The following is a 60,948-nucleotide window of genomic DNA, read 5'->3' on the forward strand; positions in this document are numbered from 1 at the left end:
AACCAGAGCTCAGTTTAGACAGGAACTGGTTAAATTCCAGTTTAACTCCTTACAAACATTACATGAGTTCTATGCAATACATGTATCAAGATACTAGACAGAGCTCAGATCTCTTTATGTTTTCATGATAATTGCACAAATCAACCCAGTAAAGAGTTGCCTTTTCTAAATTGCAGTTTACTGCTTCCTTTTTCTCGTAAAACCTAGAGTTAAACTTTCTCAGCTAAATGTTACTTATCAGTTAAGCATTTAATACAATGTAGTACACGTACAGCTTAAACCAAATGATGCAGTTAAAATCAATAACCAAACTGTGATTTTATGAATTTTAATATGAAAAATAAGTCTTATTTAAACCAAACCCTAATATAAGAGGACTACAATTAATGTCATGTTTTTGTTTGTGAACTAAGTATGGATTTACAAGGAAATAGCCCATGGACGTATTTTAGTGATGATGTAAATCACGACAGCTCAACTTAATTGTAAAAATATGCATACTGTAAAACCTAGCATCACTTTAATTGCATTCTCTCTTTCTCCCTGCTACGGTGTTTGTAGAATAAATTGCCATGTTATCTCAGTAGTTCTTTCGGAGAGCAGAGTTGACAACCGTGTTAAACTTTTATATTTTCTTGTGAATTTATAGTCAAGTGTTGTTTTTCCTTTTGAGAACAAATATAGCTAAAGGCAGTATAAGTTATAAATTCTGGCAACTAGATGATTGACCATTCCATGTATGAATTTAAGATGTAATCGGAGAGTATGACTGGTGTGACTGGTGTGGAAGCAAGAGACCAGAGGCCGAGCAAAAGTTTGGTCAAGCAATAGCTTGGCCTGAAAGGAATAATGAGTACTACCTTGAAGGTATGCAGAGACGAGAGATGAGACCCCGATGCTTCTAGAATACTGATAATGTCAAGCAGCTTTGAGATAAGCCAGACCCAGGCAGTGCCAGCTCCCATTAATTAGGAGAGTAAGCTTTGAAGTCTATTACTAAGTCATGTGACTATTGTTTTCTTTACTTGTAAAAGTATATATATGTGCCCAAATTAGTGTTCGGGGAGACACCTATCACTGGCTAGGGGAAACTCTGTCAGTTGGTGCTCTACCCTGCAGCTGCTTGTGTATTCTAATAAAGAGTATCTGACAGTTTCTAACCAAATGCAGAGTGAAGCTTTGTTTCTTCCACACTGGTGTCTTTCCACCCTGGTGAGGGTATCAGCTCTTCCTGCTGATAGATTTTAGTAAAGGGATGGTGTCCATCCTGAGGCCCCACTTGTGAACCTTGAGGTTCTAAACCAGTAGTTCCTTAATTTTTCATGGTCATACCTCCCACCCCATCTGCACAGATTGCGGCTGGGATCAGAAGTGAGGCTGCAGCTCCTGCCAGGGGAGGTTGCAGACAGGGATAATGTGGCTGAGCCTGAAACTGTAGATAGGGCCAGGTCTGATGCCAGGACTGGGATCAGGAAGAGAGCTGCAGCCAGGAGCTGAGGTTTGGTGTGGGGCTGGAACCTAGAACGGAGCCATGTTATCATTACATATTATTGTTTCTTCCTCCCTTCCCCCATCACTGATTAAAGGGTGCTCCCACACCAATCACACCAGTCATACCCTCCGACTACATCTTAAATTCACACATGGAATGGTCAATCATCTTTCTTCCAGAATTTATAACTTATACTGCCTTTAACTATATTTGTTCTCAAAAGGAAAAACAACCTGTAGCAGATCTGCATCTAGGTGTGGGGCTAGAGCCAGAGTGGAGCTCTGGCTGGGGCTGTGTCTGGGTTGTGGTCAGAGGCGAATGCTGGGGGGATTTGGGATGGGGGCACAACAGATCTAGGTGGCACTCCCTTTCTGATCCCTGTGGGGCTAGCCCAGGTCCCAATGGTCTCGAAGGACAACAATATTAGAAAGAAAACTTGCATTTGATTAGGCTTAGGAAGTATTTCCTGAGCTGCACCATGAGATTTTTAACCATGAGCTGCACCATGAGATATTTATGAATTGGGTCCATCAATAAGTGGAGGAGGTGGCGTTATTATATTCCATATTATTTGTATTGTTGGATTGCCACCACTTTTCTTGCAATCTCAGGAGCCACACTAAGGCCCTTTCTACATCCAGGCACTTTCTACTGGACATTCAGTGCTGCAGAGATTGATTCCCTGAGAGTGGAGTTAGTGGGCCTAGTAAAGATGCATTAATCAACCACTGATGGTGCTTTTTTCAACTTTGGTACTCAATGGAATGAGAAGCGCATGAGAAGTCAATGGGAGAGTTATGACATTACCCCCTAGCATACATCTGGCCTAAGACTTGACTGGCATTGATGAGAGTAAGGGAAAAGAGGAAGCAGTTTGTGACTCCTTAACCTGTTTGAAAATAGTATTATCAGCCTTCATCTGGAAATGTTTGGGCACCACCAAGTTACAGTACACTTTGTTCATCTCCTAAAGTCAGCTGACATGTTTGAAATTTGTTGGCTAGGCAACACAAATCACTTCTAATTCTATGTTTTGTTTAATGGCAAACTGTTCCACTTTCTGTTTTAAAAATGTCACCTAATCTGTTCAGATTAAATATTGTACTGCAAACACTATGGGCTTGTCTACACTAGCTCCCGACTTCGAAGGGAGGACGGTAAGTAGGGTGTCGGTAGATTATTAATGAAGTGCGGCACTGCATGTGCGGTACTTCATTAAGCTAATTCTCCCCCACGGCAACATTGAAGTGCTGGCTTACGTGTAGCCACGGCTACACACTAGCCGACACTCTGAAGTTTAACACTTCAAAGTTGCCGCGGGGGAGAATTAGCTTAATGAAAAGCTGCATATGCAGTGCAGAACTTCATTAATAATCTACCGACATGCTACTTACCATCCTCCCTTTAAAGTAGGGAGCTAGTGTAGACACAGCCTATCAGTATTTTACTAGCCTTACTAATACTCAGTTCCTACATCTACACTAAGGAGTTTTGATGACAAAACCGGCAACCACACACAAAATGCATTTTGTCAACAGTATGTTGACAAAACGGCACTTTCATCGACAGCCTTCTGCCTCCCTGCCACTAGGTAGAATGCTTTTGTCAACAGATTCTGTTGACGAATACAAATGTGGGCACTGTGGGGGTGGGGAGACTTTTGTTGACAGAATGATCCTCTAAGGTGCCGGCCATCTTGGGTAGTACTGTGGAAGGTGCTGGCCATCTTGGGTAGTAATGCCGGCCAGCATTCACCAGTCTATGCTCTCTGCCTCCAGCCACTCTTGAAGCCGTATGGAGCCCCGGAAGCCCCATGGCAGGAAGCTGAGAGCATGTGACCAGCAGACCCCCGTCACTGCCTGCCAGCACACCCTCCCAGCCACTCCCAGACAATGAGATGATGGACGAGGCCACCAGAGACCCTCACAGGACCTGCCCAAGGGGTCCCAGGACCCATCCCGAGGGTCGAAGAAGCAGGCACACCACCCGGCCCAGCCCCGAGCTACAAGACTTCTTCAGCCTCTGGGCCAAGGAGGCTATGCTGCTGGACCCCTCAGCCAAGTGCAGGAATGCATGCCTGGTGGCAGCCCTGGCAGAACATGGAGACCCTGCCTGCACCCTGGAGCAGGTATGGGCCAAAGTAAAAGAGATCTGCCAGGGCTATGTGCAGGCCTGGGATGTGGGGCCAAGGTTGGGGGCAGGGACAGCTACCTGCTCTTACTGTGATGAGCTGCACTGGCTTCTGGGGCATAAGGACGGCACCTGCAACCCCCAACACCCACAGCAGCCAGAGCTGGAGCAGCCGGGACCTCTACCGGAGCCCCAGGTGGAGGCACAGTTGGACCTTGAGTCCAGCCAGGGAACCCTGATAAGAGCCATGGACTTGGGCCCCTTGAGTACGGTGACATACAGGGCATCTCCAGCCCAATCCAAAGCATCGTGGATTCCCTCTGTGGCAGGGTCCATCGTGCAGGGCACACATGCCAGTGCTCCCAGGACATCCCTGTTCCTCAGCTGGTAGAGAGGGCTGCTGACCACAGGGGGTTGGGGGCAGGGCCTTAGGGGTTATGTGGCAGGAATGACTCACTGTTTCTCCTTCCTCTCTTCCTACAGCTGAATCATTGGAGGGCCAGGCCAGCCTGACCTCAACACCAGGGTCAGCCAGCCCCACACCCCACCTGGAGCCAGGCAACCTGGGATCAGCACCCATGCAGGCCAGCACACCACCACCATGGGAGTGTGTCTGCGGATGGAGGCCTGCTCCAGGCTGCTGCCCTCTGGAGGCACACAGACATCCTAGAAAGGCAGCAGTGGGCTGACCTAGAGTGGTGACCTTAGGGCCACGAGTGGCAGATGCGAGTCTGGGACGAGCTCATGGCAGGATTCGGTGCCACCACCACCATCTGGCAGGCATTGCTGGCCCAGGACTCCATACCTGCCACCCCTGCTCCTCCCGCCATCCCCACTTCCCCCATTGCCATTACTCTCCCATCCTCCCAGCCACCCCTGCTCCCAGTGCCCTGCACCCATGAAAGCTGCAGTGGGCAATGACCATGGCCACCCACCTTGCCCCCCAGGCCACCCTGCCCACTCTCCCTTCCCCCCCACTCTCCCCACTGAACCCCTGGAACCAGAACCCTACTGCACCCATACCTCCCTGTGCTTCCAGCCCAATGGGGAAACTGAACCCCCTATAGGAGGGGATTCTGCAGACAACACCATTTGGGTCTTCCTCCCCTATGGGGTCGTGACCCCCCATCTCCTCCCTAGACTAAGGTCCCCACCCCCATCCCAGTACCACCCTCCAAGTTCAGATGGTCCCAGCCCCTGTCCCAGGTCTTGTCCATGCATATGTATTAAAAGTTGCACTTTGTAAATAGTTTACATTAAGCACAGTTGTTTTGTGCAAGTTTTTCACATTTCAATAATAAAGTTTTTGTTTTTTTCACCACCTCATTTCCCTCATTATTGGAGAGAGGTTGAGGAGGGGGCATGGGGTGGAGGGAGAGATCATGGTGGAGGCAGGTAGAGCTGCGGGCCCAAGGCTCATGCTAGGGCTGCCCTAGGGAGGGTCATTGGGAGCTGCAGGAGGAGCTCTCCCTCAGGGCCTCCTGGATCTGCACTCTGTCCATGGGGGCCTGGAGAATGGGAGCTGTGCCTGGTTCTTTGTAGCCATGTCTGGCATCAGCTCCCCACCCTGGAAGGCCTCCTCCTTTGTCTCCACAAGGTTTTGGAAGGCACAACAGGCAGCCACGACATGGGGGACATTGTGCTTCCCCACCTCCAACGGGGTCAGGAGGCACCAAAAACCTGCTCTGAGGCACCCAGAAGCACACTCCACCTGGTTGCATGCCCAGTTGAGATGGGTGTTGAATTAGTCCTAGGTTGTGGCCAGTGTGGGGCCTCATGACCCAGGGTCAGAGGGGGTAGGCCACATCCCCCACCATGCACAATGGCATGTCCATGTCCCTGATGGGCAACTCCCAGTGGAGGACACAGGTGTCTGCCTCTATCCTCCAGAACAGGCTGGAGCTGTGGAACATCCTCGTGACATTTGCCTGGTCTAAATACCCAATGTAAACCTCCAGGAACCATCACCCTCTAATGCAGGATGGTGTTGATAGTCTTCACTACCTGCAAGGGGGTGGAGACCAAACACACACGACTGAAGGAGGGGGAGTCCCTGGGCCCTTTGTGAGTACTGCCAGGCCAGCCAACATATATGTCCTGGAAGCAGCCCCAGCTGTCCACCATGGCCTGGAGAACCACCTAGTGGTAGCTCCTCCTGTTCAGGAAGTGTCCTTCGCTGTGCTCCAGCGTATGGATGGGGATGTGGATCCCGTCCAGTGCTCCAAAGCAGTTGGGGAACCCCATGCCGGCACACCCCTTGATGGCTGCATCCAGGTCCCTGAGCCGTATGAGCCTGTGGAGCAGCAGAGCATTCAGCACGCAGACCACCTGTGGGGGGAGGACATGAGCACCCGTGAGGGGTGTGCAGGGTGTGCCTGCTCCCCCCTCAGCTGCCCCCGGGCCTTCCCCTTCCCTGGGCTCTCCCCCGCCCCCAGAGTCCCCCCTCCCCCAGGCCCCCCTTCCGCGGCCCCCACCCACTGGGGTCCCCTCCCAGCCTCCTTACCTCCATGACGACAGCCCCAACGGTGGCCTTGGCCACACCAAACTGCTGTCCTACAGATTGGTGTGCTGGTGACGCAGGGCAGGGGTGAGCCACTGGCAGAGCTCGAGAAATGTCTGCCAGATCATCCGGAAGTTCCGGAGCCAGTGATCGTTGTCCCACTCCTTGAGGACCAGGCGCTCCCACCGCTCTGTGCTGGTGGGATACCTCCATAGCTGGTGGCGCACCCAACCAGGGCAGGGGTGGGACAGGAGGGCCTCATGATGGTCTTCATCCCCCGAGGAGGAGACCTAATCTTCCAGGAGGTGTTGGGTGAGCTCATGGGAATAAGGAGACTTCGAAGTAGGCGGGGTCCTTTCGAAAAGGAACCCCGTCTGGACGAGCCGCGCAGCAGGAAGGTGCATCAATTTCGAAGTGCTGCGGCCACCCGCATGCTAATGAAGCACTGAACATGCATTTCAGCGCTTCATTAGTAAACTTCGAAATGGCCATTTGCGTGGCCATTTCGAAGTTTGGGGCTAGTGTAGACACGGCCCTTGACTGAGACTCTCTCTTTAAATTCTTCTCCTCTGAAACCCCCCAAATCTTGCATCTGACGAAGCAGGTCTTTGCCCATGAAAGCTTATGCTCCAAAATATCTGTTAGTCTATAAGGTGCCACAGGACTTCTTGTTATATTCCAGATTGTAAACTTTTAAGCCTGAAACTCCCTTTCTAGTATTAGTAAAATACCTAAAACAATGGGGCCTTTGGGAATTACCATGTATAAACAATAATGATTTTATTGACATAACAAACAAACAGAAAATACCAAAATGTAAATAAAGTTTGATTAGGTATCTGCCCATAACAGAGTTTTAGTGTAACCAATTACAAGTTGTATATTATGAGACTATTTTATTTGTTTACTATTTCCCAAATTATGCTTACTTTCACTACCTCATTTCTAGATGGAAGACTAACTTATGGCATCATAAATTATAATAATGTATTTCTCTCCTCCTCTGTTTAACAAGTGCAGATGAAGATAGTCTAGTACTTAGTTCTGCATTGAGCACAGGCACCTTCTAATCCTACACTTCTATGATTGGAATGTAATATTTATATTGTCTACTGATGAATAATGTCTCCTGTGTAAAAGGCAACTTATGTAAAAAATACCATTTCTGATAAAAATAATCCTAGCTTCTTACACCAGTTAGGGCCATACTGGCTAAATGTCTTTGAGATGGTGAGCTTTGATCGTGATTCTTAAAGCAAAGCAAAACACGTATTTGTTATGCAGATACACCTAAATATTGTTTTTAATTTTCAAAGCTTTGGTTTTGAGTTATCTAAACACAAGGGACGGAAAAATTACTGAAGTGAATATGCTTTTACTCTTTTAAAATGTTGTGTTATGTTAATTAATAAATGATTTGTGAACTTCTATGCAACCTGTGAAGAAAATCATTTGGAATAGGTGAAGTGTAACCCAGTTTACAAGGTAAGTTTTGAGATAAACTTCTGGTTGCTAAAAATAGGGGTTCAGAATTGAGATATTGGGTTACTTATAATGTTAGTATCATGAAGTTATGACAAAGCCATACAATTATACATTATAAATCAGTGAGGCTGACAGTCACTGCGCGCCCCAGGGCACGTTGTCTGCAGGGGCCTTCTCTGAACCTCCAGAAAGAGTGGGATTGAGTGTGAGAAGGCTGGGGCTGAGGACAGTCAGTCTTTAGCACTGCCCAGACCACAGTGTCCCACCTCCAGCCCTCAGAGCTGTGTGGAGCAGCAACCAAGTGGCAATTCAAAAGGGCTCAGATTTCCAGCTGCTGCTACAATAGCAGCCATGGCCTTTGGCCAGGAGCTCTGGGCCCATTTCCACCTTTTCATCTGTGTATCATGTCTTGCCATCTACATTCCACTGACTGTCCAGGTAGTTCAAACAGCTGGTCCCCTGTATCCATGGCATATTGAAGTGAGGAGAGTTCTGCAAAGCGGGGTCTGTGCCACGGAGCTAAATGCAGAATTGTGGCCGTGTTTATCATCTTCCAATGCCTGGAGAACTTGCGCATGATTGTCACTCCCAGTATCTCAGAATCAGTTGAATGAAAAAAATTATTTGGTGAAGAGGGATGGATGCTACTATAGACCAGCTCTGGAGCTCTAGAATCATTAGTGGTGCATCTGACGAAGCAGGTCTTTGCCCGTGAAAGCTTATTCTCCAAAATATCTGTTAGTCTATAAGGTGCCACAAGACTTCTTGTTGTTTTTGAAGATACAGACTAACTTGACTACCTGTCTGATATTAGTGGTGCTGTAGACACTCGTTTCAGTAGCAAAGAAAAATTTGAATACTACAAAAAATATATTTCTCTTTTAATAGATGAACATGGCCCCCAATCTAAAGTTTGAGAGGTTTTCTCCTGCCCCTGCCCCCCAGGTAGCTCTTGTGTTTGCATCCTCCAAAATATAGCAGAAGTGATTTCATATCCCCAATGAAGTACAAACAATGGACAACTACAGCAGGATCTCTTTTCACAGACCAGGAGCCCATTATGCTAGGCAGAACAAAAGGACTCCAAACTGCTTTCAATGTATTAGAGAAGAGACAACAGTCTAGATAGGGGAAATAGGTACAGCTCAAGTTTAAGCACCTCATCTCTTGAAGAATAGGTGTACTCTGGTATTCGATGGCCATCATAATATCTGGGTCAGCACCAAATATAACCAGGGACATTTTAGGTGCCAATTAGATACCTACACTTCAGTGAGATAAAAGAGGTGAATAGAAATCTGGTAGCTGTTCCCCTTCAGAAACATGCCTGAGCATCTGGCCCACCCAAAGGTGTGCAGTTAGACGCTGATATTTTAAGTAAGGCTGGTGGGAAGTGCAGGAGAGTCTGGAAAATAGAGAGACCCAGGCCCTGACCATCTGCTAACCTGAGCGGTTTGGTTGGCTCCTCCCCGGGCTGACTCATGGCAACTGGTGCCTGTGAGGGGCGGAGGTGTAGGGAGCACCTGACTGAGCAGTTACAGCTGTGGCTGGGGGCGGTGCATGGCGAGCCACCACAGGTCACCTCTGGCCAGGGGAGTAGCAGGGCAGGTGGGGGAGTGGGGGCTGAGGTTTTCGGGGGATACTGGGCACCGCTGTTGAGTCCCCAGAGAGTAAGGGCGACTCCCCCTGTGAAGGGCAGCGCTGCAGCGGACACGGAACCGCCCTCGCTCTCTTCTCTGCGCCTCCCGCGCTCCAGCAGCCCGCCTGCCCTGCCGCCAGGGGGCGGGGTGCCCAGCGCGAGGCCGAGGGGCGCGAGAGCGGCGCACTGCCCCGGGGCCTTCCATGGAGGCGGCCGGGCCGGTCTCCTCCGCAGGTGGGTGCGGCCGGGGCCCGGCGGGGGAGCGGCTCGCGATTGCCGGCCTGAGGGGCGGGGAGCCGGGGCTGACGCCGGGCGCTGATCCCGCAGGCCCCGTGCGCTCCCTCGGGCGAGCCCGCCGGCGCCGCCCACCCGGCTGTATCAGGGTGGGAAGCGGCGCGCATGGCCGGGGCGGGCTTTCCACGGGGCCGAGGCCCGGCTGAGAGACGCGGGCGGCGCCGTCTGTGCGCTGCAGCGGATCCCTCGTCCCTGCGGGCTGCCGGGGGCTCCGGGAGGCCGCCCCTCCGGCAGAGGCGCCGGCGAGAGGGTCGGTAGCAGGAGGCACGTGATCTGCACAGGGCACTGGTCCGAATGGTAGGAAAAACAGGCCCCGGGCTGTTCGCTGATACGCCTCTGGCTACCCGCGGCCCTCTCAGCTGCAAACCCGCAGGTTTCTTTTTAGTGCCTCCATGTGGCGGGTGGGACGCGGACACCTCTCTTGTATCCGCCGGGAGTTCTTGGGTCCGCTGCGTGCAGCTTGGGTCGCTCCCTGGGTAGGAGCCATCAGCTGGCTCTCGAGATCGCCGTGCTTGCCCAGGAGTGGATGAAGACGTTCCCTGAATGCTACCTAAGGCTGCTGGGGGGCCTAAATCCTAGTGCGGTGAAGTTCTTGAATGAAAGGCTTGAGGTGGTGCAGAGCTTTGCAGAGAGCCAAAGATTTGTAGGTCGTGTCTCTAAAACAGGCCTAGAATACATAACTGTCTGCACAGTGGAGGTAAAGCTGCAGCCAGGGTAGTCAACCATCTGGCGTTCTCCGGGAGATGCCAGAATTGGGCTCTATCTCCCCGAGGCCACTGGAGCCAATGTGGGAGTTAGTAAACCACTTCAATTCCTGAGCTCAGAGGGGCTAAGGCAGGTGAATTCCCTGTCTGCTCTGTCCAAGTGGTGCAGTGGAAGGATGCTGGCACATCGCTGGGGGTGGTGCATCTCTGTACTCTGCCTGGCCATGAGCACTGATTTCTTTGGCTGGGAAACATGGCAGCTTTGGGGGTGGTGCCTGCAGAACCACTTGACCTCACATGCCTAGGGGCCATGGAGATGTGCTAGCATCTTTCATGAGCTGCACAGGGCTGGGACAGGCAAGGAGTCTGCTGTAACCTCACTGCACTGCTGACTGGGAGCTGCCTGAAATAGATACCACCTTGCTGGAGCATGCATTCCTTACCACCTCCTGCATCTCAACCTTCAGCTCCAGCCACTGAGCCCCTTTCTGGAACCTGCACTTCATGCCATCTCTCCCATCCTAATCCCCTGCCACATCACAGAGCCCTTTCCTACATCCAGATGCCATCCCTGAGCCTGCACCCACGACCTCTCCTGCACCTTAAAGTTGTTTCCTAGAGTTATCCCAAAGCTCTCTCTGTTGCTCTGAAACATTTTGCCCCAGCCCAGAGCCAGCATCCTTGCTCCTTCCTGGTGAAAGTGAGTCATGGTGGGGGAAATCAAATGAAAAAGGTAGGGTGGGGGTAGGAGAGGAAGAGAGAAGGCAGGGGAAGGGGCAGGCCCTGGGAAAGAGTTGGGTGCAGGTCAGGGAACAGTTTTTGGGGTTTGTGTGATTAGACCATTTCGGTAAAAATTGCCATTTTGCTTAGAGAGAAATTCTGGAGGTATGAAGACAGGGTAGGTCATAAGCCTGCACCATTGGTTCATTCTTTCTTTTTGAATAGTTAACTTTATGGTACAGCGTCCTCATGTGTGTGCATGTGAGGCAGGGGGAATCTGCAGTTTTGGTGACTGCCAGATTCTGTAGATGATATTCTGAATTACACAGCAAAAAGAGCTTGTCAGGGGAGAAAAAAGGATATCATAGAATGCTAGGACTGGAAGGGACCTTGAGAGGTCATCGAGTCCAGCCCCCTGCCCTCATGACAGGACCAGCTACTATCTAGATCATCCCTTGCTTGTCCTCATTGCATAGAAGAATTGCTGCCACTATTACTCCCAGTGGGCTATGGAAATAAGGTGTAGGGATGTAAACAAAGGGCACATACAGTTATCCTCTGGGCGCAGTTTGACAAGGCTGGCTGGATGTTGTTTAGAGGCCTAGGTGGTGTGTTGGCCAGGGAGGCTTGAGGGATAGGGGTCTCGGGGAGGTCCGGAGCACCAGGGGTGAGGGATGTGCAGAGAGCACTCTCCTGCAGGACTCCCTTGGAAGTAAATGAGAGAATCACAGAATACAAGGACTGGAAGGGACCTTGAGAGGTCATTGATCCAGCCCCCTGCCCTCATGGCAGGACCAAGTACTGTCTAGACCATCCCTGATAGACATTTATGTAACCTGTTCTTAAACATCTCCAGAGATGGAGATTCCACAACCTCCCTAGGCAATTTATTCCAGTGCTTGACCACCCTGACAGTTAGGAACTTTTTCCTAATGTCCAACCTAAACCTCCCTTGCTGCAGTTTAAGCCCATTGCTTCTTGTTCTATCCTCAGAGGCCAAGAAGAACAAGGTTTCTCCCTCCTCCTTGTGACACCCTTTTAGATACTTGAAAACTGCTATCATGTCCCCCTCGATCGTCTTTTTTTCCAAACTAAACAAGCCCAGTTCTTTCAGCCTTTCTTCATAGGTCATGTTCTCTAGACCTTTGATCATTCTTGTTGCTCTTTTCTGGACCCTTTCCAATTTCTCCACCTCTTCTTTGAAATGTGTCGCCCAGAACTGGACACAGTACTCCAACTGAGGCCTAACCAGCACAGAGTAGAGCGGAAGAATGACTTCTTGCATATTGTTCACAACACATCTGTTAATACTTCCCAGAATCATATTTGCTTTTTTTGCAACAGCATCATGCTGTTGAATCATATTAACATGTGGTCCACTATAACCCCTAGATCCCTTTCTGCCATACTCCTTCCTAGACAGTCGCTTCCCTTTCTGTACATGTGAAACTGATGTTCCTTCCTAAGTGGAGCACTTTGCATTTGTCTTTATTAAACTTCATCCTGTTTACCTCAGACCATTTCTCCAATTTGTCCAGATCATTTTGAATTTTGACCCTGTCCTCCAAAGCAGTTGCAACCCCTCCTAGCCTGGTATCATCTGCAGACTTAATCAGTGTACTTTCCATGCCAATATCTAAATTGTTGATGAAGATATTGAACAGAACTGGTCTGGATACAGACCCCAGCGGAACCCCACTTGCTATACCTTTCCAGCAGGATTGAGAACCATTAATAACTACTCTCAGAGTATGGTTATCCACCCAGTTTTGCACCCACCTTATAGTAGCCTCATTTCAGTTGTATTTGCCTAGTTTATTGATAAGAATATCATGCGAGACCGTATCAAATGCCTTACTAAAGTCTAGGTGTACCACATCTACTGCTTCTCCCTTATCCACAAGGCTCGTTATCCTGTCAAAGAAAGCTATCAGATTGGTGGAATGGTTTGGTAGAGAGAATATATGCATTAAAATTGATCAGAATATCAAGCATAAACTTGAATTTTGATATTTGGCTTATTCTAATGGTGGGAGGGATCCTTTATCTCTGTAAGGCTACAATGTTGTACACTTCCTTGCCTCAACATTTTAGTCTGTTCGGCAACTGAACTTGAGTGACTGCATATTCTTATATGTAAAATTTGGTATGGCATTTCTGTAGTGGGCATAGCTTTAAAAATAATATGCCAGAGGTATGATAGCTGGAAAACCTGTCACTTGAATCTGACCTAAAAGCAGTTGGCTAAACCTGTCTAAACTTCTGGAATTAATTCAAGGTATGTCACAGAATTCCAACAGCTGCATTGTTTTTTATGGATGAGAAAGTAGTTCTTTAAGCATCTTAAAATAGGGATTTATAAGGTTTCTAAATAGGAAAATTATCCCCTGGAACTAAAATTTTCCCATACATTTTTCAGTCCAATGCATGCCCCCTGTGACATGGTGCAGACTAAGATAACCTATGGGTGCTTGATGCTTTTTTTTTTGTCGGGGGGAGAAGAGATGGGTAACTTTTTAAATGCTTGCTTTTCTAAACTCAACTTTGTTTTTAGTAGAGGGGTTCTTTATTAAAGTGTGTGTGTGTGTGTGTATCATGTTGATTATAATTTTGTGTTTATTCACTATGTAGGTTGAAATGTTAGAGTGTGATTTTTGGATCCCATGTCTCATTTGCAAAAGGAGTATACACTTGAGTCTCTGAACATTAAGTAAGGGAAATTTCAAAGTTGTGCGGATACTTCAAAGTGCCAGTGGCTATACTGCTTGCCCCTGCTTCGAAGTTCTCGTGGTGAGAATTGTGCTGCATCTGCAGCACCTCATTGCTATTCACTGATCAGGCTCTTTTACATGCCTCCTTCAAAGGAGGGGGCTAGAGTAGATGAGCCCTCAGATATATCTGTGTACAAGTAAAGTTCTAGTGTAGATGAAGCCTGAGTTGAACTCCTGCTATGGGGCTAAAATAGCTTTGACATGTTTTGTCTCAGGTTGGAACCTGATCTCTCAGATCTCGTGAGGAAGGAGGGCGTTAGGTACTTCTGAAAACTTTAGCTTTGGTCAAAGTAGGGGAAATGTTGTTTTTCCTGTTTAAGTGAAATGATTTATTTTAAAAACCTGAAATTATTTTAGAGTTAATGTGTTGGATAGTGTAAGTCAAGTTCACCTTTTAATCTTTGTAATTTGCAAAATAACTGAAAATGCTCACTGTATAAAAGGATGAGTGTATTGTAAATTTCATTCTGGGCTCAAGTAAGTAAAATTTTTTTATTTATTTTAGCAAACACATCTGCCATGCATATCTTAATGATCTCTTAAAATAACACTTCAAGTGTAAATATACATTTGTACACTAGCGGCTGCTTAATTGGACCATCAGGTAGATTTGAATCCATACTTATTGTGCCACGGTCCCATTTATATTTATTTTGTACATAAATTGAAAAAAATAGCATCATGCTAGGTGTGCCAATTAAACCAACTTTATTTGAATGTTACTTGGGCTATGTCTACATTAGCCCCCCCCCCATGTTTCGAAAGTAGGAGGCTAATGAGACACTTCGGGATAGGCAGGAAGAAGGGGCTTCCAGAAGGAGGATTTCCTTCGGGGCGATCCCCAGGGGCCATGCCTCTACAAGCTGTTTTGAGGTCCGGAAGAGCATGTGACCGTATGCTAATGAGGTGCCAGAAATTTACATCTGTGCCTCATTAGCATTTTTCAGGCCGTTTATTAGCATGCCACTTTTGGGGGAAAAAGTGATGTATAGAAACAGCCAGTAGGTAGTGCTAGCCAACAAAAAAAAAAAAAAGCTGATGTTAGGAACCTTTAGGAAAAGGATTGATAAGCCAGAAAATAGCATAATGCCGTGGAAATCTGTGATACATCCACAGGTTGAATACTATGTTCTGTTCTGGTTTAACTGTCTCAAAAAAGATAGATTAGAATTGGAAGACAGTACAGAGAAATGCAACAATACTGGGTAGGTGCATGAGTCAAAAATGAATTTGATAAATTCACGGAGACTAGATCCATTGATAGTTATTGGCTAGGATGGCTAGAAATGGCATTTCTAGCCTTTGTCAGAGAGTGGAAATGGATGACAGGAGCGTGATCACTTGATTACATGGTCTATTCACTCCCTCTGGGACATCTGGTATTGGCTGCAGTTGGAAGACAGGATACTGGGCAAGATGGACCTTTGTTCTTACTCAGTATGGATGTTTTTTTATTGGTACTAAGAACTTCCATATGAGGAGTGATTAAGAAACTGCACTTCAGTTTAGAAAAGAGATGATGGTGGATGGGAGCTTATAAAATCATGTGAAGTGTAGTGAAAATAAAGAGGGAAATATTAATTATGTCCTTGCATAACACAAGAATCGGAAGCTCATATGTAAAATGTTTAAAATGTAAGGAAGTACTTCTTTACGCAACATACATTCAATCTGTGAATTTGTTTTCAGGGGCTGTTATGGTCACCAAAACTACTACAGGGTTTAGTAAGGAATAATTTCATGGGGAATGGGAACATTAAATGCTGTTACCAAAGATGGACAGGTGTGCAACCCCCTGCTCTGAGTGTCCCTAAATCTCTGTCAGATGCTTAGACTGGATGAAAAGCCTTTATATTTTGCCAAGTTTGGTAATCTTAACTTTTAAGTTTTAAATGATTTGTGTGAAGAGGAAGTGTGATAATTTTTCATTATGGTATATTGCATAAAGAGGGAGTTATTCTCTAGACAAATTTTGGCAAACAAAAAGAAAAAATCATAGGGCAATGCACACTTCCTTGAGCCTCGTCATGAAATTAATCTCCCAGCCTCATTGTCTTGTGATTGTCCCTAATTTAGGGGATTAGAGCAATGTGTATGGTTCAGAGATTTCAGAAAACATTACGCATGCTACCTGTATTGTTGCAGATATATGGGAAGAAAAGCAAGGAATGTAGTTTAATTAGGTTGCAACTTCATTAACTGAACTCCTTAGAGAACTATTCCTCTGTAACTCGTGCAGTGTAGGTCATGTTTCCTTCCTTAATGGTTTCTGTCGGGTGGAAGGCTGCCATTTCTCTGCTGCTTAATTTCAGTCCCTTGCTGTGATTCCTCTGCCTGTGCTTTGAGTGAGGGTTAGGAAGCTGGAAAAGGGTGGGGGCAGGGAGGGAGTTTGTCTCATGTCTGAAAACAGCAAGAAGACCAACTGCATTCCTCAACTTTAGGAGATGCCTCCCCTGAAGTGCAGTTCCAGATTATCAGGGAAGTGGACCCTCTGTGGAAGGAATACCATTGCTAGAGATGCCATCAGTGAGAATACCTGTGCTGCCTTCCCCAGAGGAGTTCCTAGATCGCTAACTCAAGTATATCCACTCCTCTGCTGGAAGAGTGTACCCTGTTTCCTAAATAACACAGACCACAAGTATATTTTTGGTTGGTAGTTAGCAGTCTTCCCTGTTCATGTTCCTTCTGGCTTAGTCAACTAGTGGAGGCTTCACTGCTCTATCATACCTTGTGTTACAGCATTTCAGCATGGGGAAAAATGGTCCCTGATCTGCCTTAAATTTCCATTTGCCCTGTGACTGGGGCAACTTCTATACTAGAAACCTTTTCAGTAGCATTCATGTTGGTAAACAGTGGCTGACAGATTTATTTGATGCATTGCTTTCTGTGAGCGACTGGTTGTATCAGCATAAGCTGAGTGGAGCTGTGGGTAAGCATTCTGATGCCACTCACCACCACCTGATTTGATAATTTCAGGAAATTTTTGTAGTGTAGTGTTGTCATCTTAGGAATCATGTGAATTTTGGTTCAGGTTCCTACAGGTCCCTTTGTCCCATTTGACAGTGGTTTTTCTTTTTAATGCTTAAAAAGAAATTTCCCATATTTTCTTAATTACAGCTCATAATCTTCCCTATACTCGTTTACAGTCTGGCTACCATCTCACTGTTTAAAAACTGAATGCTAAACTGGGCAGTAGAGTTTTGTCTGTTTTTACAGACGTGGTGCCTGATTCTTATTTGTGGAACTTCAGCTACCAACACAGCTGCTGATCATACAGCAGTGAATGAGAACTAAGGAAGAATGGAGCATGAAGACAGTGAATGAAAGTCACCAGGTACTGCAAGTATTTAATCAGCAGCTGCACACAGTGGAATGGTGCTTCTGGTCCTGTGAAACAAGTAGCAAGATCATACACTTCAAATCTGTGTCAACCAGAAGTGGCTACAGAACTTGTTTGGCTGCAGAAGGCTACAATCTCAGAATGCTGTACTTAACTTGCCACAGCCTGCCAGTATACAGATATCAAAATGAGTGGTTTTTAACTGGAGGTGCAGGTGGCAATCATGCTGTGCAAGATTACAACACCAGATTGATAGTTGTGGTAGCCAATCCAATCAGTGCTGGAAACTCTGGACCAGTTGTCATCTTAGACCTGAAAGGTTATTAAAACTGTTGTGCTGCACAGGATTATGTCTTTGGTGCAGGAAATATGAGATGGATTTGATGCAATGAGTTTCTGTAGCTGCTGTGGTGGGGCAATTGCTTTGGAGTACATAAACAGAAAGGAGGTATGATTCCATGGTTAGACAAGTGATGGTACAACGCTGAGGCTGTCTCAGTGCCTTTAACATAGAGTATTCAGGGAATATGTATGGTAGGTGCATCTTTTGGAGTACAGTCCTTTTTGAAAAGCTGCAAGCAGGGACAATGGCACAGCAACCCCACCAATGTGAATGGCAGTTGGCATTCTGGAGAACCAGCCTGTCCTTTTTCTTGTTTGTGTGATGAAGACATACATCTGGACTGGAGAAAGAAAAGATTTAACCTTAGCAGATGCAATAGTACCATGGAGTGTGTGTTTGTCACTGGGGATATTTTAGCACAAGACTGGATCTCCATGAGGCAAATGTTCCTATTATTGCTTCATGTTGTATTTTATATAGTATTTGCAAGGCCAAAACAGACATGTTAACAGAAGGGTAGAGTTGGAACTGGAAAGTCCAATTTTGAGAAGTCTGGCCCAAAGGCAGCCACAACAGCTTGTTGAAGCACATTACATCAGAGGGAGGTACCTTGAGAGCTCACTTTGAATGTACCATAGCCAGCCAGTGTGCTGCTTTTTATGTTTTGTGTTATTTAGCCAGTTGATGAATTATTATAAATGTTCATGAATCTGATGAGGGACTATGGGTTTAGAGAGTTACAGCTCTATTGTAAGAGGTGTGGCTGCTCAATAGCACCCTATCATATTAGAGTGCTGTCTGCCTCAGGTTCCCTTTACCAGGTTTTTAAGTCCCAGTGATTCATATGGCTCTGCCCTCTGGCTGTGTTCCTCTCACAGTTCAGTCCCTTTCCAAAATAGTAGAAATCCAAACTATCAAAGTTCTCCTCACTCTTTCTCCTGTTCAGCCTGTCCTCTGTGCTCAGTTCTCAACTTCTGGTTTACCTTTCTGTCTTTCCTGCTCTGGAGTAGAACTGTGAATCCCCTGATTCTTCTTGCCCCTATGTTAGGGCCTGTTCACAGTAACCTGCAGTTCTTCTACTAAACTGAGTCCTTTGGCTTTTTGAGGCCTGGGTATTTATCAGGCTTTTACCTCACCCCAATTTGCTACTTAATCTGGGAGGGAACAAATCATGGCACATGTGAGGCTACTTGAACAGAGCTGATTAGAGGCAGGCCACCCTATTGCAAAGACAACATAAATTCAGGTTTTCATGACAGAATTATTGCAAAATAATCGGCAGATGATTAAATATTTAAAAAGAAATGCAAAAAGGAGCATGGTGCTTTGAGGTGCGTATCAGGATAAGTGTAAGTCAAAGCAGTTCTTTATTCTTCACTGGAGTGGAGTGGAGGAGATAAGGATTCAGAGAATGCTTATGCTTTGAGAGGAGGGATGAATGTCCCATGCCCCATGAAGGGGAAGTTATCCAGGCAGTATAGTGGCTACTTAGGTGTAGGTATTCAGAGGCTTTTCTCATTATTTTGAAACATTATAGTTTGCTGTTTGAGGAGGTAGATGATGTCTTGGTACATTTCCCCATACATGCCTTGGTCCTTCTGTCTGCCCTTCAGCAGGTGCTCCCTCCTTTCCTAAGCCTTTTGGGCTGAGAATTGTTGAGCAGGTCTCAGCATGTCTTCCCTCATCCATTTCTGTTCCTTCTTATTGAGGTCAGCCTTTCAGCTGGTTGGGATGCGAGGTACCTCTAATCATCCTTGTTAGGGGCTAGGAGACATCAAATGATGGTGTCACAGCAGCCTACATTTTTCCCCAAAGAGTCACCTTTGCTACTACTTGCTTTCAGTTTTATTCAGTTTAGAAGACAAGGGTTTTATATGTCTACCAGCTTTGGATCTGAAGGACAAGAGTTGCTCTTTCTTTGCGTATCACCTTAAGGAGACTGTAGAATTTTCATTGTTAGAAGTATTTAAGATCAGGTTAGATAAAAATCTGTCAGGGATGATGTAGATGGTGCTTGTCCTGCCATGATCTCTGAGTTTTAGTATTCTATGATTCTTTTTTAAATTGCTTGACAGCTCTTATTTATATAAAAAAATTTGAGCTAATATGACTTGGCTTTATGTGTGGAAGGTTAGTGAAACGCAAAATTGGATGGAAATCTGCAATATTACTATCTAGGTCAAGCATTTGAATTGTCTGGAGCAATGTTATTGCTGGGAAAGGAAATAGTAAGTAGCAGGAAAATAAAGGAAACAGTAAGTAAATTTGCCTGGCCTTTGCTTCCAACTCTAAGCTAAGCCCCTGCTATTTTACGTGAGTGACCCAGCGTAGCCACTATAAAAAGCGGGCAGCCGGCAAAGACCCATGTGGAGCTGGCTGCCTTCTGCAAATGAGTGTGTGTGGGTTGGGGGGGCAGGAGGTGGATGGGGTTAGATGGGGGGACTAGGGGTGCCTGGCTTTTTAGGAGGGCAGGTGAGGGGCTTGGGTAGGCAGATTGCAGGGCTCAATTGGCCAGCCAGCTTGTGGGACTTGAGGGGCTCAGGTAGCTGGCCCCCACAACATGGGGCTTGGGCAGCTTGGGCTGGTAGGCAAGTGGCTGGCCCTGGCAGTGCAGGGCTCAGGTGGCTCGGGATGACAGATGGGCAGCTGGCCCTGGCAACATGGGGCTTGGGTGGATGGTAGGCAGGTGGATGTCTGGCCCTGGCAGCTGGGGGTGAGTGGGTGTCTGGTCCCATCAGCGTGGAGCTCAGGTGGGTAGCTCTGGCAGCGCAGGTGTCAAACAGACAGCTGGCGCGGGCAGTTCTGGAGGCTGGCATAGGGCTCGGGTAGCTGGTCAGCTGGGGCAGCTGCAGGCAACCACAAGGGGCTCAAGAAAAATTGTTTGTTTTTTCATTTAAATAATATTTTTATGTCAAGCTTTTGTGTTTATTTAACATTATGAATTGAAATTTTTGTTGAGGTGGGGGGTGAGGGTTTCTCAAAAATCAATGGGGGGTGTGATGCTGAAAAGTTTGGGAACCACTGCTCTAATACAAGTGGGTTTAACATGTTACTTAAACAAAGCAGACATTTAATGACCTCCATGAATAGTAACAGAGAGAAAGTTGTGCTAGTCTATATACTATCAAAATAAAAAAGCAGTCAAGTAGCACTTTAAAGACTAACAAAAACATTTATTAGGTGTGCTTTTTGCGGGACAGACCCACTTCTTCAGACCATAGCCATACCAGAACAGATGCAATATTTAAGGCACAGAGAAACAAAAATAGTAATAATCAAGGTGGACAAATCAGAAAAAAAAGTTATCAAGGTGAGCAAATCAGAGAGTAGAGGGGTGGGGTGGGGGAGTCAAGACTTAGATTAGGCCAAGTATGCAAATGAGCGCCTATAGTGACCCAGAAAATTCCCATCCAGGTTCAAACCTGAATTTGAATATAAAAGAGAGTTCAGCAGCCAAGTGAGACACAGTCTCAACTATGCTGAACGCTATGCTGTCCAGGATCTCAAAAATAACCCAGACATTATAATCAAACCAGCTGACAAAGGGGGTGCTGTTGTCATCATGAATAATTCAGACTATGAACAGGAGGCAGCCAGACAATTCTCCAACACCACATTTAACGGACCTCTCTCCTCTGATCCCACTTTGGAATTCCAAAAGAAATTACAACTACTACTTAAGGAACTCCCTGCTGCTACTTGGGACCTTATTCACTCACACACACCATCTGAGCCCCAGCCTGGATTATTCTACTTTCTTCCCAAAATCCACAAACCTGGGAACCCTGGATGCCCTGTCAGTTCAGGTATTGGCACCCTTACCACCAGACTACCCAGTTGTGTGGACTTCCCCCTCAAACCATGCCACCAGCACTCCCAGCTATCTCCGAGGTACCACTGACTTCCCGAGGAAATTACAAAACATCAGAAAAGTTCCTGACAACACCATCCTTACCACAATGGATGTAGAGGCTCTGTACACTACTATTCTACACGAAGACTGATTACAAGCAATCAGGAATACCATCCCTGATGTCACCACAGCCAATCTGGTGTCTGACCTTTGTAACTTTGTTCTCACCCACAATTATTTCTGATTTGGGGACAATTTACATCTCCAGATTAGTGGAACTGCTATGGGCACCCTCATGGCCCCACAGTATGCTTACATATATATTTAAGGCTGACCTGGAACAACGATTCCTCAGCTCTCATCCCCTATTACCTCTCCTCTACTTAAGATACATTGATGACATCTTTATTATTTGGACACATGGTATAGAGACTCTAGAAGAATTCCACAGAGACTTTAACCCACCATCAACTTATGCCTCGACTACTCCAAGCGAGAGATGCATTTCCCGGATACTACAGTGCAAGTCAAGAATGGCCTGATCACTACCACACTCTACCGGAAACCCACTGATCGCTATATTTACATACTTCTAGCTTCCATCCTGCGCACATAACTAGATCCATTGTTTATAGTCAAGCCCTTAGATACAATCGCATTTGCTCTGATCCCACTGACAGAGACCAAAAACTATAAGATCTTTACCAAATATTCAGAAACCTGAATTACCCACCAGGAGAAATAAAAAAAAAAACAAATTGACAGGGCAAGATGAGTACCCAGAGACCAGCTACTCCACGATAGCCCCCAAAAAGCCAAGAACAGAAACCACTGGTCATTACCTACAGCCACCAACTCAAACCACTGCAGGGCATTATTAAGTACCTACAACCTATCCTTAATCAGGATGCCACACTCCAGAAGGCCCCAGATGACAGGCCTGTTCTCTCCTACAGATAACCTCCCAGCCTTATGAGGATTCTTACCCACAACCACAGTCTATACTGGAGGAATACCAGTCCTGGAACTTCTCCATGCAACAAAGCCCACTGCCAGCTTTGTCCACATATCTATTCTGGAGATACCATCACTGGACCTAACCAGGTTATTCACAGAATCACGGGCACATTCTCATGCTCCTCAACTAACATCATATATGCCATCATGTGCCAGCAATGCTCAGATGCTTTGTATATTGAACAGACTTCAAACTCTCTTAGACAAAGAGTTAATGGGCACAAAACAGGCATAAAAACACTCCTGATCCACAAACCTGTCAGCCAGCATTTTAATGGAGTGGGCCATTCTGTTAATGACTTAAAAGTTTGCATCTTACTGAAGAGGAATTTTCCCAACACTCTTGAAAGAGAGGCTGCTGAACTCTTTTTTTTTTTTATATTCAAATTCGACACATTAACGTGGTTTGAACTGGGATGGGAATTTTCTGGGTCATTATAGGGGCTCATTTGCATACTTGGCTTAATCTGATTCTTGACTCTCCCCGCTTCCTCTCTGTCCCTCTACTCTCTGATTTGCTCACCTTGATAACGTTTTTTCTGATTTGTCCACCTTGATTACTATTTTTGGTTCTCTGTGCCTTAAATATTGAGTCTGTTCTGGTATGGCTATGGTCTGAAGAAGTGGGTCCTGTACCATGAAAGCTCATCACCTAATAAATTATTTTGTTAGTCTTTAAAGTGTTACTTGACTGCTTTTTTATTTTAATGACATCTATGTGTCTAATTGGATTAATGATGTGGCTGCAGGAGTAATGATGATGCCTTCACAAAGGCATATCTAGGGGTGCATTATCTAGAAGATTAAAGCAAAAGACAGTAACAGCATAGAGCAATAGCACATTTGTTCTGAGTACCAGCCTGGGAGGGCAAGTGGGATGGTGCTATATCCTGGTTGTCACATGCATGGCCTCTTCTTGGAAAGTGGTTGTTGGGGCAACTATCCCAAACTCCAAGGTCCTGTCCAAGTTGGGACAACCTTTCCTGGGTCTTGTGAGAGAGATGGTGGGAGGAGTTGTCAAGCAGGGATAACCTTCCACTCATGCTAACTGGTTCTCTGAACTATAGGATTATAGGCCCACTCTAGACTTTAGGATTCAAATAGGGGGTCTTTAGCAGAATACCATACCTATACCTTTTTAGAATGTTCCTGTATTTTTTTTTTGCACTTCACAAAATTATATACTGTGCAAAGTATTTGTGACCCCAGTACCCGTTCTGCAACTATGAGATTAGAACTTCCTGTTGGGATAAAATGTGTATTAAAACATTCACTAGAGAATATTTTTCCTCCTAAAATAAGCCATACTATTCACACTTACTTTCAAACTACCAAATTTGAATTAGAACTGACTTTGCCTGCATGGCACTTCTATATGTTTCATTTTTATACTGAGTGTGATAGGTTGCTGTTCATTGAGCTACATTCACATGAGAAGTAAGATAATTAGCCTTACTTTGGAATATAGCCCATCAGTAAATAAGAGAAACTTACTAAACAAACAAACAAACAAAAAAAAACACCCCTTATGTTGCTTTTCATTCTCTGATAGGAATAAAAGACAGAAAAGAGCATCAAACATGGTACTTGAAAATATCAAAGTTGGCACTGGCTTTAGCGATTATCCACTCTAAGCCTCCAGGAAAAAGCAGCAAAGAATACACAGAGCATCTTGCCAAAATTATTTCTGTACAGGATGTTAAATGGCAATCGAAAGTTGAAGCATTAGAAGCTGAAGTCCTTAGGCTACGTCAGGAACTTCTTTTGAACAAGATCTGTCCCAGATTGTGCTTGGAAAATAGTAAGTTTCTAAAGTAATTTTTGATTAACATTCATGTGTACTGTAGTAACATTTGAAAAAAAAACAAACTTGTTTTTGATAAGCAATAGCATTTTTATGCATGTGTAAAGGTGTCTTAAATGCAGGAATCTTTTAGGGCCTTCCCCCCCACCCCCCGAAAAAAAAGATTACAGTAAGACACTGGTTTCAGTTATAGCAGGAAATAATGTAGAAGTTTTGAGATGTACTCAAAGTTGTTTTAAAAAAAATTGTTCACAGTAGAAAATAAATAAATAATAAAGGATATAGCTGTCAATCTTTGGAGTTTGTGTTATTGCTGTTTAAAGTACATTGGATAAATCCAGAGGTATCATGACATGATTTTTAAAATTTTCACGGTGTAGCCAACTAGTTTTAGTTTAATGATAACATTAATGTACCATATTTAAATTTGGAATTCTATCTTTTGAACTGGGTTTTGTCTCTCTAACCACATTAAACTGTCTTAAAAATAAGAATCTTGGACCTAATATGTAATATATTTATTCATATAAAAACTAATAATAGTGTAATAATTTTCTAATTTGCGTCTTAAGTCTAAGAAGTTCTTGGAACAGAAGTGTAGACTAATTAGTGAGGTGGTAGACTGAGCTTCACGACTGTAGTCTTCAGTGAAATGTGTGTATCTTCTGTGTACCTATCTGATTTGGCTTACAGGGTAGTCTGCTTTTAGGGCAGAGGGGTGGGGAGGTGGTCAGGTTTTATTTAGTGGCATGATTTTTTTTTTTTTTTTGCATGAGTCTTTTCGTTTAATTTTTGTCTATAAGAGGGGTTTCCTGCTCCCCGCCTTTTTACTTCCAAATGTGCAGGAGGGGATGAATTTATTTTATTTACTTTATCCACTAACCTTAACAGTGAATAGTTATATTGAACAGCTTCCACCATAAAAGTACTACTTTCATTGGAAAACATGGGCATTGATCCCACTGTCTCTTGCACGCTAAGTATGTACTCTACCACTTGAGCTGCAGGGGCGGTAGCTCAAGTGGTAGAATATGTGTTTAGCATGCAAGAGGTGGTGGGATCAATGTCCATGTTTTCCACCATAAAAGTAGGCGACTGTGCATTTCAGCTGTCTTTCACATTCATTGTTCCACTTCTGGTTTCCATTTTGGCACTTCCTGTGCTGTTTTGTTCTTTTTTGTTTTTGTTATATCTCTGATTTCCTTCCTGGTATATTCCCATTCCCTTTTCTCCATCCTATATGTGTTATTGTAAGAAATATTTTTGTAAAAGAAGTCTCAAGCTCTTGTCACTGATGATCAGCAAGTGACTTTAGTATTCTCAAGAGCTGAAAGATGTGAATGCAGGAGGCTCATGATCAGGACAGATGGCTCCTCTATTCTATGCTCCTGTGTTGCCTACAAAGGATATTGTAATTGAGGATGTAGGTTCTGCAGACTCTATTAACCAACTGGAAATGAAACCAGTTACCTGAAACTTCTGTGTTTCAAGATTTGTATTTTACAGTCTTGGTCTAGCCAGTATTGTGGAGACATCTTCCCTCCTCAATCCAACAGTGGCTAGGAGTGGAGCATTGCTTAGAGAGGCACTGTTAATCCTAATGTGGGCAGAGAAGGGCAGGGATGTCCTAGTGAACAGTCTCTATCGGAAGATACTTTTTAGCCCTAGTTTAGTCACAGTGAAGATGGCTCATTTACGTGATCCTGATGACCGTGGCTGTTGTTTTGTCCTTACATGAACAAACTTGTATCTGAGGGACTACTCTTCTTCAGCAGTGTCTGTAGACCAGCCGCCATCTAGCTCAGACATCTGTACTCAAATAGAAATATCAAATCTCACTAACTAGCATAGAAGAGTCTGGGGTACCACTTCATTGTGCTGTGTAAATGGTGGGGGTGGGTTTCTCTTTTTGTGTATAGTAGCTATGAATTGTCTGATTTTTTTTTTCCCTTCAGTTTAGCCAGAGAAGACAATTTGTCAGAGTATCTAAAGAGTCAAATTCTATCCCTTACTGTTACCAGAGGGTCTCTGGATGGTGTGCTCTGTGTGATTACACGTCTTATTAAAATGTTTCTAAAAGCCATCAAGCCATGTATACATTCCATGAGATAATTGTTTCACCTTGGAAATTCAGTCTAATATTCAAAAGACTGTACCATTGTTCAATGGCCACTGTTTCTTTTAGAATTGCTTTAATTCAAAGTGGCACTTTTAGTTGTGATTACCTCACGCGGGCAAGAAATGAGCCTGATTTCTTTTGTAATTTTTCCCTCATTACCTGTTAGCTTAGCAGAGTTGTCTTGAGAAGAGAACTGTGCCAAGCTTCATTTTGTTGAAAAATTCAGCTTTCATATTAATATGACAGACAAATTCTGTTTATCTTCCAGGAAAAAAAGGACCCCCAGCATTTGGGTCAGCAAAGGGTCTCTCTTTGGTTTGGTGGAGCACAAAAGACAAAAATTAGCTATCCTCTGAGGTAGATTTTATTACCCATCCTTAATAAAAGCTCATCAAATCAAGGATCATATTGTTTCTTGGAAAGAAAGTGAGTCAGCTTCTATATAACTGTGGTTTTCAATCAGTGTGCCATGGCACCCTGGTATGCTGTGAGAACTGTCCAGGGCTACGTCTACACGTGAAGCTTACATCGAAGTAGCCTATTTCGATGTGGCGACATCGAAATAGGCTATTTCGATGAATAACGTCTACACGTCCTCCAGGGCTGGCAACGTCGATGTTCAACATCGACGTTGTGCAGCACCACATCGAAATAGGCGCAGCGAGGGAACGTCTACACGCCACAGTAGCACACATCGAAATAAGGGTGCCAGGCACAGCTGCAGACAGGATCACAGGGCGGACTCAACAGCCAGCCGCTCCCTTAAAGGGCCCCTCCCAGACACACTTGCACTAAACAGCACAAGATCCACAGAGCCGACAACAAGTTGCAGACCCTGTGCACGCAGCATGAATCCCCCGCTGCAGCAGCAGCAGCCAGAAGCCCTGGGCTAAAGGCTGCTGCCCACGGTGACCATAGAGCCCCGCAGGGGCTGGAGAGACAGCGTCTCTCAACCCCCCAGCTGATGGCTGCCATGGAGGACCCCACAATTTCGACGTTGCGGGACGCGGATCGTCTACACGGTCCCTACTTCGACGTTGAACGTCGAAGTAGGGCGCTATTCCGATCCCCTCATGAGGTTAGCGACTTCGACGTCTCGCCACCTAATGTCAAAGTTAACTTCGAAATAGCACCCGACGCGTGTAGCCGCGACGGGTGCTATTTTGAAGTTAGTGCCGCTACTTCGAAGTAGCATGCACGTGTAGACACAGCCCAGGTGTGCTGTGAAATTTCATCATTTCCCCTCCCTGTGGCTCTTTGCAGAGCCACTCCAGGGGAGAAATTGACAAACCCACATGACCCAGTTTGTACTGGGAGACAGCTGAAATGCTGCTTTCTGGCCTGAATGAGCAGCAGGGGAGCACCACCCACCCGCCCCGCTGTGGCAGGAGGGAGGGAGGGAAGAGCCAGGAGCCTGTTGGAGCTGGGACATAGTTTAAATGCTGTGTTCTGGCTTCAGCTGGCTGGCAGGGAGGGGACCTTGCTGTCAGTGGTTACTTGTTTACTCAACATCCCTAGCATGGCATTTGTTGAGCAGAGTCTGAAAATGTGTCTGTGCTCACTGTCTAAGAGGGTGCATTCTGTGGTCGATTTGAAACATTAATGCATTTGATCCTTGTTTAGCTTGTTGTATGTACTAATATGTTGCATACCTCTCCATTAAAACCATAGTAACTAGTAACCATAATACATGTCAGTAAATGTGACATTTATGAGCGATTGATTCAGCTGAAAAAAGTGGGGTGTGCCATGGAATTCTTTGTCTCACTATAAGTGTGCCATGTTACTGAAAAGGTTGGGAAGCCTATAGAAGAGATTTGAAAAGTTCGCACCTGGTGTTCCAGCTCAGGAAGTCATTACTAATCTTGAAATGGACAGAAAATTGCAGATTGGCTCTAATGGTTCCAGGATACATCTGGCTAGAGGATAGATGTTGTGTTTGTTGATGCAGTTTTAGGTCGATACATCTGAAAGCCTGTAATTCGGTTAGCCAACGTGTATTTTAGCTAGAGCCATCATGGGAGCCATTTCTCCCTATACCCAACTTCTGAATTGGCTCATTTAACTGTTCAGAGTCAAATGATGTAAATTTCTGGCAATGCTTTCTATAGCAATAAGGATTTTTCTTTACTTGTTTAGCTAGTTTGTTCTTTCTGCTAAAGCCCAGAGGTCTATTACAAGCTTCCACTCTACTTGCAGCTTGGGGAGGGAACCAGACCCATCAGTTAGTCACTGGCAGAAGTTCAGCACCCTGCCTCCTGAACTTCTCTCATTTTTCTCTACCTTCCCAGAGGTGGGTGACTCAGCCTGATCGCTCCTGCCACACATTCCTGAGAAAAATTCCATTTCAAAATTTTAAACATTTTATTCCAATAAGGTGCCTGTGATTCCCAGCCACATTCCAAGGCTGTATTTGATTTGGGGAGAGTTCCTTCAGTTCTATTTCCTGCTCTGAGGTTTGCTACAGCTGGTGCTCCTACAAGCCGCAGTCTGAGAGCTAGAGAAAAGGAAAGCAAAAGGCAACAGCACAGGTCTGTGTCCCCTGTTTCCCGCTCCTACTGAGCAGCTTCTATGGGACCTTGGTCAGCTGTGTGTCCAGGGGGCTGCCTCTCCTTATAGCATAGGCCAGATGAGATTGCCTCAGCTCCTCTTCTCTGGGCAAGAAATGAAATGAGTTGGACCAGGGAACAGCTGGTGTTGAGGCAGCAAGACATGTTCCCCACCACTTTCATGAAGGGAGTGAAATTAGAAGGACAGGGTCTCGGACAGTGAGCTTTTTGTTTTTTAACCTTTACTAGACAGTTTTAGACACCCTGCACTTCCCCTCCCCCAATCTTGTTCTAGAATTGTAGTACAAATAATACTAGCTTAAGGGAAGAAAGAAATTCACTTATCTCTTGCTGACAAAAGAGCAGTCATGCAGCACTTTAAAGACTAACAAAATGATTCATTAGGTGATGTCCATTAGAGCAGGTGTCCTGATGGCTACCATTTCTGATCAGTTGAGACTCCTGGCATTCATTCCATTGCTCAGTTAAAGAATAGTTATGCCTTGGATATTAAGATCTGTTGGAGGTCCATTAATTCACTAAACTCTATGTATTTCTTAGCTGATGCCATTTCATTTGTTTGGCAGAACTTTTCTTCATATCTGAATGCCTAGGATTAAAGCTGTATCTGCCTAGTTTGGGATGTTGTTATGTAAAGGTTGATCCTGTTTCCCATGCTGAAGGTAGATTGCTATGAAAATCCCACTGTGACAGACTTGTGGATCTTATCATAAAGAATAGGTTTATCTGTGCTTGTCTGAAAGACTCCTTTTTTTCCAACTAAGTCCTTGCTAACACTGCAGATAGGTGGATCATCCAGAAAAGAGAGAGAAATTGACATCTAAGGATATGGGTAGTGTGTTGTTAAGTGGGATTTACAATGCTCTTCTGAAGGAGAAATTGTTTTGCTCTTTTGTTTAAGTATACTTATCATAATCTGTCATTTTAAGAAAGTAAATTTGGCCACATCTCAGAACCAGAATAAATCAAAGATCAGTAAATGTGTGTAGAATCAGAAGTAGAATTTTGGAGTTCTGAATATCTGATTTGTACTCTTTTCCCTGAGTCTGTTCTTTGGAGTGCTACATGACTGCTGTTTTTTGGGAAATTTGTGATACAGCCAGATCTTTGAATCACAGTCCTTTGTTTTTAGTCAGAAATTTTTGGGTAAATTCTGCTAAACTATGTAAGTAAACCATAACTTGGTATAAAACCTCTTTAAATGTTTTGCTTGTAGAGACCCTTGTAAGCATTTACCATCTGCAGAACTCTTCTGAAATAGTATATAGAAGATGTTAGAAGGTTCTGAGCAGAATTCATCTTACTGACTCAAAGAAATAAGGTCTACAAAAGCAGAGCTTGTTTTCAGTAAGGGACCCTAACTGCCACAAAAAGATATCGGTGTGCTTAAACTAGTTGTTTTCAACCTTTCCAGATCCCTGTATCCTTTTCAAAAGTTTGATTTGTTTTCTGTACCCTCTATTTCCACCTCATTAGAAAACTCTCAAAATCAGACATAAAACACAAAAGCATCACAAGTACACTACTACTGTTGAATTGCTTACTTTCTCATTTTACCATAAGATTATAAAATAAATTACTTGGAAGATAAATATTGTAATTTATACAAAAAATTGTATATACATTTCAGTGTATAGTATACATCAGTGGTGTCCAATAGGAATTCAAAGATTGTCACACTTGTGGTCATCATCTTTCCATATTTGCCACATATTTATACAAAACTTTATAGAGCCGGGCACTCCCAGCCCCTCTCTTAAATAAATGCTCTTCCTCTTCCCCCCTCCCCCCGTTCTAATACAGTGTTGGTGACTCAACAGAGCCACCCCTGCTGGGGCCACTGCCATGCGCTTTTTGCACCAAGTGCTGGGGCGTGTACACAGTGTGTGTGAATGGCACTCCCTGCATGTGGCTTTCCGGAGGAGGCACACTTAAAGGTTCCAAGAACTGCTTGAGAGCCTTGGGTTGGCCAACCCCATATTCACCACAGTGCAGTGTCCTAGTTACCGCAAGTGGCAAGTTGTGAATGTATTGTACACCCTCGTACAGGTAGCACTGTAAACCACTGCAAAATTTTAGTTTGTACTGGCTTTGCTTGTGCTTGTTGTAAAAGGAGGTAAATACCTAGATGAATTGTCATATCCCCGCAAGACCTCTTGAGTACCTCCTAGGTGCACATATCCTTGGTGGGAATCACTGGAGCTGTTAAACAGATAACAATTCCTGAAGCTGTGCAGGAGGGCTTTTTTTCAAACCCAGCAGTTTAGCTTTTAATGAATCCAGTATTTACCCCCCATCCCCCCCCCAAAAATGTAATAGAGGCTTACATAATGAGCCAGTAAAACAGCTACAAAAATAAATAGTTGAAAGGGAGGAAAATGAAATGAGTAAATCTGATTCATTATATGTGAAGGTCTAACTTGCAATATTTCAGACACTGAAAACTTAATGAAGAGTAACAGAAATGCCTTGAGATGTGAAAAGAAACATCATAATAAAAATACAGATAGTCCCTGACTTACGAACAGGTAACATTTTGAACACCTGGTTATAACTTGATTTGGTTGTAAATCAGAAATACCCTTATACTGTAATCCCTTGAGGTACGTGAGGGTTGCATTCCACACAACCCCCTCATACCTCAAATTTCGCGTAAGTCACGGAAGGCTTGGGTTGGGAGCCTGGGAGGGGGCGGGGGGGGCGGTTAAGCCTGCGGTGGGTTAGGGTGGCAGGGGTGGTGGGAGGGTGCAGTTGAGCTGGGGCTTGCAGGGGATTGGGGTGAGGGTTGAGCCGGGGCTGCAGGGGTGGTGAGTAGGGGGGTTGGGACCTGGGCCCCAAGTGCTGGGGTTTGGGAGCCCCCGCCCCAGGTTGAAGCTGGAGTCCCACGTGCCAGGGAATGTGAGCTGGGGCTGTGGGGGGTTGAACGGGTGAACTGGAGCAGGGGGGTTAGCTGGGGGTGGGGGGCAGAGCCCTGTGCACCTGCAGTGGCTGACAGCCTGAGCCCCACACATGCTGGCCGCTGACAGCCCAGCACATGCTGGGAGAGAGACAGCTGGGGATGGTGGGTGTTGAGCCCGGGGGGAGTGGGGATTGAATGGGGGTGAACCAGGGCAGGTTGAGCTGGCAGAGGGGGATAGAGCCCCTGTGCGTGCCAGCGGCAGCAGCTGACAGCTGGAGCCTCAAGTAAGTGTGGGGGGGGGTGAGCTGGGATCACAGGCAGGGATTGAGCCAGGCAGCGGAGGGGTTGAATGGAGAGGTACACCATGGTAGGATGCTTGAGTGGGGGGCAGGTTGGAGCCCTGCGAGTGCTGAGTGCATGGGTGTTGGGGCCCAGGTGTGTTGGGGGAGAGGGTTGGGGGCATGGGGTCCACAGGGGTTAGAGGAGAGTCCCCGGCGAGTGGCTGGAGCCCTCCGCTGGGGGAGGTGAGCTGTGGCGCATGCGGGGGTGGTGAGCTGGAGGTTGGTTGTAAGTACAAGTGGTTGTAAGTCAATGTGTTCGTAAGTTGGGGACTGCCTGTAAATTAAGAAAACCGTCAGAATGGGTTTGGGAGATCAGGTTTTCTCTTAGGCCTTGTCAGCACGAGTAGTTTTTGCCGGCAAAACCAGGTTTTTGCAGGAGAAAATGTGGTGCGGCTAAATGGCAAACACGCTTTGTCACAGTTTGTCAACAAAACCTGGCACATCCACTGGCGGCGTTATACATCTCCACGCTCAGGTGCAGAGCTCTGTTAATTTCATTTTCAGGAGAAGTTGAGCTAAGTTAGAGGTTTCCCAGCTGCAGTTAAGCTGGGTTAATGGTGCTGGCTCATCAGCTGGAGCTCGGTCTTCCTCTTCCTTTCCAGCTGTCAAACTGTATTACAGACCAAAAATATATTCCGAACAGTTAAACAACTGTCATAATGACTACAGGGTTGGTATGCCAAAAAATTGAATTTAGGCCACGTCTACACGTGCACGCTACTTCGAAGTAGCGGCGTCAACTTCGAAATTTCACCCGTCACGGCTACACGTGTTGGGCGCTATTTCGAAGTTGAAATCGACGTTAGGCGGCGAGACGTCGAAGTTGCTAACCCCATGAGGGGATGGGAATAGCGCCTTACTTCGAAGCTGAACGTCGAAGTAGGGACCGTTTAGACAATCCGCGTCCCGCAACATCGAAATAGCGGGGTCAACCATGGCGGCCATCAGCTGAGGGGTTGAGAGACGCTCTCTCTCCAGCCCCTGCGGGGCTCTATGGTCACCGTGTGCAGCAGCCCTTAGCCGAGGGCTTCTGGCTGCTGCTGCGGCAGCTGGGGATCCATGCTGCATGCACAGGGTCTGCAACCAGTTGTCGGCTCTGTGGATCTTGTGTTGTGTAGTGCAACTGTGTCTGGGAGGGGCCCTTTAAGGGAGCGGCTTGCTGTTGAGTCCGCCCTGTGACCCTGTCTGCAGCTGTTCCTGGCACCCTTATTTCGATGTGTGCTACTTTGGCGTGTAGACGTTCCCTCGCAGCGCCTCGCAGCGCCTATTTCGATGTGGTGCTGCCCAACATCGACGTTGCCAGCTGTGGAGGACGTGTAGACGTTATTCATCGAAATAGACTATTTCGATGTCGCTACATCGAAATAAGCTATTTCGATGTAGCGTGCACGTGTAGATGTAGCCTTAGGTTGTCTCACAATCCAGGACCCTTCTCGATCAACTTTGCTGTTTATTTAACTAAAGCCTTTCACTGCTCGCAACAGAGTTGCACCTCATCCCAGCTTTTCACAAGAAGTTACTTGTAAGAGACGTTGCAAAGTTAATTTGTTGTTTAAAAAAAGATAACTTTATTTCAAAAATCATTTAATATTCCCGATTGACAGTGTTGTACTTAACCTGCCATACCTTTCACAAAATACTGGTAATTGCCAGCATAGATGTGTATCTAAGAACAGGGGCACAACATTCTCAAAACCACTTATGTTCCATTTTGCCCCCTAAGGCTCTTTGGACCCTAATCATTATAAGTCAGTGGGCTTTTTAAGCTCCTCCATTAAGATGATTTTGAAAATTGTAGTATAAACAAATTGCCTACATAATAAATGTACATTCATGCTTTACGAGCTAAAAAGGATGGACATTTCAGGCTAGCAATCTTAACTCTGACATCTGAATATTTTTGAAATATTTTTTCTTGATTTTTGGTATCAAAATATTTTCAAAGAATACTGTTAAGTGACAAATGTCTATTGAGATATGTATGTGTAGGGTCAGATTTTCTTACCTTTTTTAATATCTCTAGAATGGTAGTTAAGACTTCTGAGGAAGCAATAGTGTTTATTTTGGGGCAGAGTTAACATTGTTTGCATACTTTTCTTAATTTCCAAGGGTGGGGAGGTAAAAGCATGACTGTGGGTGTTTTTATAGCATTCTCATACCATTCATCAGTGTGAAAATGTGATGCCTTTTGGAAACCCATATCTGTAAGCACATATGGAGGCTGGTCATCCTGGGATAGAACAGTTGGTGCTGAAATGATCAGGAAGCGAATCATGTGCCCAGTGTTCTGTCTCCCAGTGATCAGAGCAGTCATTCTACATGCTCTTTTGGGGTAGCCAGCAAAAAGGACCTGGTGGGGGGAATCATTCAGTGGTGCCTATATTGGGTGCCATGAAGGTGCCACTCCACAGAGTGCTGCTCCAACCTGCTTGCTGCCTACTAAAGGAAAAAAAATATTCCAGCAACGGTGCATGCACGTACACACACCCTCTAACATGGAATAGCCACTAACAACACATCTCGAAAAACAAGTTAAGAGGGTAAGTAGCTGACCTTTTTATCAGACCCAGCACTTTGGTGATATTTCTGTTTATGGTGTTTTGTCAACTGTTGCATAGTTTTGACATTACGTGCTGTCATGGCTCCTTCCCCACTCTAGCAAGATAAATGCAGAAGTGGGGGCCAGCAAAAGTGCTTCCAAAACCTTATCCACCAGGTTTTGGTATAAAGTCCCCTCCCAAAATCCTAAAAACCCGTAGAATTTGGGGATAAAATTCACTGCCACCACCCAAGTAATAATAAGGAAACGAGGGAGAGACTACTTGGGAAATCTCAGCCCCAAAAGTAAAAACCAGGACACAAACATTAACCAATACCAGGTTAATAAAAAGAAAAAGAGAGAACTTTTATTATTACAACAATATTCGTGTTGCAAGCCTCATGACTGGATGGAAGAGTCACAAAGTAAAACACATGGGGAGTCTTCCACCATGGGCCTAGAACTTAGTTACAAGGAGAGTAAAAGAACATTTCTAAAAAGTGCTTAGGCATCAGATCCCACTCCCCAAACCATAAAACAATAAAGCCTAATGGATCTATCTAAACTTCACCCAACACAGAAGATTGGAGGGCCTGTTCTTGGAGGGAGATATTCTGTCTCTCTCTCCCTCATGGCTGGAAAGAGGAAGAAGGACCAGAGAACAGAAGAGGGAGGAGTCAAAATTAAATTCTTTTCTACATTCCTATAGGCCAACCCCACCTGGCTAAGGAGGTTAACCCTTTTACTCCCAGGCTGCTGGCTAACCCTCATGATCATGACACATGCAGATTCTGTTCCTGCATTAGTAGTTGCTCATGGAATGCAACTTTGAACATTTAGTCCTTAAAAAGTAAAGTGAACTCCATGCTATTTATGCTACAAAACGCCGATCAGTTCAGCAGCAAAATTTGATTTATATGATGATGACTTATTCAGTAGTTCTAGAGTAATTAAAAGCAGTGATTAAAAGTTTATCGGAATTTTTTATTACTTTTTAATGGAGATTTTACTGGAATAAATTATTTCTGAATGCAATAGGTAGTAAATGGGAAGCATAATCCTGAATCAACATACAATATTCAGGTTATCTAAAAATGTGTGCTTAGGGCATGTAGCTGAGCGACAGATACTGATACAGATTTTAAGTGGTTAGCCACAACTTTGTTTACTTCAGAAAGGGCAGTATATGTTCACCCACCTCGCATATCAGGCATTGAATTAGGTGCAGTGTTACAGATTGAGCTGTATAACATTGCAGTAGCAACAGCAAACCAGGTGTATACCTAGGTTCCAAATTTGAGGGTGGGCAGATGGTTTAGCTGATGCATATTTGTAGATTAATTAAAAAGAACTTTACTTACTTGAGGGAGTGGCTTGACAGCCTGGTGCCTGACATTGCAACACTGCTCAAGTTTGACCTGAATCCCCTCCATCATCCTGCCAGATTAGAGTGGCTTTGTGAATGCAGCTCTGAGAGCCAGGCTGAAACTCGGATGACTGAAATTCTTTCACTTGAACAGTGCCTGAATGGGCAGCGAGAGTCCCTATACGCAGCTGAGACTCATTTTTGCCATGGGATAGGAATTTACTTCATTGGCATATAGGGGATACTGAAGTGCCTTTTTTCCATTCTTTTCACGTATTGGCTTTTGTTGTCCATATTGGAAGACAGGGCTCTGTCTGAAGTGTTTGCTCGCTTAGGAGCGCAGATGGGCAATAACTGGCATGCGGGCTGGATGCCGTTCACCAGAGTTAGCTCCTGGTAGGCCACCAGATGCTTTGTTTAGTGTCTGCAGGCACAGCCACTGACAGCAAACCACAGATGCTCAGGTAACTCAAACATCTCACAGCATAACAGGGATTATCCAAGTGAACTGTCTCCATCCCACAGGCCACTTACTGCCTGCTCTGGCCTAGGATCTAATGATGGATAAATCAAGCCCTGGTTACAGGGTTCCCTCCATATAACCAGTAACTTGGGGTAGACCCCTCAGCCTCCTCTGCACTTCCCCTACACTCCTAAGGATTTAGCTAACTTCCAATTTTCCTTTTATCCTCCTGCCCATGTGCAGGTGAGGGGAAGGACACAAGTTTCACCACCTAAAATCCCAGGTCATGTTTGTGGGTGAGACATGCGACCAAATAGATCACTGGTGCCTCTCATGGCTGATGTCCAGTGTAGCTAATAGCTGAAAGGGCCAGCTGTCAGGATGGTGGGGGGAAGTGCTGGATCTCATAGTTAGACGAAGATAATCTCTTTTCATACTTTTCCTATCTTTTCTACTCAGTGGAATAGTTTTGCTCTTGTGCCCTTAATAATGTCTCTTTGAAAAACTGCCAGCTGTCTTCAGTTGTTTTTCTTTTTAGTGTTGATTCCCATGTGACCTTACATAGCAACTCCCTGAGTTTTCCAAAGTCTACCTTCTAGTTCTCCACAATGGCAGCCATCCCACTTAATTTATTTTTCCCAGAGGTCCTCTTAATGATAGGTGACTCCCCTCTCCTCCCTGCTTTTTTCTTTTCTATTTTTCCCTCTTTCTCCCCCTCCTTCTTCCCCTTTCACTGGTTGCTTATTTGTGCTCCAGAATTTGAAGAAGTGGGTCTTCCCCATCAAAGCTCATTACCTAATAAGTAAATTGTTAATCTTTAAGGTGCTACAGGATGGCTTGATTTTTGTGAAGCTACAGATGAACACGGTTATCCCTCTGAGACTATTCTTCTAATCTGTTGTCTTTATTTTGCTGTTTTACCATTTCTTAAAATCATTAACTCTATCATGTCATGATCACTTCCACCCATGCTGCCTTCCACTTTCAGATAATCAATGCTCTGTATTATTTTCCCAACAGATGTTTGGATAGTTGAAATCCTCCATTATCTCATCACCAAATTCTGTGCTTTGTATGACCTAATAGTCTAAAAAAGTGCCATACATCTCTTTTTCCTGGTTAGGTGGTCTTTAGTAGACTCCTTATCATGCCATCACCATTGTTTTGTTTTTTTTATTTACCCCTTTTATCCTTACTCAGAGACCCTCCATAGTCTACCTCCTATCTCTAACTCAGTCATAGTGTATACATTTGTAACATGTAAGGCTACACCCTTTCCCCTTTTTACACTGCCTGTCCATCCTGAGCAATCTGTTCCCTTCTATACCAATGTTCCAGTGATGCATATTTTCTGACCAAATCTCTGTGATACCAATAATGTCATAGTTGTGTTTATTTGCTAGCATTTCAAGTTCTTCCTGCTTTTTTCCACAGACTTCTTTCATTAGTATACAGACAACTAAAGTACTGATTTGATTTTGCTTCCCTGTTCTGTCTCTCCTTTATCTCTGCTATTACAGGCCGTGCTCTCCTCCATCCCCAATTTCTGGTCCATTTCCCAGGTCTCCGTGTTTTTCACTTACCTGTGGGCTTTGATCACCTGTCCTGGTCAAATCTATTTTAAAGCCCTCCTCACTAGTTTAGCCATTCTGGCCGTGTCGACACGTGCCCCAAACTTCGAAATGGCCACGCAAATGGCCATTTTGAAGTTTACTAATGAAGCGCGGAAATGCATATTCAGCGCTTCATTAGCATGCGGGCGGCAGCGGCGCTTCGAAATTGCCGCTCCTTGCCGCCGCGCGGCGCGTCCAGACGGGGCTCCTTTTCCAAAGGACCCCGCCTACTTCGAAGTCCCCTTATTCCCATCAGCTGATGGGAATAAGGGGACTTCGAAGTAGGCGGCGTCCTTTCGAAAAGGAACCCCGTCTGGATGCGCCGCGCAACGGCAAGGAGCGTCAATTTCGAAGCGCCGCTGCTGCCCGCATGCTAATGAAGCACTGAACATGCATTTCCACGCTTCATTAGTAAACTTCGAAATGGCCATTTGCGTGGCCATTTCGAAGTTTGGGGCACGTGTAGACGTAGCCTCTGTGTCCATATATTTTCTTCCATTACCTCACTAGGTGGATCCCATCTCTGCTTAGCAGTCGTTCCTGGAAGAGCATCTTGTGGTCAAGGAACCTAAACCCCTTCTTGCAATACTGTCTTCATAGCTAGGTATTCACTTCCAGGATACACCTGTCTTTGCCTTGGGTTTCTGTCGTTGACTGTAAGAATCAAAGGCTGTGTCTACACAGCATGGCTTTCCCAGCAGATCCATGCTAATGAGCAGCCTCAGAATTGCAAATGGCTTCTCATTAGCATGGTCTCATGGCTCATTAACATAGTCACGTGAGAGCTTGGTTTTGGCAGAGGGGGGTGTCGGCAGTAAAGAGGCCATGTGGACATGCCCCTGCCAGCAAAAAGCCCTTCTGTCACCAGACTGTTATGTCTGAAAAAAATTCACATGGCCTCTTTACTGCCAGCACCCCTCTCTGCTGAGACCGAGCTCTCGCGCAGCTGTGCTAATGAGCTGTGGGACCATGGTAATGAGAGGCCATTTGCAGTTTCGAGGTTGCTCTTTAGCATGGATCTTCTGGGAAAGCTGCACTGTGTAGACCCAGCCAAAGAGAATACCACAAGCACTCCAAACTTCCTCATCTGTACCCCTAACGCCCTGTAGTTACTTCTGATCTGCTCAGGGTCGTATCTCATGGTACCATAAGTGCCCGTATGGATGAGTAGCAAGGGATTCTGTTAGTCAAGATTGACACGGTTGGTTATCCCTGGCCTCTTGTTTGCCGGAAGCCAAGAATGATCAACTAGGCATGGATCACTTGATGATTAACTGTTCTGTTCATTCCCTTGGGATACTGGGCTAGAGAGTCCTTTTGCTTGACCCACTATGGTTATTCTTATGGGACTATGCCATCATAGCTATGAAGATCTAGTTATTTCAGTATATTCTCTGAGTGTGTACGCATCCTCAGTCAGGTGTAGTATCAGTCATTTCTGACTCTTGTGTTAGCACATGAAATGGGAAGTACATGGGCATCAGAGACTAGTAGTTTAAAGTGCTTTTTTTTTCCATGCACAAAGTAAATTGGAGGGGGGAAAAACCCTCAACACATTTTAATCCAGTTCTAATATTTAGGCTCGCTCACTAGAAATTGTTTGTGAGGGTTAGCCTCTGGCGAGCTGCCAGATGCTTTATATACGTCGTGTCTGAAGGTATGGCCACTTATAGCTGCAGTTGGCAGCAGATGACCATTTCCACGCCATCGGAGCTGCTCGAAGCAGTATCCTGGTCTGTGCCACTTGCTGTAGCTCCCATTTGTCAGGAATGGCGATCTGCAGCCAGCAAGAGCTGCTATTGACCATACTTGTGGATGCACCAGTGGTGTATAAAGCATCCAGTGGCTAACTCGGATGACTTATGTCTGTCCTGTGGGCTGCTTATTGCCCCCTCCTGGTTTAGATGTAATTCATAACAACTTGAGATATAATGCATTTTCTGTCCAAAAGTGTCCTTTACTTTTTTCCCAAATTTAATGTTTCTCTTTTAGATTTAATCATGGACATTTTAACCAATTGAAACTAGATTAGATTCTAAATTATTTAAGAACATTATGGAAAACGTTAGCACATTCTAGAAGGGTATGGTAATACAAATAAAACAGTAATAATAATCTAGTTTATAGTGAGAGCACCCATAATGTGATATCTCTATAGACTTGTGAGTGGTCCTTAATTGCGTACTATGTCTGAAAATAGAGCAACGTACTTGTTTTTCCCTATTCAGGAAATAACTTGATTCGTGCTTGAATGACAAAATAAAGAGGTCACTTTTAGGGATATTTTACAAAGAAAAAAATGGAGAGAAATGACTTAGTCGATACGATTGTTGGTTAACTTTAAAATTTAGAAAAATACGATTCTTTAAGGGTAAAAAGAACAGGAAAAGAGGAGGTGGAGATGGGGTTCGGCATATACTTCTTTCTGTTGAAACTGATAGGTGTTTAAGTTTAATGAAACTTTAGTATATGATGTCTTTAAATCAAGAAAATATTTAAAGTTAGATTAAAACTGCTACTCCTAAGGCGCAGAATCTCAATAAGCATTGTTTTCATAGATTTCTAATTTTATCAAAATGTGTTTTTTAAATTCCATTAGTGTTAAAAATTGATCACTGGAAAACAAACAGCATATCCTGTAATTCTTTAGTTGCACTTAATGTTTGTTAAAAATATTGGATTAAATATGGTACATTCTTTGCTAAAGTGTCTCAAAAATGTACATATAATTTTCATGTTTGTATTTCAGGAAACACAGGAATTGGCTTTACTGAAATTCTGCTGGATCAGGAGCCTATAAACCCTAGAAATGACTCAAGCCAGCTTGAGGATTCTGGCTGTGATGTGTCTAGTGACTTTGTATTTGATACTTTAGACATATCACATAAATTTGGGCATGCTGAGCATACTTACAACACTTCACCTTCTACATTTAATTCTGAAGTACTTCCCATATTGAATACCCGTTGTACTAGCAAGGAACAAACTCTGGCTGCTCATGTGCAATTCTTGCAACATCTCCTTGCACTAAGAAAACTTACAGAAGCAGGAGGTCTGAAAACATTGTTTACAAAGCTTGAAAGTGACTGCTCCACAATAACAGATTCTGTATCTCGATTGCTTGATGGGCTACTTACGTTCTACAAGAATCCTAAATTTCCTCTGTCCAGTTTTCTGACGGAAGCAGTTTCTGTTTTAATCAATTTAATAATTGATACAGATTTATCTAATCATGTTCTGAATAAGTGTTTTGAGAAGCTAGAAGAATTAAAAAAAAACCTAGTTCAGATTGTTTTAAACAGCAGCAGTATCAATAGGGTAAGTGAAATGATTTCCAACCTCACAATATAATTTAGCATGGAATCCAAATGTACAATTTACAGTAGAAGCATTGTTAATTAAAAATAAAATATTAGGCCTCCATGGAATTTTCAGCTGAGACTAAGAGAAGTAAATAATGCAAAAAAGAGAGCATGTTGTTGCACACGTCTCTTGTAGTTATAGCTTACAAGTAGGATTTCAATGAATATGTGACAGGATTTGAAAATCTTTCACTTGCAATGCCGTGTGCTGCTACTCCACTCCCAAATTTGGAAATTAGAATAAATAATGTTGTGCTCTGCTTTATGAGGCAGTCATGTAGCTTGGCACAGGTTACTAAATGTATTCAATGATTTTTTTTTCCTTCTGTCTGCATTAAAGATGTGGGGTCAGATACTTAGTGGGTGTAAATCTGCATATTTGCATTGCAATCTCAGATTCAGCTATACTAACTCACTCTATCTGTGGATCCAGTCTACTGAAGATTGAAAAGTATATTTAAAAATACAGGAATTAAAGAGGGAACATGAGAATTGAATGTCCATTGTTAGGAGAGTGACCAGAATTGCAAACTTTACCTTTTGAATGAGTACATAATTTTATAGATCTATCATGCTATTTTTGATTAGTTATCTCTCTTACTCCAAAATTTTATATTTGTGTGTTTTTTCAGAACTTCATATTTCTGTCAGCCATTTTGTAGGTTTAACCACTGTCTGCTAAAAACTGCTGCATACTTTGTAGAACAGAAGACTGAAGTGGGACTTGATAGCAGCCTTCAACTTCTGAAGTTAGGGCTCTAAAGAGGATGGAGAGAGGCTATTGTCAGTTGTGATGGATGGCAGAGCAAGAAGCAATGGTCTGAAGTTACAGAGGGAGAGGTGTAGGTTGGATATTAGGAAAACTTGTTTCACCAGAAAGGTGGCGAAACACTGGAATGCTTTACCTAGATGTCGCGGGGAATTGTTAACCTCTTACAGCCTGCTCTGAGCCTCCCGGTTAGCGCGACCGGATTGCGAGGCTCCCCACTCTAGTCGTCCGGATCCTCGAGGAACTAAGGTGTATAGGAGAGATGGCAGAGGCCCGGCGACGAGACCACCCCGCCCCTCTGCAGACCGCCCCACCCCCCACCAGCGAGAGGACCAGGGGTTATGCACGTACCCTCCCACTTTAAGATGTAACCCCCCCTGGCAGGCAGTGGCTAGCTCCAGGGACGAAGGTGAAACGAGGAGGCTTAGGGTGAACCTATTATTCTATTTATTAACAAAGCCAGCAACAGACAGACAAACAGCAACACGTATAAAATAAACACGAGACAGTTCATAATAATAGTGTCCTATATAAACCTTACACTCTAATAAAAACTTACTAGTATCAATAACAATTCCATAGAAGCAACCTGTATAATGTTCTTTATTTAACTGGAAGGCAAAGTAAGATGGTTAGGAAAACACCCTTAAGGTAAGAGGGAAAAGGTAGTTTTTGCAGTTTAGCTCCGAGCGGGGGAAGGGCGCTACTCCTTCCCCAGTACGCTCAGGCCAGGTCGCTACTCCGGCCAACACTGGGGACCTTAAGGCTCTGCCTCTGAGGTCCCTCTTCTAACTGGGAGTTTGCCACGGCCCCTCTCAGTTAGCGCTGGGAGATTATGGGATAGGTTGGGTGCAGGATTTACTTGGGAACCGGGAGGCTATGCCCTCACTGTGGTAACCCACCTGCACAGTGGTAAGTATGACTTATTAACTAATTCTATAACTAAGTAACTAATCTAAACTATAATTACAAACGAGTAATTCAAGTGTACAGCTTAAATGTTTTTAAATTTGGGTGATCAAGTCTGGCCCTAGGGTTGAGCCCCGGGTACAGCCCTTCCCTGGCTCTGGAAAGGGTGTGGCAGAGGTGCGACCCCTACCCCCCTATTAGGGGACCCAGTACCCAAAAGTGTCGTATTAAATGAAGTGTCTAATTTGACAAAGGTCCCAGGCTGTGCCACGGGCCAGTAAATAGATTACGTGACTTGTCTGGTGAATGGAGGTCTCGTCCAGGTAAATATGTCTTATCCGGTGAAATGGTCCAGGTAGGCACAGCAGACGCATTGATAGCGGGTCCCTGGTTACGTCACCGGGTACGCAGTACCCCCACCGGAGTGGGGGCCAGTTCGCCAGCCGGTGACTTGGCCAAAGGGCCCGCTTGCTGCTCCCCAGCACAATGTGCTGCTGGCTAGCGTTGAGGCGTGCTGGGGCACTGGCGCCGCTTCCGCGCCGGTGGGCTCCTGAGGTGAGCTGGTTACTGTGGTGTTTTCCTGCTTCCGGTTGGTGCCGCCTGAAGGGCAGGCGCCGTAGTGATTTCAAGCTCTTTGGCCGGTGCCGCCTGAAGGGCACGCACCGTAGTGATTTCAGCTCAGGCCTTTTGGCTGTTTAAGCCTGGCCTCGGAGTCTAGTGGATGCCACTAGGTGGCCATGCCCCTCTGTGCAAGGTAACAGGGTCTAGCCTGAGTCCCTCAGGGCCGCCGAATGGGCTGCGGCTCCTGAATTTATAGAGGGATCTCATAAATATTCATTACATGATTTACATACTGTTGGTTCTATGCAGGTGTTTTCAAATAGGTCCTCCTCTTGGCCGAAGGTACTGGAAGGTTTTACCTGGGGCCAATCAGAGGGCTCCATTTTGAACCTGCAGTCATGAATAATTTATGAGTTCAGGTTACTAGGGAAACTAATTGACTCAGAGTGACCATTGCAGGGGCTGCTAAATGGCAGCCTATGTAACTTTAGATTTTTCATGTACCTGTCTTGATGTTTAATGGCCAAAGGCTTGTTTCCCCTGGCCAATGGGGACGATAATGCCCAAGGGATAAAATCCCTGACACTAGAGAGGTGGTGGAACCTCCATCCCTAGAGGTTTTTAAGTCCCAGGTTGACATAGTCATGGCTGGGATGGTTTAGTTGGGGTTGATCCTGCTTTAGGGAGTGGGCTGGACTAGATGACCTCGTGAGGTCCCTTGCAGCCCTAGGATTCTATGATTCTATCCTTGCAGTTTGCTAATCAAAATAAAATAATATTAATAAAATTACTCTAGAATAATCAACTTTAATTTTAAATATTCCTCACATTAACTAAAACAAGTTTGAAATAATAAATTTATTAAAATTAAAAGTATATTCTAGTAAAATGCTATACTATAATTACTATATGTATATTTTATTAAAATTAATCATAAAAATGTAAATAAAATGCATGTGTTTGTGTTTATATTACACTTACATCTCATAAAATACTTTTTTAATAAAAGCACATTTGCTTAGATCAGGCATCAAACAATAAATTAAACCCTCTATTAATTTATTCATAATGCTACTTGAAAAACAAAGTATCACTGCTTTCAATTCTTTTAAAAAAAAAAAAAAAAAAAGTTGTGTCTTCCAAATTAAGTCATTCCTGGCTATGTCTACATTTGCATTCCTCTTTCAAAAGAGGAATGCAAGTGAGGGAAATAAAAAAAATTCAAATGAGGCACCAATTTATATATCTCGTGCTTCATTTATATAATCTTTTTTCAGAAGATAGTCTTTCAAATTAAAAAAAGCAGTGTGGATGGGACTGTTTCAAAAAGAAACCCCATCTTCGAAAACCTTTCATCCTATTTTGTTTCAGGCAGAAGGGTTCTTTTGAAGATAGGGTTTCTTTTCGAAGGAGCCCCATCTACACTGTATTTTTTTTTTTTTTGACAGAATCTCTTCCGAAAATAGATTATGCAAATGAAGTGTGATGTATGTAAAGCAGTGTCTCATTTGCATTTTTGATTTCCCGCATTTGCATTCCTTTCTCGGAAAAGGAATGCAAGTGTAGATGTAGCCCCTTTGTCTTTTATGTGGAAGTTTTTCCATTGCCTGCCCTTGAGCTTTCCATTTCTTCTCTGTTCTTTTGGGTAACAGCTGGACACAATATATAGAATTTATTTATTAAGTATTTTAAGTACATGCAAAAACTCACTTAAATATAAAAGAGAGTGGGAGGACCTAACTTTAGCAAAATACGTTGGAATGAGTGGAAAAGAATTCAGCAGCACTGCTCATGTGGTAGGACAGTTCCCAATCTGCTGCCCTGGGCAACATTCTATAGTGAGGATTTGGGGAGCCTTCAGTGGCAAAAGAACAGTCTAAGGACTGTTCTGAAAAGCTGGACAGCAACAAATCCATGGAGCTGGATCCAATGCACCTGAGGTTGTTGAGGGAGTTGGCTGATGGGATTGTATAGCCATTGGTTGTTATCTTTGAAAATTCCTGGTGAACAGGAGAGGTCTTGGATGACTGCAGGGGAGGGGGAGGAAGGTAAGTGCTCATCTTTAAGAAGGAGCATCTGGGGAATTACAGAGTGGTCAGCCTCATCTCAGTCACTGGAAACAATTGGGGATGGGATCCTCAAGGAATCCCATTTTGAAGCACTTTGAAAGGAGGAAAGCGATCAGGAATAGTCAGCATGGATACATCAAGCGATCAAGCAGTCTCTTGCCTCCTATCCTTTTCCAGCTTCTGACAAACAAGAGGCCATGGACACCATTCCTGACCCATCCTTGCTAATGGCCATTAATGGATCTAACCTCCATTAATTTATCTAGCTCTATTTTAAACACTGTCACAGTCCTAGCATTCAAGCCTCCTCTGGCAAGGAGTTCACACAGCACACACTCAACCTGTGGAAGAAGAGCTTCCTTTTATTTGTTTTAAACCTTCTGACCATAAATTTCATTGGGTGTCCTCTAGTTCTGATATTATGGGAACAGGTAAATACTTTTTCCTTGTTCACTTTCTCCACACCAGTCATAGTTTTATATAGCTCTATCATATCCCCACCTTAGTCTCCTCTTTTCTAAAATAAAAAGTCCTAATCTCTTTAATCTCTCTTCATATGAGACCCACTCCAAACCAAATCATTTTAGTTGACCTTTTCTGAACCTTTTCTAATGCCAATATATCTTTTTTGAGATGAGGAGATCACATCTGTATGCAGTATTTCAGATGTGGGCATACCATGGTATTATATAAGGGGAACAAGGTATTCTCTGTTGTCCATCCCTTTTTAATGATTCCTAACATCGTGTTTGCTTTTTTCACTGCCGCTGCACACTGTGTGGATGTTTTCAGAGAACTATCCACGATGAGTTCGAAGATCTCTTTCCTGATTAGTTGTAGCTAAATTAGCTCCCATCATACTGTGTGTGTATAGCTGCGGTTATTTTTTCCAATGTGCATTTACTTCACATTTATCCACCTTAAATTTCATTGCCATTTTATCACCCAATCACTCCGTTTTGTGAGATTGTTTTAAAGTTTTTCCACAGTCTGCTTTGGTCTTAACTATCTTGAACAGCTTGGTATCATCTGCAAACTTTGCCACCTCACCGTTTACCTCTTTCTCCAGATCACAAATTGAATAGGACTGGTCCTAGTACTGACTCTTGGGGCAAGCCACTACTTACCCCTCTCCATTCTGAAAATTTGCCATTTGTTTACTGTCTTTTAACCAGTTCTCAATCCATGAAAGGATCTTCTCTCCTATCCCATTACATCTTAATTTATGTAAGAGCCTTTAGTGAATCATAGGATTGGAAGAAATCTCAGGAAGTCATTGAGTCCAACCTCCTGCTAAAAAGCAGGACCAATCCCAACTTGATCATCCAAGTCAAGGCTTTGTCAAGCCAGGACTCAAAAACCTCTAGGGATGGAGATTCCACCATCTCCTTGGACAATTCATTCCGGTGCTGCATCACCCTCCTAGTGAAATAGCTTTTCCTGATATCCAGCCCCACTGCAACTTGAGGCCAATGCTCTTTGTTCCGTTGTCTGTCACTACTGAGAACAGCCTCTCTCCATCCAGCATTCTAATCAGTTTTCTTGCCCTGGGCTGGACTTTCTCCAGTGCATCCACCACCTTTCTGTAATAGGCTGCCCAGAGTTGGACATGGCCTTCCAGACATCACCTTACCAGTGCTGAGTAAACGGAAGTAATCACATCCTTCATTCTGCTGGAATTGCTCCTATTAATGAACTCCAATATGCTGTTAACCTTCTTGGCTACAAGGGCACACTGTTGACTCACATCCCTTGTCTCATTGACTCTAATCCACACATCCTTTTCTGCAGAACTGAGGCTTAGCCAGTTGTACTGTACCCAGCTTGTTGTACTGCTTGAGATTGTTCCATCCCATATGAAGGACTCTGCTTTTGTGCGTGTTTAACTTCATCAGATTTCATTGGGCCTAGGGCCCCAATTTGTCTGAATCACTCTGGAACTTACCCCGCCCTCCAGCATATCTAACTTTCCTCCAGCTTAATGTCACCCATGAACTTGCTGAAGGTGCTATCCAGTCCCTCATCCAGGTCATTAATAATGATCTCAGAGAGGTAGCCATGTTTAGTCTTATCTTCAAAACAAAAAAAGCCATTCAGAGCACCTTAGGCTAACAGTATTATTTATTAGGTGATGAGATTTCGTGGGACAGACCCACGTCTTCTGTCCCACAAAAGCTCATCACCCAATTATATTGTTAGTTTTTAAGGTGCTCAGAACTGCTTTTTTGTTTTATTAATAAAGATGTTGAACAAAACTGCCCCTTAGGGTATCCTGCATGGTACCAACCCCAAGTCAGACATCAAACCATTGATTACTACCTATTGAGCCCCACAATCTAGCCAGCTTGCTATCTTATAGTCCATTTATCCAGTCCACACTTACTTAGCTTACTGGTAAGGATACTATGGGACACAGTTATCAAAAGCTTTGCTAAAGTCAAGGTATATCACATTCACCACTTTCCTCATATCCGCAGAGCGCACTTACCTGAGGTGACCTCTTATATGTGGGGTGATGCCCAACTGGAGGGGTCCTGGCTGCTGGCGGTGGAGGGCACCGCGATGATGAGGGACCCATCTGTGGACTCCCCATGAGATGGGACGTCCACAGTGGCGGGTCCCTTGTCCTCCTCTGGTGTGGCAGGGGGCTTGGGTGTGGCTGGTGGTGTGGGGTGGGGAGGCATCATCTGCAGCCAGGAGGTCCTGAAGCTCCCAGTAGAAGGCACAGCCAGATCTGTGGGCGCTGTCCCAGGCCCACATGTTCCCCTGCTGCAGCTCCTTCATCTTGCGCCTGACTTGCTCCGGTGTCCGGGAGGGGTGGCCATGGGTAGCCAGGCCCTGGGCATGGCAGGTGACAGCTGGGGCATTCCTCCGGTGCACGCTGGTGTCCCAGAGGACCGCCTCATCGTGCCAGAGCCCCAGGAGGTCCTGGAGCTCTGGCTCAGTACAGGAGGGGGTCCCTCCATTTTGGAGACCGGTTGGGGTCTTGGCTGCCCTCGTCCCGGTTCCTGGGGCTCCCCTGGGTAGTGTGGGGTGCTGGCCATCCCTGCCGGTCGGGACTTGCTGGACGCTGCAGGGCCTCGGGAGTGTGGCAGGCAGCCCTGTACGTGCTGCCTGTCTCACACTCTCAGCTTCCTGCCACTGGGTCTCCAGGTCCTTGCAGCTTTAAAGGCTGCAAGGACCTGGAGACTATACAGGCCTGATGGGGGTGTCTAGAGCGGCCTTGCTCTCCAGCAGGCTGCTGCCATGGAGGACCGCTTCTTTCGGAAGAAGCAGTCTGGGAACGTCTACGCATGCCTTCTTCCAGAAGGTCCTCTTCCTGATTCTGAAGCAGAGTACAGAATCTGGAAGAGTGAGCACCTCCTTCTGGAAGAAATTCGAAAGAGCACCTTGCATGTGCAGATGCTCCTCAGATCTTCCAGAAGAAGGCACCGTTCTTCCAGAAGATCTTGCCTGTGTAGAAATGGCCTAAGTGAGCTCTGGTGTCTTCATTCAAAGGGGAATGTGGCCACTTTGGGGTCCTGACCCACAGTTCGAGACCCGCCGTGCTAGACAATATTGACCTCCCATGGTCCAGCAAATTCTCTCATCTGGCACTGGTCGGGTCCGAAGAGTGCCATATTAGAGAGCTTCAGTCTGTATTGTGTCTAAATATATAGTGATTTACGAGTAAGTGATTCCTTTTATGTATGTTTAAGTTATGTATCTTAGTTGTGGGCTGTGTTGCAGGTTCAGAAAGTCCAGCACTTGCTTTTTTCACCAATAAGTTAAAGGTGAATAGCTCATATGTAGAGAACAAGTCACAGCAACAGAATAATTTCAGTATAAAGTTATGTCCATTATGGATTTTCCAGTGAGCCAACTAGTAGAATCTACTCCCTAAAATTGCAAAAGGCTTGCTAGATTGCTCTAAAAGGTTAAAACCTATATGAGATACTGTCAGACAGCTTTTCTAACATAGATTTGTAGTTCTTTGAGATCCTGAATCAGTATGTGTAAACAATGGGGGTATATGTTATCAAGGCAATGTTAAGAAATGTGAACAAGCAGCATAAATGAAACTCAAAGGTGAATTTATTATTCATCATCACTTCGTAATTCTTGGTAATGTAAATTAACACCATGGGGAAATGTAATAAAATTACTTTAGATATCTTTCCTGCTCAGCTTTAAAGTAGATGAGCTGTATGCAAGAATTTAATACAAGCTAGTATATGACTGAAAATTGGTTTAAGGGGAATACAGATACAAGAATTGCAAACACTGGATTAATGCCTTTATCAGTAAAGGCTTGACAAAACCTTAGAAAACATTATTATGTTGAAATATAACAAAAAGCACAAGCCAGAATGTTAGGTAACTCAAGAAAGGGCAATTAAACATGAATTGTGCATGTTTATATAAAGATACACTTAAAACAGTGCTTGAAAGGTCATGAATCTGTTATACTGAGATATAATTATATGCTTCACCAAGAACTAATCTTTTCAAATAAAGAGAAACATTATGTTGCATTGATAGATTTGCTTTGTAACACTGTAACTAAACTAGCAATAGATGACATTAACTTGTGCTATTTAGTTGTAACCTGGACTTTGTGTTGTCAAAAGTCACATTGACATCTGACTCATCAACGTACAAGCGCCTCCCTATTCAGGGACAGGTAATACTTTAATAGATTAACTTAATGTTGATTTAATACGGCTTAGTAACTTTACTATGCAGAAGAAGAATGCAGCTTTTAACCATCTTCATTGAAAAGAAACAAGCATGAGAGCAATTTACTTTCCTTGTCTCTCCAGTTCCCTAAGCTCAGTAGAATCTAAGAGTTGTGAAGTGACTGGTCCACCATATACTTCCTTCAGAACAGGAAGTACGTATGTAATTGGGCAACAGCAGAGACCCTCCAAACAAACAAACCAACCCACTCCTGGGGAGGAAAAAAAAAACAGATGGGGGGAGCAGTATTTTGTTAAATAAAAAAAAAAAGGAAAAGGTAAAAAAAATTTTTGCAAGGTAACAAAGCTATTTCTATGCTTGTTTTCATTTAAATTAAGAAGATTTAAAGCAGAATTTTCTTCTGCATAGTATAGTTACAAAGCTGTATTAAATCACTGTTTATCTGTAAACTTTTGAAAGACCAACCATAACAGTTTATTCAAAATTATTAACATTTCATACTTGTAAACAACATCCATTCCCAAGGTATTTGTAACTGCGTAGTTTTTATTGGATCAAAATAATTAATTCAGCCCAAGAGTTTAATAGATTCTTGCTTCAGTTTATTTCTGAGAGCTCTATTTGGTATTTTATTCCTACGGTATGTCAGTTTTAATATTTAAAGACAAGTTCATTTTGCCATTATTTCCAGGCGGAACTAAAAGATGATCTATGAATATTAGACCATTGGAAGATGATACACTAAACCCTTGAAACATACAATTTTGAGTTGTACTTAACTCGCATTGATGCACAAAAAGCGTAACTCACCACTCCCTCAGCCCTGGTGGAGTCCCCAAGACCCTGCACGGCCCGAGTTCAACCCTCTTCCCTCCCCCCCCACCCCCACCTTGCGGCCCTCGTTCAAACACCCCTCACCCTGGTTCAAACACTGCCCCTCATGGCCTCGGTTCAATATCCTGCCGCTGTGCTTCAAACCCCTTGTGGCCCTGGTTCACCCCCTCCCCTGCACCCAGCTCCAGCTCTCACCCCCTGGAGGGCTGTGTGACCCCAGCTCAAATCCAACCCCTGCCCCCCACTATAGCCCTAGCCCACCCCAGGCTTAATCCTCCTGCCCCCCTCCCACTGCCCCAACCCAGCACCAGGCTTAACCCTCCCCAACTGCACCCCCCCACTCCAGGACTTACCTTTCAAAAGGAGCTCCAGGTGCTCCTGTTGCTCCCCCAGCTGCAGAACCTGCATTCTGTCAGGGAAGGAAGCCGCCTCTCCCCCAACCTCCGACTTACATGAAATGTGAGTTACACAAGTGTGTGTGGGAATACAACCCTCACATAACTCGGGGGACTACTGTATTTTATTTATGTTAACTGCAGGTAACTGTATTAGACAGTAGAGTTTTCATTCCTGTTGTAGCCGTGTTGGTGCTAGGCTATTACAGACACTAAGTGGGTGAGAGAGTAACTTTTTCTGGACCAACTTCTGTTGGTGAAAGTTTGAAAGTTCATCAAAAGAAATTGGTCCAGTAAATAATAGACTGCTTCACCCCTCTAGTCTCTCTTACTTAGATGAGATAATTTAGCCTGTATGTGATTAATGATGAAGCTGGCTTGTAAATTCTCAAACATCCTCCTGCACCAATTCAGATTTATGGCATCCTTATAAGCTTGTGAAAACATTAATAAATATGTAAAAGACTCAATATTTACAATTTGCATCATGCACTTATTTGTATACCTAAATGCTTTTGCTATTGTCTCCAGTAGATGGAGGCAATTCTGTATTAGGTAGATACATTTGAATATAGCTCTAACTTCATGATTAATCCAAGCTTATGCAATTTTGTTGTAACTGACACCTTGGGGTATAAATTATATTCCTTCTCAGCCTCTTTCAAAGAGGAGGGGATTCATTGACACATGGGTACAGCAATACAAGTGATTCATCTAGTTGTAGTGTTTCTGGAGTTGGATATACTAAGTGCTTCAAAAAACTATAAAAAAACATAAAGCCCCTCAAACCAAAACCAACAACTATAACAAACAGATGCCACAATGAGCAGGCAGAATGGTCTGCCTAAAAGGGAGAGTTTTCTCCAACTCCAACCACATCATAGCTGGATTGGTCCCTACAGTAAGTTCCGAGAGAGGGAGAGGGAGAGGGAGAGAGAGAGAGAGAGAGAGAGAGATAAAGTAAGTTCCTCTTCCATTTTAAGATTGTTGGATGTGTCCTGGTTATAGTATTGTAAGAGGTGAAAAGGAACGTCTGACTTTCTCTGATCCTATGTCCTCCCTTATTTACTTGCTTTCTAACTTATATAGTTCCAGCTTTCATATACATTTCTTGTATGAAAGTTTTTTCTAAACATCTGTTTTGTTGTCCTCTGCAAACCCTTTGTATTTGTTATTTTTTGAGATGATGTGGCCAAAATTGAATATAGTGTTACCACAACTAGCATATAATTATAGTACCATCACTGTATATAATGGTATTTCCAGTGGTTTTTTCTATCCCTTTTTTACTACAACAGAAGCGTTTGTTTGCTTTCCGATTATTCTGTTGTGTACTGAACAGATGTTTTCATTGAGCTGTCACCAAGAGTTCAGATGTTTTTCTTCTGTGGTTCCAATTAATTTTAAACTCATTTAAACCCATAGGACGTACTCTCTGGCTGGGTCTATACGTGCCCCTTCCTTTCAAAAGGGGCATGTTAATGAGTGGGTTCGAAAGATGCTAATGAATATGCAGCACCTCATTAGCATAATGGCAGCCACGGCGATTTGAAAGTGCGGCTTTTCAAATCGCGCACCACCCGTGGAGACGGGACCTTCCGAAAGGACCCCCTGAGTTTTTGAAAGCCCTTCTTTCGATCACAGATAGGAAGAAGGGCTTTCGAAAACTAGGGGGGTCCTTTCGGAAGGTCCCTTCTCCGTGGACGGTGCGTGATTCGAAAAGCCTCACTTTTGAATTGCCGCAGCTGCCATTAGTGTAAGGAGGTGCTGCATATTCATTGCAGTGCCTCATTAGCATCTTTTGAACCCGCTCATTAACACGCCCCTTTCAAAAGAAAGACGCACATGTAGACCCAGCCTCTATGTTTTAGGCAAACCTGAGTTAGTAAAACCTTATTTTGTAGGCTTTTTAATGGAAGGAATGCAAAGAACTGAACTTTATTGTGAAATATTCTTAAATAAGCTTAGTTTCCTGTTCTGTTGCTCTGTAATAAAAACTCTGTTCTTTCCCACTGCTCTGTAGATAAAGCAGAGTATTCTGAAGAGATTTTATGGGAAAGTCAGAGAATAATCAGGTTGAAAAGCTTCCAGTACAAGAACAGTTGAGAAGTGGATGATGTATAGAGGATTTCATAGGTTAATGTCTCTCTGCCCTCTTATTTCATGGCTATGGAGATTTTAGTGTTTGTTTTATTTTGGAATAATTGAAATAAGGTTTCTCTGTTGTTGTGAACAGAGTTTGTGAGACTTGTTGAATCCTTCCAAACCTTCATGAAGCTATATAGATCTCTACCTCATGTGACGAAGTCTTTTTGGATATTGGTAAAATTCAGCCTGATTAGATAAGCTGAGCCATGTGAACTACACTAAGGTCCGCAGCAACTCAGAGATAAGAAAAAAAATCTGCAGTCAGGAAACTCTAGGACCGGGCACAGGAATCAAAATATGGAACTGGGAGGCTGGGAAAGAAGACGACCTCTGTCTCGAGGAAGAAGTTTTGAGTCTTGGACCTAAAAGGGCTACAGGGTGTAATGGCTTTGCAATTTTCCCCTTCCCTTAGGAGCTCTGCAGGCCTGCTGAGCTGTCAGGATAGAGGACAATCTCCCAGATGTTTGGATATTTGGGATCAGGGTGGTTAATCCGTCTGTTTCTCAGACTTCACTAATGTGCTGTTTCTAGTATCTTCATTCTCACAGTCTGCATGCGAAGTTCTGCAGTCTAATGGTGCTCATACAAGTCGCTTGGACCATGATTGTGTCTTTTTCTTTAGCAACCACCATTTTCTCTCTCACTGCTTTTGCAACAAAAGTTTTTACTGTGTGTGGAAAATGCCACCAAATTTTCCTTATGTGGTTGTGCTAATTAAGCAGCCCCAACATGACTGGATATGTGCATGAAGATGGTGCCACTTACAACCCTATGTGGAAAGGATTTGTTGCCTGTCTGCCTCCACCGTTTAAATATTATATAATCATACCCTTTTTGATTAGGTGTTGCAGACTTCTACAGGAGAAGGACAGCATTCTGTTGCCTTTTAGGGGACTCTGGCTATGTCTACATGTGAACGCTACATCAAAATAGCTTATTTCGATGTAGCGACATTGAAATAGGCTATTTCGATGAATAACGTCTACATATCCTCCAGGGCTGGTGCCGTTGACGTTCAATGTCAACATTGGGCAGCACCACATCGAAGTAGGCGCTGCGGGGGAACGTCTACACGCCAAAGTAGCACACATCGAAATAAGGGTGCCAGGAACAGCTGCAGACAGGGTCACAGGGCGGACTAGCGCTTCCGGGGCAACAGCTAGCCACTCCCTTAAAGGGCCCCTCCCAGACACACGCAGCCTGCACAGCATGCGGTTTGCAGAGCCATAGGCACGCACACCTCGGCGACACAGTCATGGACCCGCAGCAGCAGCAGCAGCAGCCAGAGGCCCACCCAGCCGCCCCTGTAGGAGCAGTGCTCGCCCTGCTCAATGCCATGCAGGAGGCAGCTGATCACATCCTAGCCACAGAGGAGGAGCTGCCCGCAGGGGAGGAGGAAGCAACCCCAAACCCTGCAGCCCCCCGCCGCACACGCCGCTGGCTGTGGAGCTACCCCACAAGCACCGACTGGTGGGAGCGGCTGGTGCTCGGAGAGTGGGACGACGACCGCTGGCTCCAGAACTTTCGGATGAGCCGGTAGACATTTCTGGAGCTATGCCAGTGGCTCGACACCGCCATGCGGCGTGCCCTCAGTGTGGAGAAACGGGTCGGCATCACTGTCTGGAAGTTGGCCACTCCAGACAACTACCGATCCATGGGCCAGCAGTTTGGCATTGGCAAGGTCACCATCGGGGCTGTCCTCATGGAGGTAAGAGGACCCACGGGGGGAGGGGGAGGCAGCCCTGGCAGGGGTGGGGAAGGGAGGGGAGGGGAGGGGAGCCGTGGCAGGGGAGGGCCACACACACCCTGCACACCCCTCACTGGTGCTCTCCCATGTCCTTCCCATGCAGGTCGTCCGCGCCATCAACGCCCTGCTCCTCCACAGGCTCGTGCGGCTTGGGGACCTGGGTGCCGCCATCGCAGGGTTTGCCACCCTGGGCTTCCCCAGTTGCTTCGGGGCTCTGGATGGGACCCACATCCCCATCCGTGCCCCGGAGCACAGTGGAGGATGCTACTTAAACAGGAAGGGCTACCACTCAGTGGTCCTCCAGGCCTTGGTGGACAGCTGGGCCTGCTTCCTGGACATATATATGGGCTGGTCTGGCAGCACCCACAACGCCCGGGTATTCCGGAATTTGGGCCCGTGCCGCCGGCTGGAGGCGGGGACCTACATCCCCCAGCGGGAGATCCCTGTGGGGGACACCACCATGCCCCTCTGCGTCATCACAGACATGGCATACCCCCTCCGGCCCTGGCTCATGCACCCTTACACGGGCCATCTGTCAGCCAGCCAGGAGCACTTCAACATGCTCCTGAACCACGCGCACCAGGTGGTGGAGCGCTCATTTGGCCGCCTCAAAGGGCGCTGGAGGTGTCTCCTCACCCACCTTGATGTGGGCCCCACCAACATCCCCCAGGTTGTGGGCGCGTGCAGCGCCCTCCACAACCTGGTTGAGAGCAAGGGGGAGGCATTCTTTCAGGGCTGGGCTGTGGAGGCTGGCAAGGCCGATGTGCAGCCACCTGCTGCCCCCAGTCGCCAGGTGGACCCCGAAGGGACCCGGGTCCGGGAGGCCCTGTGGGCCCATTTCGACGAGGCCGTGGGGTGAACGCTGGCAGGCCCCCCACTGAACCCCCCCCATCCTCCACAACACTCCCTGCCCCATGCCCACACCACAGAGCTCCCAAGAGCACACCCCCCACCCACTTTTCTTATAAATAAAATTAGACATGTTGTTCGTGAAACCAGAAAACGTTGAACTCTTATTATTATTATTATTATACTATTTACAGCCAGAATAAATATTATATATATGTATTATATGATGAAAGGAAAAAAAGGGGGAAGACAAGGAAGGGGAGAACTATTTACATGGGGGGGTAGGTATCATCATAAAATAACAGGGGTCTAATACAAACTATTTACAAAACACAAGTAAAGGGGATATGTACAAAGGGGGAGGTGGGGCCACGTCCTGGGCCCCACACCCCCTAATGTCCAGCACTGGGGCTGGGCGGTTGCGACCTGCGCCTCAGCCTCAGCCCTGGCTGGGGGCCAGGCGGACCGGGAGATATGGCTGGTGGGTGCAAGCAGGCCCCAGGTCCCCCTCGGCAGAAGGGCCCTCGGTGGTGGATGGTGGTGCGATGGCGGGTGGAGCAGCGGGTGGAGCAGGCAGGGCAGGCAGGGCAGGCAGAGCGGCGGCTGGCGCAGCATGGGGGGCCAGGTAGTCCATGATGCACTCGAATGTGTGCATAAAGGCCCCCCATGCCTCCTGGCGCCAGGCCAGTGCCCGCTCCTGCAGTTGGAGGCGCCGCTCCTCCACCCACAGGCGCTGCTCTGAGACCTCCAGCTGCCGCCGGAGGATCGCCAGCAGCTGGGGGTCCGTCGCCATCCGGGAGTGGTGCTGGGTCCACCGTCATCCCCACCCTGGGGCTGGTTGGTGCGCCGCCGAGGGGCTGGCCTGGAGTGATGACCCCGGTGGGCTCTCCGATACCACTGACACCTCACCGGCGCTCTCCGGTCCCTCCGATGGTGCAGCTGCGGAGCACAAGGGGGGAAGAAGAGTGGAGACATCCTTTAGTGTGGGCCCCGAGCCGTGGCACTTGTCCCCCCACCCCTCTGCTGCTGGTTCCCCATCCCTGCCCCTGGGAGATGCTGCTGCTGCTGCTGATGGGTGTCCCACCCCCTCTCCCTGGGGGACCCTAGGTTCCGCTCCCCCATTCCCAGGGATGGGGCATGGCACTGTCGTGCTGGGGGGGGGCAGGGGCTGATGCACTCTTCTGAGGGACATGCCACTGCTGTCCTTGGGGCCATGGTCATCTGGGCATGTGGAGGGCCCTGGGCATGTCTGTTGCCCCTGCCCTTCAACCGCGGGGGTGTGCACTGGGGGGGGGTACATACCTGATGGTCTGCTCCCAAGGTTGGGGGACACCCTGTGGGCGGATGCCCTGCTGGAGCTCTGGGACGGCAGCGCGATGTGGAGCCCCCCATCGCTGGAGGAGGATCCCCCCTCCTCCTCTGGTGCCCCAGGGGTGGGCTCCTGGGGGGGCCCCTGACGTGCGGGGCTTGCCTCCAGGGCGGACTCCATCTCCAGAGCCTGCTGGGGCTCGTCGGCCGATGTATCAAGAGTGGCCAGAGGGGAGGAGGTGTGCCGGGGGCCCAGGATTTCCCTGAGCTCCATGTGAAAGGGGCAAGTGACAGGGGCAGCCCCAGATCGGCCGGCTGCATCCCGGGCCCGGATGTAACCCTGCTGCAGCTCCTTAACCTTACTCCTGATGTGGTCAGGAGTGCGGGCAGGGTGACCCCAGCCGGCCAGGCCCTCGGCCAGCCGAGCGAACGCATCCGTGTTCCGCCTCTTGCTCTCCATTACCTGGAGCACCTCCTCCTCACTCCAGAGCCCCAGCAGGTCCCGAAGCTTGGCCTCCGTCCAGGAGGGGCCCCGCTGCCTCTTCCCGGGCTGGCTGCCAGCCTGGGAGCCCTGGCTTCCCTTGCGTGGGGGGAGCCCTGGGGTCGCTTGGGGGGCTGGCGGGCAGCCATCGCAGCGGGGTGGGTGTCTGTGGGTTGCAGAGGGGCGTGCAGGCTGGCCGCGTGGTTGTGCTGCCGCCTGCACGCTCTCTCAGCTTCCTGCACAGGAAGGCAGGGGGCGGGGACCTTTAAGGGGCCGCTGTACACGGCGACCATCGAGCTCAAGGGCTGGAGAGAGCATCTCTCAACCCCTCAGCTGATGGCCGCCATGGCGGACCCCGCTATTTCGATATTGCGGGACGTGCATCAACTACACGTGCCCTACTTCAACGTTCAGCGTCGAAGTAGGGCGCTATTCCCATCTCCTCATGAGGTTAGCGACTTTGACGTCTCGCCGCCTTACGTCGATGTCATCTTCGAAATAGCACCTGCCACATGTAGACGTGGCGGGCGCTATTTCAAAGTTGGTGCCGCTACTTCAAAGTAGCCGGCATGTGTAGACACGGCTTCTATGTTGAGAAAGGAATTGAGGGGGGGTGAGAAACAGAAACATGCCAGCGCGGGCCCAGAGCCAAAAGGGGCTGTCTCCACAACCAGAGGACCTCCAGAGGGACCACAGTGCCGCCCTCTGGAGGATGACCGAATTCTTAGAGCAGCAGCTGCAGGATGACAGGGAGTGGCAGTTGGGCACCTGGCACTAACTCATGTCCTGCTTTGATGCCACAGCCACCATCTGGTGGGACATGATGGTTCAGCCACCCGCAGCTGCTGCCCCCTGCCCTCACCCCTGCCAACCATTCTGCAGGGCATCCTGGACCTTCTGCAAGGGCTGAGGACCATGCCTGCCCCTGCTGCTCCTTTTCGCCATCCAGACCCTGCTGCAACCCCACAGCCTCCGTACCAGCCCTGTGGGGGGGGGCCCTGTGCCCACTGCAGGAGGGGATCCTGAGGCTGATGCTGCTCTGGGACCCATTCCCCCTTGGTTTCGTGGCCACCCCCGCTCCCCATGCATAGTTCACACCTTTTTGCACTTTGCTTTATTGTAAATATTTTGTAATTACACCAGTTCTTTTCAATACATTTTTCTTTGGTTAAGTAAAATAGTTATTCACCCTGCTTGCGTCCTCCTTATTGAATGGTGGGATTGGGCAAAGGGAGGGGTCGTGGTGGGGCTGCGGAAAGACTGTGGGGCCGTGCTGGCCTGGCTCTGTGGAGGGTTACTGGGGGCCATGGGCGAAGCTCCCCCCTTAGGACCTCCCAGATCCGCACCCCATCCTGATGGGCCTGGAGGATGGGAGCTTCACCTGGCTGCTTATAACTGTGGACAGTATCCATCCCACACCGCAGGAGGAAGGCCTCCTCGTTCCCCTCCACTGTGTTGTGCAGGGCACAACACGTGACCACAACTTGGGGGGACCGAAAGAGTCTTGACGCAGCCAAAGGCACACACTACCTGCATTGGGGCCTGGTTGAGGTGGGTAAGTTCCTGCCTGGGGTCCAGCTGGCTGGTGTAAGGCCTCATGAGGCACAGCATGAGAGGGTGCAGCGTGTCCCCGACAATACACACTGGCAAGTGCACGTCCCCAACCACCAGCCCCAGGACGAACGTGCCTGCTTCCATCCTCCCAACACACCCCGGAGTTGTGGAACACCCGGGCACTGTGTGCCCAGCCTGACCACCTCACATAAATATCTGTGAACTCTCCACAGTGATCAAGCAGGGACTGCAGCACAATGGAGTTATATTGCTTTTGGTTGATAAATTTGTCCACGCTGTGGTCTGGGGCACAGACTGGGATGTGGGTCCATTTTATGACCCCACTGTAGTTCGGAAACCCCAGGGTGACAAATCCAGCCACGACTGCATCTGTGTCTTTCATGCAGAGAGCCCTATGCAGCAGGATGGTGTTGATGGATGTCACAACCTGCAGGGGGTGGGGACCAAACACACACACAAGGGCCAGAGGGGGGGATTCCCTGGACCCTTGGGGTATCCCCTGCCTCCTCTTGTCTCTTCCCCCCGCCAAGCTCTCTGGGAGCCCCGTCCCAAGAGGCTCCCCTAGGCAGCAGGGCTGTGCAAGGGTGGGATGGAACCATCCCTTGGGGATGGGGCTTTCCCAGCTGTCACACCCCAGCCCTGCTTCCTGAGGGTTCCCCTTTGGTGGGACACCCCATGCAGGGACTGCAGTCCGAGTGTGCCTTACCTCCATGATGAGGGCCCCAGCAGCACACGTCCTCACACCAAACTGGTTTCCCACCGGGTGGTGGCTGTCAGGGTGGAGAGCTTCCAGAAGGTGACTGCAATCCACTTCTCCACAGCGATAGCGGGCTGTAGCTAGGTGTTTGTCTCTGGAGGGCAGGGGTGAGCCAGGCACAGAGCTCCAGGAAGGTGGTCTTCTGCATGTGAAAGTTCTGAAGCCACTGCTGTTTGTCCCACTGCCCCATGACCAGTTGGTACCACAAGTTGGAACTGGTGTGGTGCCTTCAGATCTGCCTGTGCTCCCATGGGGGGCAGAAGGTGGAGGTGTGACCATCCGGCAGCTGCTGCAAGTTCCCCAAAGGTGATGTCAGGCTCACCCTCCATGAGGAGGAAGAAGAGGGCTGTCAGGAAGTGCAGCAAGTGCTGAACACCTCTGCATGGGGCCAGTGCAAGCCCAGGGGCTGCTCTGGCACCGTGGGTTGCTGGAAAGGATTGTGTCTCTCAGGAAGTGTCAAAGCCCTGCTTTAGTAGCTGTGCTATCCCTTGTGGAGGTAATC

The 60,948-nt window shown here is 46.1% G+C and overlaps 1 protein-coding gene across 1 annotated transcript; it reads left to right on the forward strand.

Annotated features, from left to right (window-relative positions):
• The first annotated feature begins 9,448 nt into the window (after positions 1-9,448).
• On the forward strand, positions 9,449-42,026 carry MEI4 (meiotic double-stranded break formation protein 4). The gene is made up of 4 exons (XM_074989132.1): positions 9,449-9,480; positions 23,841-24,089; positions 40,752-41,320; positions 41,997-42,026. The coding sequence occupies exons 1-4, from the start codon at positions 9,450-9,452 to the stop codon at positions 42,024-42,026; spliced, it is 879 nt and encodes a 292-aa protein (XP_074845233.1). The 5' UTR covers position 9,449.
• The last annotated feature ends 18,922 nt before the right edge of the window (positions 42,027-60,948 follow it).

Source organism: Carettochelys insculpta, chromosome 3 (genome assembly GCF_033958435.1).
Source record: "Carettochelys insculpta isolate YL-2023 chromosome 3, ASM3395843v1, whole genome shotgun sequence".
Lineage (NCBI taxonomy): Eukaryota > Metazoa > Chordata > Testudines > Carettochelyidae > Carettochelys > Carettochelys insculpta.

Coding starts and splice junctions, on each gene's coding strand:
- MEI4 (XM_074989132.1), top strand. CDS start 9,450: ATGGAGGCGGCCGGGCCGGTCTCCTCCGCAG. Junction 24,090..40,751: donor CAGATTGTGCTTGGAAAATA/GTAAGTTTCTAA, acceptor TTTGTATTTCAG/GAAACACAGGAATTGGCTTT. Junction 41,321..41,996: donor ACAGCAGCAGTATCAATAGG/GTAAGTGAAATG, acceptor GTGTTTTTTCAG/AACTTCATATTTCTGTCAGC.